At 42.0% G+C, this 72,089-nt stretch overlaps 1 pseudogene; it reads left to right on the top strand.

Moving 5' to 3' along the window:
* The first annotated feature begins 52,513 nt into the window (after positions 1-52,513).
* LOC136146399 (small ribosomal subunit protein uS3 pseudogene) lies at positions 52,514-53,430 on the top strand (annotated as a pseudogene).
* The last annotated feature ends 18,659 nt before the right edge of the window (positions 53,431-72,089 follow it).

The raw sequence follows: 72,089 nt of genomic DNA, 5'->3' as shown, positions 1-72,089 counted from the left end.
CATGGACTGCAGCACGCCAGGCCTCCCTGTCCATCACCAACTCCCAGAGTTTACTCAAACTCATGTCCATTGAGTTAGTGATGCCATCCAACCATCTCATCCTCTGTTGTCCCCTTCTCCTCTCGCCTTCAATCTTTCCCAGCATCAGGGTCTTTTCAAATGAGTCAACTCTTCACATCAGGTGGCCAAAGTATTGGAGTTTCAGCTTCAGCATCAGTCCTTCCAATGAACATTCAGGACTGATTTCCTTTAGGATGGGCTGGTTGGATCTCCTTGCAGTCTTACAGTCTTAGAACTTACTGCAGTTTAAAAACCTATTTACCCACAAAATGTGCACACATTTTTCAGCACTTTCAGTCCAGGCAGCAGCTGGTGCTCCCTGAATCACCTACTGTTCTCCCACCCTGATACCCACTTGTAAAACTCTCCAACACGCAAGTAAACAAGTGTCAGAGAGCAAGCACAGAGCTCCCTGCAAGCTCAAGGAACTCCCATTCTCGTGCCTTTATCTCTCCACTGTCTAAATGTTTACCTGCCCCATCCACGTTTTGCACATCCCAGACCTGTGCCTTTCAAGCCTGTATTTTAAAATCAAGCAGATAAATGCAGCATTCCAAGAGATCTCCTGGGTGATGGCCTCCCAGCCCCTTTGACATGGCCTTGACCCCCTCCAACCATCCCTTCCAGCTCCTTCAAAACCGTCTGCTGGGGCTCCACAATCACTCCTTCGAAGGGGACCAGAGATGAGGGGACATCGAACTCTGGTTCCTGGACTTCCTGGTCTAACGAGGTTTGCTAGGGGCCATTTAGTCAGTAAACAACAGGTAGGGAGGCAGAGGTTCCTCTTGCTGGGATGATGAAATAACAGACTCTTACTCACCAACTTCCCCTTGCTAAAGTGCAAGCTCACCGCAGGAGTCATGCAGGGCCCCGTGGGAAGGGAGGAAAGGATGGCTTATCAATAATACATGAGCCCAGAAAGCCCTAGAAATGTGTGCTTAAAGCCAACTTGAAATGGGGGAGGGGAGCATGGGATAAGTCGAACGTAAGCTGTGGGGGTATCAGATAAAAGAGCTTTCTCGGAAACAGACGCACTTTCTGCTAAGAATTTCATTACGCAAACTGCCTTTTCTCCCGCTGGCCTGTCTACCTTCTGGTGAATTTCATTCTCAGAAATCCTGAAACATGGGGAGTAGCAAACATAGCCCTTTCTGTAAAAAGGCAAGGGAAGGGAAATTAAAAAGTAAAATAGAAGAACATGGATGAAGCGAGTGTGTGCGTATTTTACGTTTTTTGTTTTCTGTTTTCTGTCAGCTTTATTCTCACTCCTTTCATTCTTCAACATTCTTCAACATTCATTTCTCACAAACTGCCCCCACTGCCTCGGTAATAACTTCAAAGCAGATTCTTTTCTTTGGAATTTAATTTCCAATCTTTTTATCACAGTGGTAAAGAACAGCAGAATTTCTGCATCCGTTTTTCAACATTTCAAGGAATAGTGGCTCTAAACAACATTCACACATCACTGAATTTAACCTCTTTCCCTCAAACTTTCACTTTTACACCTTACTTATCATAAGCTTCTTTTCTTTCTTTAGTAAAATATGCAAACATAATCCAAACGTTTCCTGATAGCTAAAGATTGTACTTATGTGCTATAATAGGATCACCTCCCAGCAGGTCAGGATGTGTGGAATGGTGTTTTCCTCTAGTCAGCTCTGGCAACATTCTTCCTCCTCTCACCGTCTGCAGGGGCTGACAGCCTCGGTCAATTTTCATCGTCATTCTGGACCAATCACCCTTCTGTACCTTTCTACCGGGCTGTGTTTCCCTTAATTTCTTTTCTTTTGCACTGCTTTATTTTACTCTATCTCTGCCCTCTGCTCTAAGCTCCTTTCCCCTGCCCTTCTCTTCCTTCTGCTCCCAGACTGGCTCCAGCAGAAGGCTGGGTTGCTGGGCTCCACTCTGATAAGCGACAATTTCATCACATTAGAAGTACCCCCCGAAAGTCTGCTTTATACCACTTCTTTTTGAGGAGGGACCTACATTCGTATCTGTCCTTTAGTAAACTGTAGATCTCTCCTAAAAGTGATGTGGTATAAAGCAGGCTATTGGCAGTACCTGTAATGTGGTTAAATTGTACCTGTTTGTACTAACCTAGTTAAATCTTGTGGCTCAGATGGTAAAGAGTCTGCTTGCAATGCAGGAGACGCAGGTTCGATCCCTGAGTCAGAAAGATCCTCCTGGAGAAGGAAATGGCAACCCACTCCACAATTCTTGCCTGAAAAATCCCATGGACAGAGGAGCCTGGTGGGCTAGAGTTCATGGGGTCCCAAAGAGTCAGATACATTTACTAACCTAAAGAAATCCAAAGAGGATTTTTTTTAATTATATATATATATATATATATATATTTAAAAAATGGCAATGGGAATTCCCGGCAGTCCAGGGGTTAGGACTCTGTTTCACAGCTGGAACTGGAGTTCGATCTATGGTCAGGGAACCGGGATCCCACAAGCTGCACCACGTGGTAAAATTTTTAAAGGCAAAAAGCAAAGATGCCATTCAATGTTAATTTCACAGTGAGCTTTTATAGAGGCTGCTCAGACCCTGGGCAGGGAGGGTGGCGCCGCCAAGCTCCATACCCCCAAAACTACATTCAGCATCTCAGCATCAAGCTGCCATGGCTTTGAACTCTTCCTGTGAGCATCTGTGCTTCATTTTGATTTATCTTGTGCATCTGTTAGCAAGATGTGTCCTAAGGCAATTGAATCTTCAATTTATATGTGCAGACATGCTCAGTCGTGTCGTCTCCTCGCAATCCCATGAACTGTAGCCTACCAGGCTCCTCTGTTCATGAAATTTTCCAGGCAAGAATATTGGAGTGGGCTGCCATTTTCTACTCCAAGGGATCTTCCTGACCCAAGGATCAAACCCTGGTCTCTTGTATTGCACGAGGACTCTTTACCATCTCAACAAATGTCAGAGTTCAGTGGAAGAGTTTGCTTGCCTCTCCTACATTGGCAAGCGGATTCTTTACCCCTGCACCACCTGAGAAGCCCTCTTTTTTTAATACCTTGTCAGTTTATGAAAGGCTTGGTAGCAACCTTGCTTTCAGACTGTCAGGGAAACTTCTATTTAGGTCCCCACTCACTTCAAAAATTTTTTTATTCAAGCTCAATTTGCTGTCAGAAATGCTTTCTTTCCCTTGCTCAACACTTCTCAGTTTAACATTTGCTGCTGTTCTGAGAATAATAAACTTTCCCAAAACTGCACTCTAGATCAACCAGGCTCTACAGTAATTGCCAGATAGGAGAAAAGGAATTGCCATTTGGATAAGTCAGAACTGGTGGCTCTTTCATTAAAAATACTCTTAACTACAAAAAAAAAAAAAAAAAAAAACCCTACAAAAAGAGATGAAACAGGCACATCTGGAGAAGAATTAGAACTTTTGCTCTAGGACTTCCCTAGTGGTACAGTGGATAAGAATCCACCTGCCAATGCAGAAAACACAGGTTCGATTCCTGGTTCAGGAAGATTCCATATGCCTCGGAGCAACTAAGCCCATGTGCCAGAACTACTGAGCCCGTGTGCTGCAACTACTGAAGCCTGTAAACCTAGAGCCTGTGCTCCTCAAAAAGAGAAATCACCAAAATGAAAAGCCCATGCACTGCAACTAAAGAGCAGCCCCACTCACAACAATTAGAGAAAGCCCAAGAGCTGCAACACTCCAGCACAACCATAAATAAATAAATACTTTAAAAAAAAAAAAAAGAATTTCTTCTGGAAAAATGAAAACCTTATTATAAAATATAAGAAGTGAATTCAGCAGCATATATGCTAGCCAAGCCTAAAAGTTGCACCTGGTCTCCCAACTGGTAACCCTCGATTAAACAATTCGTGGAGTCCATTGTCCAATCGTTTCTCACCAGCTGTGTTCACCCTCCATGGTCAGGGAGCACCATTTGGCCCATGTTTTTTATTTCTTCCTTTAAAGGAGGCACATCTAAGGACTGTGGCAGCCTGTTTCACCTTTCACAACTCTCAAGCTATCAAAATGGTTCTTGGCAACAGTTTGTTGAAAACTAACAAAATGCCAGGTTTTCATTTGCCTACTCAAATGTCCTTCCTTGGGAAATGTTAGTTTCAATTACATTTGACTTAAACTTTAGAGTAGGGGAAGGTGAGGTGTACCAATGAGTTTTTCATTCATTTCCACATTTCAGTTCCTTTAAATGCTGAGACATAATGATATTTAGGCAAACCTAAAAAATAATGAGAATTCTTCTGGAGAAGTACTAGTATATGATAATATCTTTCAGAGTTAATTTTCAAATGCCTTTAATGATTATAATTACCCACTACCTTTTTTCTCTACTCCCCAGGCCATCAATTCAGTAATTAAGTGAAATTATTATGGTCTCTGGGCTTCCCTGGTGGCTCAGACAGTAAAGAATCTACCTGGAATGCAGGAGACCAGGGTCTGGTCCTTGGTTAGGGAAGATTCCCTGGAGAAGGGAACGGCACGCCACTCCAGTATGCTTGCCCATGAACAGAGGAACCTGGAGGGCTACAGCCCATGAAGTCTCGGAGTCGGACACGATTGATTGACTAAGCACACATACACACATTAGGTCTCTAAATGGATTGGGAAACAGCTTTCCTAGCAAACTAGGTGCCAGGCACAACTCTACGCTGCTGTTATTCACATCCTTGCCTTGCCCAAACCACAGGTGACCTTCAGAGCTATGGTTCAGACAGTGCTGGCTGACTGGAAGAATGGCATGTGCTTGATTCTGATAGAAAATGCACAAACCTTCTCAACTCAAATGCTAAATGAACAACCACATTTTTCCCCACCCTGAAAGGTAACAGCTTTATCAGGAAAATAAGAAGTTTACCTTAACTATGACCAAATCAGGCAAAGCTGAATACCTCAACTTAGAGTTCAACCTCTAAGAATGGGTCAGGAATTTGACTACCAAAACCAGAATTAACTTTTCATCTATTGTGATGATGCTGTCAGGATTTGAAAGAGATTCGGAAGCAAAGACCTTATGTAAGGCCAGAAATAACACAATTCAATATGATCCACACCATAGAGCAATCTCAAATGAACATTTAGCGGAGGTGTCCACTGTGAAAGGCTTATAGTAAATGAGAGTTGCAGATTGCTTTCGGAGACTTTGACCAAGAAAATGTTTTGTTTATAACCAACCAAGCTTTGAGCAATAAAACCTGGGTTGCTCAGTCCAACTTCAATTATCTACTGTATTCGTTTGCTAAAGGTGCTATAACAAAGTACAGCAAGCTGAGTGGCTGAAACAATAGAAATTTATTGTCTCACAGTTCTGAAAGCTGGAAGTCCAGGATCAAGAGGTTGGCAGGGCTGTTTCCTTCTGGGCTCTGTGAGAAATAATCTATCTGTTCCATACTTCTTGTTTAACTTCTGGTATTTTCTGGAAATCTTTGGTGTTGTTGGCTTGTAGAAGCGTTGCTCTGATCTCTGCCTTAATCTTCACATGATATTCTCCCTAGGTATGCATCTATGTAACTAAATAGCCCTTTTTTATAAGGACACCAGTGAAATAGACTAAGGCCCACCCTAATGACCTCATCTTACTACTTACATCTGCAAAGACTCTATTTCCAAATAAGGTCAAGTTCGAAGAACTGAGGGTTAGGGTTTCAACATATGAATTTTGAAGGGACACAATTTAGGGGGGTGGATGCTAAGCTTAGTCCAAGAGAGGAGGTAGTGATGCAAATCATGATAGAAACCTACCTGTCAGCAAGCCACTGAGTGTGTGTGTGGAGACATGACATGATTGAAGCTGAGACATACAACACAAATGTATAAATATGGGTTTAAAATCAATGAGTTTATTATATTCCATATTCAGAATTCAGCTTCGCTTCATCTAAATACATTCAAAAAATGTGCAAATCTGCCTCCGCTTACTTCCACCATAATCTTGCATATGTTGATATGGTTGGGCATTTTAGACAAAAAATTCAAGTGTCAACATGGCACTCTTAACTCAGAATGGAGACAATAAGAGCTTGCACTAAAGGCCTTTGTATTTAGTATTTTCTTTCTTCACACACATAACACACAGGTTTACTGAAGGTAAAATCCTTAAAGTAAAACTACAAAAAAAGATGATGTTGAATTCTAAATAATGTATACCAGTACACATCTTCCTCCAGGAGACAGAGGGCAATTCTTCCACTCTGTTGCTTGTCATCTGGGTTTACTGACTCATTTCCAAAGAAAGGAGAAAAGGGTGACTCTACAGTGTAGAAACCTGGTAAGTATGATCTTAACCAAGGGATGAAATTGACATCACCAATTGTAAGTCAGGGACATCATGTAACCCCTGATACTCTGTGGTAAGAAAGCATTTCCTCTCTAGTTTTCTGCCCATATATACATAATCTAGTTTAATCATGAGAAAATCATCAAGCAAACCCAAACTGAGGAACATCCTATGAAATAGCTAACCAATATTGGCAAAAGTATCAAGAAAATAAAAAGCAAGAAAATACTTCGTAGACACGGAAAACAAATTTATGGTTACCAAAGGGGATAAGGGGGTTGAGGAGAGATAAATTAAGAGCTTAGAATAAACATATATACACTACTCAATTTGAGACCTACTCTATAGCCCAGGGAACTCTACTCAATATAGTTCTCGTAGTAACTTATAATGGAAAAGAATCTGAAAAAGAATACATATATATGCATACTGTTGTTGTTCAGCCCCTAAGTTGTGTCTGACTCTTTGCAACCTCATGGACTACAGCACTCCAGACCCCTCTGTCTTCCACTGCCTCCCTGCGTTTGCTCAGATTCACGTCCACCGAGTCAGTGATGCTATCTAACTATCTCGTCCTCTGTCAACTCCTTCTCCTTTTGCCTTCAATGTTTCCCAGCATCAGGGCCTCTTCCAATGAGTTGGCTCTTCACATCAGGTGACCAAAATATTGGAGCTTTAGCTTTAGCAATGGTCCTTCCATTGATCAGTGTTGATTTCCTTTAGGATTGACTGGTTTGATATTCTTGCTGCCCAAGGAACTCTCAAGAGTCTTCTCCAGAATCACAATTGGAAATCATCAGTTCTTTGGCTCTCAGCCTTCTTTATGGTCCAACTTTCATGTCCATACATGACTACTGGAAAAACCATAGCTTTGACTATACAGGCCTTTTTGGCAAAGTGATGTCTCTGCTTTTTAATACACTGTCTAGATTTGTCAAAATGAAAGAGACATGACTAAATGCATGGGTTATTTGGGTGAGATCCTGGAACCGAAAAAGGATATTAAAGGAAAACTGGCAAAATCTAAATATAATTTGGAGTTTAGTTAATAAGAACACAGCAGTGCTGGTTACTTGGTTTTAACAAATGCACCACAGTAACGTAACATAATGACACAAGGGGAAAATTGAAGCCAGGGGATGGATATAGGAGACTCTCTATGCTCTCTTTGTAGCTTTTCTGCAAACCTAAAATTATTCCAACATAAAACATTTATGATGAAAATATATACGTATGGATATATGCCATGATGAAGAAGAGTATCAGGCCTTATTTCCTACAATACTTGTGAAGCCTAAATATAAAACCACAGTTAAATTCAGAGTCTGAAGTATAATACTTCAAATTTGAACCAAAAAGTAACAATATGCTGCTACTTGTTTACTTTATTAGACTGAAAAGTGTTCCTGTGTTCCAGAATGTGAAAGGGTCATGGACCATGTCATGTAGGATTATCCATGACACAAAACATACTGGATCTCCCTGCTCGTAAAACTAAGGCTCCTATTCTTGAGATAATTCAAAAGATACCCCCTATCACATGCTGACATTACTCATCCTGAATCAAAGAAAAAACATCCCAGTGGATTTTTAAGTGCAATTTTCTGTCCTAGATACTGAGAGAAACTCAATTGAATGGCTAACCATTAAAACTAGCTCCAGGAGTGAGGACTTACATTAGAGTTTTCATGTGTTTTTCCTTGAATCTCTGGTACTCAATTTTCTCATAGTTGTTCAAAATTTAAAGCTCTGATTGTTTAGATTTGATAGAACATTTTGTTTATACATATATGAAGAATACTAAATAAAAAGAATTTGTTTCCAGGTTCATGGAATTTTAAAAAGAAATAAAGCAGACATCCTCAGTAAAGTTGATGTGTCATAAACCAACAGAGCATCATGCTCGGACCAGAGAGGAAAAGAGTTTTCATGTTAAAGAAAGAAAAAGTGCTTCTATGGAGAATCTATTCTATTGCCTGCACCACACAACAAGCTTTGAAAAACGTTTAGACTGATTTCCATGGGCAACGTCTGCCTTTCCTAATCCCAGTTGCCTATTTGGAACCCTGAAGTTGGTTCATTTAGACCAGTTGTCATCTATACCTACAAAGTAGAAAGAATATCCTCTTCTACGCCTTCACCAACATTAGGTAATTTAAATACCCTTCTGATCCTGACCATATATAATGCAAGTTATCATTCTAGAGATTCCACCTCCTTTCCAATAAATATCACTCACATCATTCACATTCCCCAGGGTATCATTCATGCTCCTCCCAAATATCACACGGCAAGCAAATATCTGAAAACCGGGTCCTGCCCCATAGCCCTTCACTCATAGGATGTCTCCAGGGATACAGTCACATGTTCTCCTCAGTATCCATCCATGTCACCAAGACTCATGAAATTCACAGGGTCCAGTTACTACTGTCTTCTTCATCTCCCTTCCAACCATCCAACAAACGATTGTTAATTGAGTACCTCCTATGTTTGAGATTCTTCCAACATATAAATGCTACCAAATCAAGAAGAAACTGTAGACTTCCTATTTTCAAAGAATTGTATTTCTTTCCCAAATTCCTTAGGAATTATCATTGGCAGAATAAAGCCTCTCACTCACCCAAAGATGTCCTGTCCTGACGCTCAGAACCTAAGCATGTTTTGGGTTCCTTGGCAAGGGAAATGTCTGTTGTAGATGAAATTAAGGTTGCTTATCAGCTGACCTTAAGATAAGAAGAATATCTTGATTTATCTGGGAGGGTCCAATGTGATCGCAAGCATCCTTAAATGGGGAAGAGCTTAGTAGAAGTTTCAAAACCAGAAAGGGTGCAGTATGAGAAAGACCTGACTGACCATTGCTGACTTTGAAGATGGAAGAAGGAAGGGTGTATAAGCCAAGGAACACAGGCAGCCTCTAGAAGCTGGAAAAGCCAAGAAAACAGGTTGTCCCCTAGAACCTCCAGAAAAGAATGAGCTCTGCCAACACCTTGACTTTAGCTCAGTGGCAACCATTCCAGAATTCTGACCTCTGGAGGTAATAAACATGCACTGTTCAAACCACTAAGTTTGCTATAGAAGCAATAGGAAGCTAATGGGAATTTAAGTATAATTATTTTAAAGTTCTATTTTGTTCACTGAATTGTCTCTTTCTCCTCCAGGATTAATCATTGTATTTTTATCTTGATGCTTTTCTTCACAGGTTCTTCATTAAATGTTCATATTGAGCAATATAATCTGGAGCCAGAATACTGTGTAGCTCTGTTTCCTCTTACCTGATCGGCAGCACTGCATTCTAGCTCTGTGCCCATGGCCAAGAAGTAGCAAGGGAGAAACCTCGTCTGGAGGGCAGATGTTCACACTCATCATCTTCATAGTAGAATATCTGCTAAAATGGTCACCAGCAATCTCCACCATCCATGCCTATGCAGGCTGCATGAGTGAGGGTTCTCCAGAGAAACACAAGCACTAGGATATGGAGACAGAGAGTAAATGGGATTCGTTATAAGGAATTGGTTCACGGGGTTATGAAAGTTGAGAAGTCTCAAGATCTGTAGGCAGCAAGCTGGAAAACCAGAAAAGCTGATGTGTAGTTCCAGTACAGATGTCCAGATCCAAAGGTCTGAGAACCAGGAGAACTAAAGGTGCACATCGTGATCCAAAAACCAGGTGAGCTCCAATGTTGTGTGGCAGCCTGGATGGAAGTTTGGGGGAGAATGGATGCAGGCATATGAGCAGCTGATTCCCTTCACTGTCCACCCAAGCTATCACAACTTTGTTATTTGGGTATACCCCAGCACAAAAGACAAAGATTAAAAAAAAAAAAAAAGCAGGTAAGCTCAAGAATCAAGAAAAGCTAATGTTTCAGTCTGAGTTCAAAATCCAACCATGTCCCAGCTCAGCAGTCGACAGAAGGATACCCTATGACTCAACCTTTTTGTTCTATTCAAGTCTTCAACTGATTGGATAAAGCCCACCCACACTGGGCTTCCCAGGTGGTAAAGAACCCATCTGCCAATACAGGAGACATTCAGGTTCGATCGCTGGGTTGAGAAGATCCCCTGGAGGATCTCATGGACAGAGGAGTCTGGTGGGCTACAGGTCCATAGGGTCACAAATTAGAAAAGGTCATTTGTTTTACTCAGTGGACCAATTCAAATGTTAACCTTCTCCAGAAGCACCCTCACAGATACATCTGGAATAATGTCTGTCTGAATGTCTGACACCCCATAACCCAGTCAAGCTGACACACAAAATTAACTATCACCCATGCCATTTCTCCCATCAAATGGTAGAGTCTCTTCTCTCCTTGAACATGGCCTTGCCTTGGGACCTGCTATGACAAGTGGAATAGGATTGAAATGATGCCATGTGACCTTTCATCTCCCATTCAACTACATTGATAGAACAGTGGTGAAGGAGTTGTAAAACCAGTACCTTTACATATTCCTGATAGGATTGCCAACTGATTAGGTAATTTGATCATTGTTCAATTGCTAAGTCATATCCGACTCTTTGCAACCCCATGGACTGAAACAGGCTAGGCACCTCTGTCCTCCACTATCTCCCAGAACTTGCTCAAACTCATGTCCATTGAGTCAGTGAATGCCATCCAACCATCTCGTCCTCTGCTGCCCCGTTTCTCTGCCCTCAATCTTTCCCAGCATCAGGGTCTTTTCCAGTGACTTAGCTCTTCACATCAGGCCGCCAAAGTATTGGACCTTCAGCTTCAGCATCAGTCCTTCCAAAGAATATTCAGGGTTGATTTCCTCTAGAACTGACTGGTTTGATCTCCTTGCAGCCCAAGGGACTCTCAAGAGTCTTCTCTAGCCTTGAGTTCGAAAGCATTAATTCTTCTGTGCTCAGCCTTCTTTATGGCCCAACTCTCACATCTATACATTACTCCATAATTTGATCATATACAGATATATTAATAAATAACAAAGATACCTAACTCACCCAAATTCTGCATTGTCTAGAAACAGACCTAATAAAAAGACTTGAGCCTTTGAAGCCTTTTCTCTGTTATGGAATCTTGCCCATTTTACCGGTGTGGACTAGTCCTCCTAGCAACTCCTGGAGCAAGCCAGGCCAGGACTAACGTAGTTCTCCAGGTTCTTTCTTAGAATTAAATCCAGTCCCTTGATGCTTGTAGAAACTCAGAGTTTGAAGAGGCTGTGTTCTCTCTGGAATGGAGAAAAAAAAAAGCTGACCAAATGAATGAAATGAGGCTAACCGCTGAGACTTGGAAAGAAATAGAAAAAGCCCTGGGGCACTAAAGTCCCTGATTTTGCCAGCCAGATGAGCTTTCCTTTCCTACTGTTACATGCATGACCCTTTGTACCTAACAAATCTTCCCTTTATTTCTAAGCTCTTCAATGACACTTGAAAACAAATAGGTCCTTTTGCATCAAATGTCATTAAAAAGAGGTTTACAAATTTTTAACCTACCAATTTCCTTTGTAGAAGTTTCTCCTTAAGAAGCAGTCAAAATCCTCGAAGAATTTTTATGTATAGAAATAATGCTTTGCAACACTTGTTTCCTTTATAATAACACAACAGAAACATAGAGTCTAGATATCCAGTTATATGGAGATGGTTAAATAAATAATATATTTTTGTAACCAATACTTGAAGAGTGCTGTGAGTCACTGAATATGGTACATATTTACCTTGTTTCCAGATTTTTTTGTTATTATAAACCTAAGTAACATTTGTAATACTATGTTTAAAAAAGTCAGGGTAAATTATAAGTACAACATGATTACAACTGTTCTAAAAAATACACACTGTAAAAAAGTCTAGAAGAAAATAAACCAAAATTACAGTGTGAATAATACATGCTAAAGCTTCTGGCACCACTTTACATTTTTATAGTAAGCAATCATTGGAAAATGTTAGAAAATTAATAGTTTTCCATTGTATAATTGAAGAATATGCCCTTTCTTTCTTTCAACTCTCACAGGCATAGGAAGTTGAGAGGATATTTTGGTCATATAGTGGTATAAATATTATATTCTAATTTATTGAATTCTTAATCCCATGCAAATCATAGACAGTTCACTGTTCTTTGGTCTTTAGTTAACCTATCTGTGCTCTACAGAACCGAAATGCAAACTGAGATCCTGCCAGGCAGGGTTCATATATCCACGCCATTACTTTTTCTTAATCATGAAGCCAACCACCTAGGGTGACCAGTTTTTCAATGTCACATAATCATTCCGTTCAGGTAATTACATATTCTCCAGCTTCATTTTTAATCAGCTTCTCAATGGAAGCAGAAATTCAACAACTGAAGCCAATTTTCTTTTGCCACGTGTTTCCACCACTGAACAAAATCATATCTCTCTCCAACAAGTGTTAATAGCTTCCAAATTATCTCAAAAACTCTTAAGGATTATTTAATATTTGTCTGACCTGCTCATCATTGTATTAATAATGAAGAATGAAAAAAAAAAAATCCCCACCCAGTAATTAATACCTGTGACTCATTCCCCCAGAACAGATGAACAAAGGAATGCTAGACAACTTTTCAGGAGATTCAAATTATTGCTCTAGAATTATTAAGGTAGTTATTACAAGTTAATTGAATAGCACTTGATTAGACAAAGGAACATTTACTGAGTCTTTTCAGAGTATAAGGATTAAATTCAGCAAGAAGCCAACTATTTAGGTAGCAATCTTTTTTTTCTTTTTCTTTTTCTTTTTTACTTTCACCTCAATGTCTAGCTATTCTACATATGACCTAGACTCTCAAGTCAATTAATACACACCAACTTAGAGCTTATTATGTGTCATATACACAGTGGAGATGCAGCGAGGGTTTTCTTGCCCAGATGGCACTGACTGTTCATGATTCTCTGATGTCTCCATTTGTATTCAGGATCTCACATAAATCACATCGCTTTTTTTTTTTTTAAGATGTATTTATTTATTTAATTTTGGTTGTGCTGGGTCTTCCTGGCTGTGAGCAAGCTTTCTTTAGTTGTGGCAAATGAGGCTACTCTCTCGTTGCCAAGCACAGGCTCTCAGCCATAAAAAAAGAAAGAAAGGAATGAAATGATGCCATTTACATCAACATGGATAGACCTAGAGATTATCATACTTAGTCAGACAAAGACAAATATCATGTGACATCACTTATATCTGGAATATAAAACATGATACAAATGAACTTATTTACAAAACAGAAACAAATTCATGGTTACTGAAGAACTATGGACAGAGGTTCGTGACATTGTACAGGAGACAGTGATCAAGACCATCCCCAAGAAAAAGAAACACAAAAAGGCAAAATGGTTGTATGAGAAGGCCTTACAAATAGCTGAGAAAAGAAGAAAAGCTAAAGGCAAAGGAGAAAAGGAAAGACGTACCCATTTGAATGCAGAGTTCCAAAGAATAGCAAGGAGAGATAAGAAAGCCTTCCTCAGTAATCAATGCAAAGAAATAGAGGAAAACAATAGAATGGAAAAGACTAGAGATCTCCTCAAAAAATTAGAGATGCCAAGGGAACATTTCATGCAAAGATGGGCACAATAAAGGACAGAAATGGTATGGACCTAACAGAAGCAGAAGATATTAAGAAGACTTGGCAAGAATATGTAGAGGAACTATACAAAAAAGATCTTCATGACCCAGATAACCATGATGGTGTGATCATCAACCTAGAGCCAGATATCCTGGAATGTGAAGTCAAGTGGGCCTTAGGAAGCATCACTATTAACAAAGCTAGTGGAGGTGATGGAATTCCAGTCGAGCTATTTCAAATCCTAAAAGATGATGCTGTTAAAGTGATGCAGTCAATATGCCAGCAAATTTGGAAAACTCAGCAGTGGCCACAAGACTGGAAAAGGCCAATTTTCATTCCAGTCCCAAAGAAAGGCAATGCCAAAGAATGCTCAAACTACTGCACAATTGCACTCATCTCACACACTAGTAATGCTCAAAATTCTCCAAGCCAGGTTTCAACAGTATGTGAACTAAGAACATCCAGAGGTTCAAGCTGGATTTAAAAAAGGTGGAGGAACCAGAAATCAAATTGCCAACATCCGTTGGATCATTGAAAAAGCAGAGAGTTCCAGAAAAACATCTACTTCTGCTTTATTGACTATGTCAAAGCCTTTGAATGTGTGGATCACAACAAACTGGAAAATTCTTCAAGAAATGGGAATACCAGACCACCTGACCTACCTCCTAAGAAATCTGCATGCAGGTCAAGAAGAAACAATTAGAACTGGACACAGAACCACAGACTGGTTCCAAATCGGGAAAGGAGTATATCAAGGCTGTATACTGTCACCCTGCTTATTTAACTTATATGCAGAGTACATCATGTGAAATGCCAGGCTGGATGAAGCACAAGCTGGAATCAATATTGCTGGGAGAAATATCAATAATATCAGATATGCAGATGACGCCACCCTTATGGCAGAAAGTGAAGAAAAACTGAAGAGCTTCTTCATGAAAGTGAAAGAGGAGAGTGAAAAAGTTGGCTTAAAACTCAACATTCAGAAAACAAAGGTCATGGCTTCTGGTCCCATCACTTCATGGCAAATAGATGGGGAAACAAAGGAAATAGTGAGAAACTTTACTTTTCTGGGTTCCAAAATTACTGCAGATGGTGATTGCAGTCATGAAATTAAAAGATGCTTGCTCCTTGGAAGGAAAGCTATAACCAGCCTAGACAGCAGGCTAAAAAGCAGAGACATTACTTTGCCAACAAAGGTCCATTTAGTCAAGGCTATGGTTTTTCCAGTAGTCATGTATGGATGTGAGAGTTGGACTATAAAGAAAGCTGAATGCCAAAGAATTGATGCTTTTGAACTGTGGTGTTGGAGAAAACTCTTGGGAGTCCCTTGGACTGCAAGGAGATCCAACCAGTCCATCCTAAAGGAAATCAGTCCTGAATATTTATTGGAAGGACTGATGCTGAAGCTGAGACTCCAATATTTGGCCACCTGATGCGACGAACTGACTCATTTGAAAAGACCCTGATGCTGGGAAAGATTGACGGTGGGAGGAGAAGGGGCCAACAAAGGACGAGATGGTTGGATGACATCACCGACTCAATGGACATGAGTTTGAGTAAGTTCTGGAAGTGGATGATGGACAGGGAGGCCTGGCATGCTGTAGTCCATGGGGTCACAAAGAGTCTGACTCAACTGAGTTGAACTGAAAGGGTCAAGGGAGGGAGGGATTTATTTGTAGTTTGGGATTAACAGGTACACATTACTATATATAAAATAGACAAACAACAGGAACCTATTGTATGGGACAGGGAATTATATTTGATATCTTATAATAACCTATAATGGAAAAGATCTAAAAAATAATATATATATATATATATAAAACTGAATCACTTTGATGTACACCTGAAACTAGCACAACACTGTCAGTCAACTATACTTTAAAACAAGAAAGAAAAAGAGTTACAGTCTTTTATAACCTAATTGTGGGAGGGACAACCCCTCATTTTTGCCATAGTCTACTCACTAGAAACCAGTCACTACATCCAACGAACACTCTAAGTGAAGAGTGCACGATGATTACCAGGAGATGGTTATCAATTGGCTATCAAATCAGAAGCTGCCGACATACTGAGCTCACATGAGATGACTTGTCCTGCGGGGAGAGGAAGGTTTCCTCCACCGTAATTTAGTAGGAGAGGAAGATATGTGTGCAGGTGGGGATAGATTATTCTAATTGGTGGTGACAAGTTGCAGGATTAGGCCCGATAGCATTTTTTTTTAATCTCCTTGAAGAATGATGCAGAGTCATCTGCTAAAGGAGAAAAAGTGGCCGGGGGCAAGAGGAAGGTGTGAAAGGACGACCTCAGCAAATAGGGAAAGGACATCTACTAAAGCAGCACCGTAGAACTATCAGGCAAGGCCAATTGAAAGTTTAAAATAACTCAAAGCTAAAAAAAAAGTCAGCTCAATGCAAGATTTTCTTCATCACCTTTCAGCTGCCATGGCACTAGCTCAGAGAGATGTATGCCAGCTCTAGGGGAGAAAAAATCTTTCCATCCATGTGAGTGCAGCCAAGAAATAACAGTGTGAATTATACTCACTGATGTTTCTCTCCTTCTGATCCTTCAAACCTACCCTGCCCAGCAGGTATCTTTCTACTGAGCTGTCCAACAAATTAAATAGCCTGGTGTGTGAACTTTTGATACAGTGCTCTTGGATCTGTCGTTCATGCTAATTCCCTGGTTTTATTCCTTTCTGCACCCGATATAGCTGCTCGGTGGGCAAAACTCTGGAGAACTTCAAAGGAGATCTGTAACATGGAAAAGACCCAGGGGCTCTGTCTGCACATGGCAGATAAATATTGATGATAACAACCAAAATACTGTTAAATCTTCCATCCTAAAACTGAGTGTTTGAATCTAGCTAAGATCTCTGATAGGAAACATATACCTCTTATGAAAAGTGTACTTCTATACACTTTTAAGATGCCCAGAAGTTGGTTGGGTGGTTAGTTAGTTGATTGATTGTGTTTTTTGTTGTTCAGTAGCCAAGCTGTGTCTGACTCTGCGACCCCATGGACTGCACCATGCCAGGCCTCCCTGTCCCTCACCATCTCCCAGAGATTGTTCAAACTCATGTCCATTGAGTCAGTGATACCATCCAATCTTCTCATTCTCTGTCATCCCCCTTCTCCTCCTGCCTTCAATCTTTCCCAGCATCAGGGTCTTTTCCAATCATTGGGTCTTTTTCTATAACTTTAAATGCATAGAAAAAATACATAAATGTAGCAAAAGCAGCACCCCTGCCCACCAAATGCACATTTGTTTTGCTCATCTTGGGTCTGGCCGTAATAAAATACCACAGATGGGTGACCTCAGCACCAGACATCTGTTTCTCACAGTTCTAGAAGCCGGAAGTTCAAGATCAGCGTGCCAGCCTGGGTGGGTGCTGGTGAGAGCTATCTTCCTGATTTTCAGATGACTGCCTTCTTAACTGTGTCCTCACGTGGCAGGAAAAGAGGCTGTCTGGTGTCTCTTGTGTGTGTGCTGGGCAAAGTCGATATTGTGTCTGATTCCTTGCAGCACCATGGACTGGAGCCCACAAGGATCCCCTGTCTAGAGAATTTTCCAGACTAGAATACTGGAGCAGATTGCCATTTTCTATTCCAGGGAATCATCCCGACCCAGGGATCAAACCCATGTCTCTCATCTCCTGCATTGGCCGACAGATTCTTTATCACTAGTGCCCCCTGGGAAACCGCAGTGTCTCTTACAAGGACACTAAATTTATTGGATCAGAACCCCACCCTGATGACCTCATGTGCGTGGATGCGCATGCCTATGCTAAGTTGCTTCAGTCATGTCCAACTCTTTGTGACCCTACGGACTATAGCCTGCCAAGCTCCTCTGTACAAGAGATTCTCCAAGCAAGAATACTGGAGTGGGTTGCTATATCCTCCTCCAGCGGATCTTCCCCACCCGGCTATCAAACTCATGTTTCTTGCATCTCCTGCATTGCTAGGTGGATTTTTTACCACTAACACCATCTGGGAAGCCCCTTATGATTTCATTTAAATTTAATTACTTTCTTACCGAAAATGCAGTCACACTTGGGGGTTAGGAATCCAAAATCCAGATTTGAGGGGCACACAAATGGCAACCCATTTCAGTATTCTAGTCTGGAAAATTCCCTAGACAGAGGAACCTGGCAGGCTACAGGCCATGGGGTCTCAAAGAGTCGGATACACCTGAGCGAATGAGCACACAGACATTCCGGCCACAACAGCATTCCTGCCGCAACAGCATTCCTGCCGAGATGACCGATTCATCCCAGTTTGTCTAGGATTTTACTGGTTTTAGCACTGAAAACCCCAGAAGGCACTCAGTTCTGAAATTAATTACCTTAATTAACCCACAGACCCCCTCAGGAGTGGGCCAGGAACAAGGATGTCCCTGCGCAAATACCTAGGACTGATCTTGTTGTAACATCTGATTCTCAGCCTAACCTAAGTCACAACTTACTCAACAACTCTGGCCCCTTATGCAGAGCTGACAGGGCTTCTGATAAAAAAATGATCTCTCAGCTCATCTCTATATCCACTTCAGTGGTAATCACATTCATCAAAAAAAAACTTTGTTGCATGCTTATCATTTGTATGGGCTTGCCTGAAGTGGCTCAGATGGTAAAGAATCCACCTGCAATGTGGGAGACCTGGGTTCGATCCCTGGGTTGGGAAGATCTCCTGGAGGAGGGCATGGTAACCCACTCCAGTATTCTTGCCAGGTGAATGCCCATGGACAGAGGGGCCTGATGGGCTACAGTCCATGGGGTCACAAACAGTCAGACATGACTCAGCGACTAAGCACAGCACATATCATTTGAACAGAAATAGAATCAGACTTGGATGGAGACACAGAAGTGTAAAAAGTATTCTTGTCCTTGAGGAACTTTTTTGTAAATACAACAAAAATTTGTGGGATAAAAAGGAGGTCAAGCAATAATAAAACTAACATGACAGAACAAGCCTTTTAAAAACAAAACACAGAAGAAAATATGATAGATTGCAAACATGCCCTTGGAAAATGAGTGACTTTTAGAGTCAGGAAGTTCAAGGTTGTTTTGGTTTTGTTTTCTACTCAACAAAGGTAGCATTTTGGATGACCTGCTACCATTGGTTGAATAAAGCAAAAGGGAGAAATGGGTGTCACTTTAAACAACTTTTCAAGCTTGAAAATCATGGACACAAGCTTTTCAGCAAGTCACAACAGGTCCCAATGTCATCGTTGCTACTGCTGTTGGGAAACTTGTCAAAGCATCCTTTCCCACAACTGAAAAATCAGGATAATCTAACTCTATCTTAGAACTGTGAGAATTCCATGGAATGAGATTCATAATTACTCAACATGTGACCTAGCGTATGTCAAGTACTCAATAAATAGCTGTTTTTATAATTCATGTAATTATTAACTTCATGCTGGCACGTGCTATTTCCTCTTCACTCCACATTTCACAATTGCTTTAACCTGGAAAGTCTGATGCAATTCAGATTTCATATTAAATCACAAATGTTGCCTCATTGTCCACGAAAAGACACAGAGGACTTTCACATGTTTACATTTGAATGAATTTTCATTCAAAACAACCTTCGTGTTGAAGTGGCCAAGGTAAGGTCACATGTAATACAAAAATTAGTGTGGCCAGCAATGCATTTAAAATTAATTTATGTTTATGAACTTGTCTTACCCCTTCTGCTCTCACATTAGTTATCTACCACGGCATAACAAATTGCTCCCAAAATGTATCAACTGAAAACAACACATATTTATCATCTCACAGCTTCTGTGGGCCAGGATCCAGGCATGGCTTTACTGTGTCCACTCACCTCAGGGTTTCTCATGGGCTGATATCAAGGTAAGCTCTGGGCTATGGTTCAAATGGGATTAAAGAAAAAAAAAAAAAAAAAAAACCTGCCTCTACATTCATGGGACTGCTTCCAGCACTTGGTTCTCTGTGGGCAGTTGAACTTAGGATCCCAGGTGCTCACTGCTGTTGGCTGTAGATCACCCTTATGTCCCCGTCACATTGGCCTGTCCATCATGGCAGCTTCATCACCGCGTTCACCAAGAAGTCACTGAAGAGAACCTACTAGCAACATGGAAGTCAGAGTCTTTTGTCACCTAATCCTGGAGGAAGTATCCCCTGACCTTTGCCATAGTCTGTTGGTTGGAAGCTTGTCACTAGGTTCAGACATGCTGGAGGGGAGAGAGAAACCCAAGGCCCTGGGCCAGGAGGCAGTGTTCACTCCAGGCCCCCGGAAAAGTCAGCCAACCACAGCTGCCTCATAGAGGTCCTCAGTCATGGCAGGATTCCAATAAAGCTGAATAATATCAATAACAATGAATAGCAAATTGATGCAACAACACACATGAGCCACATCCTTCCTCCTGAGATAGTTGCCCCATTGATTTATAGTGTTCAGCAGAGATAGACCTCTTTGGCATGAAATTGGGTCATTTGTAGGACATGGATGTACTTAGAGACTGTCACCAGAGTGAAGTTAGTCAGAAAGAGAAACATCATATATTAAGGTACATATGTGGAATCTTAGAACGATATGTTGTTTGTTCAGTTGCTATGTCCAACTCTTTGTGACCCCATGGACTGCAGCATGCCAGGCTTCCCTGTCCTTCACTATCTCCCAAAATTTGCTCAAACTCATGTCCATTGAGATGACGATGCCATCCAACCATCTCATCCTGTCATCCCCTTCTCCTCCTGCCTTCAATCTTTCCCAGTATCAAGGTCTTTTCCAATGAGTCATCTCTTCTCATCAGGTGGCCAAACTACTGGAGCTTCAGCTTCCGCATCAGTCCTTCCAATGAATATTCAGGGTTGATTTCCTTTAGGATGGACTGGTTGATCTCCTTGCAGTCCAAGGGACTCTCAAGAGTCTTCTCCAGCTCCACAGTTCAAAAGCATAAATTCTTTGACACTCAGTTTTCCTTATGATCTAACTCTCACAACTGTACATGACTACTAGTAAAATCATAGCTTTGACTATATGGACTTGGGTCAGCAAAGTGATATCCAAGTTTTTTAATACACTGTCTAGGTTTGTCATAGTTTTTCTTCCAAGGAACAAGAATCTTTTAATTTCATAGCTACAGTCACTGTCCTCAGTGATTTTGGAGCCCAAAATCTGCTACTGTTTTCATTTTTTCCCCCATCTATTTGCCAGAAAGTGATAGGAGTAGCATTAGTAAGAAATTCAATATTAGGACTTTCCTGGCAATCCAGTGGTTAAGATTCCGTGCTTCTATTGCAGGGGCTTTATCCCTGGTGAGGGAACTAAGATCCTACATACCTGCCATGTGATGCAGCCAAAGAAAAGAAAGAAAGTTGAATGCTTTGGGGCTATGACCTCTAGAATAGGGACAGTGGCAACTTTAGGACTTGAGGTTTCTTGACTAAAGTTCACTCTCCCTAGATGTGTGCTTAGATGGGTTATACCCTGTCTGCCTTGTGACTCCACTTTTATCCAAGCTTACATGTGCTCTGAACCTCCCTGCAGAAAGATGGTGTCACACAGCCAAGAAAAGAATGTTTTTCACTGGGTTAGAGGGTCCTAAGAACCATGTTGTCTCTTTTAAGAATTCTTCATATTGTATGATTCTAACCCCACACCAGCTGGTTTCAAAGTGTAACTCTCACTGGGAAATCTTTTTTCCTAAATTCCAGGATAACAGGAAACCATGGTCCAAAGTACCCACAGTAAGACTGGCAACTCAGCTTCTTCAGTGAGCTGAACTTTGGGGCAAGTCTGCAATCTTTTGGGAGTCACACATCAGAAAAATAACAATCAGAACACAGAGACCCTGCAATATGCCCCTTCTACCAGTTCTTAGAACATCTCACTGATAAATTGCTCCATTTGGCAATGAAAAGAGGTCAAGATTGCAATCTTCAGACATGTATAGAGAGAGCTAGATAGCCGAAATGTCATGATTTGTGTGGTCACCTGACAAAATGATCCCTTATTTATGAGTTCTCTCTGTAAGAGAAAAATAGGAAAGAAGTAGAAATTTTCTTATCCAATTTAACTACACCTATATGATTACTTTTCTTATATGAAAATGAGCAATAAAAGCTAATGTAAAGTGGATATTCTAATGAAATTTCCATAATGTCTTTTTTTCCCCCTACAAAGTCATCTAAAACTGTGTCTTGTCCTTTTGTTAGGACCATTCTTGAGCCTGGGGGCAATTACACAGAGTGTATTGGAGTCACCACACAAATCTTCTAATTGCATTCTGGCCCCAAGCCAAGCTTTAAGTCAAGCCTCAGGGAATTCGAATGTAAGAGTCAGCTGCATTAGAGGTAGCAATTCGCCTTAGAGAAAAGATGCCTTTCGTGATTTATTATAGCCAGTGCTTTCAGCACATTTAAACGATGGTCTGGTTTAGTAACATCTTCAAGGTAGCAATGCTGCACAAAATGAGAAACATCTGAACTGGGAGTTAGCAGAAAGGAGAGACTTGATTAGAGCTTGAATTATGTGGAAAGCACGTCATTTTTCTTAGAAATAGATCTTCAAATGGCTCAGAATCTGCCAAGATGAACTACATTTTCAAACCCTAATATCTAATTTGTGACAGATCTATCTGTTATGGCCATGTATTTAGTTCCCAGAGTGAAAAGTAATCATTTAGTATCAAAAATAAACATATGATTCAAAATATTAATCTTGCACGTGCTTACAATCTATGAGAAAGTTGTACTTACTCTCAAAGAGAACTCCAAATCTTTCTCTGAACCCAGGAGAATTTTCACTAAGACTTATGACCTTAAGGATACTCACTGGTTTTCCTCAATGTATGCCTTTCATGTCTTCTACCTTGGCTGCAGATAGATGAGTGAATTAGTAAATCTTTTCAAAATGTTTATGGTCTTTAACACTCAATTAAGATTTAGAGAAAATATAGGAGCTGCAGTTCTATTAAGTGCAAAGTAGTTTGGAAAAAAATATTATTTCTGCAAAACTAAATCTATCTGTAAGTGTATTTTACTTACTAATATATCTGGTAGGAAATAAACAAATACTACCATGAACTTCAAGTTCATTTCCCACTAGTGTCTTCATTTTTATATTTTATTGCACTCTGCAGTGGTTTTGCAACCAGCTATATCAAGAGTTTCTAGGAGGAATGTAAACAAGGACTTTGCAGTTACTTGAGTTAGAACACATGATATAACTGGGAGCAAAAATCTCTACTGAGTTACCCCAAGATGAATGGACGAGCTACATTCCAAAGCTCTGCCAAGTTTCTTCTGGCAAGCACATCAGGAAATAAAATCTCCCCACCAGAAAGGAACCAGGAAGAGATTCATCTGCCTTTAGGAAAACATCAACTCCACGCACATAATAAGCTAAATGGTATTTGTTATCATCTTGTGTATATATGTAATGAGAACACTTTGAGATATTAATCAAGTTTGTTTTTTCTGGGATCTGTGTCCTTCCCCTAACTCAGGCTATGATACGGCTTCAAGAAAGGAATAACTCAAAAGGATACAAGCGTCCAATTCATTCATTTATTCATCCATTATTTTGTTCAACAAATTTTTATTGAACACCATCTATGTGCAAGACACTGTCCTAAGTACTGAAAATAATCTTTACCTTTATGAGTGAGTGTTGGTAGCTGAGTCGTGTCCGACTCTTTGTGACCCCACAGACGACAGCCCTCCAGGCTCCTCTGTCCAGGGGATTCTCCAGGCAGTAACACTGGTGGGTTTCCATTCCCTTCTCCAGGGGATCTTCCTGACCCAGACCTTCTGTGTCTGTCAATGAATGCAAACCTGCGGTTCTTGCATTCATTGGAAGACAGAGATTCTTTACCATCTGAGCCACCAGGGGAAGTCAATGAACAAACTTTTTTTTAAAGAAACAACTGATGAAAATGCTGTGAACAATAAAACCAATTAGTGGGATAAAGAAGGACAGAAGGACAGGAGACAAGTTCAGCTTTTGAGCTTCAAAAGCCTTTTTTTTAATATGCTGTTGTTTAGTTGCTAAGTTGAGTTCAACTCTTTTGCAACCTCATGGACTTGCCAGGATCCTCTGTCCATGGAATTTCCCAGGCAAGAAACTGGCGTGGGTTGCCATTTTCTTCTCCAAGGTATCTTCCCAACCCAGGGATCAAGCTCACAGCCCCTGAGTCACTTAGGTGCACGCTAAGTTGTTTCACTTGTGTCCCACTCTTTGCAACCCCATGAACTGTAGCTTACTAGACACCCCTGTCCATAGGATTCTCCAGGAAAGAATATCAGAGTGGGTTGCCATTTCCTCCTCCAGGGAATCTTCCCAGCCCAGGAATCAAACCCATCTCGCTTATGTCTCCTGAGTTGGCAGCTGGACTCTTTACCAATAGGGCCACACCGGGGAAGCCCCTCAAAAGCCTTGTTGTGGTTCAATCACTAAGTCATGTCTAACTCTTTTTGACCTATGGACTGCAGCACTCCAGGCTTTCCTAGCTTTCACCATCTCCCAGAGTTCACTCAAACTCATGTTCATTGAGTTGATGATGCCATCCAAGCATCTCATCCACTATCACCCTTGTTAAAGGTTTGGTCCAGGTGTCAAGAAATTGAGAAGCCATACTCAACCATATGCTGTTTTTTCTGTATCCTAAATGAAATGCCGATTTCTCAGGCAAGAAGAAGAAGGAGAAAGAAAGATTCGGAGGAGATATGGAGAACTCGAAGCTGCTGGATGCCTGAGACCCCACTGTCCTTCCTGTCCCCAGAGGACACATAGGCTTGGGACCTTGACCCCATTCCTGGAAGGGTCCAGACAGGAAAAAGTAGGCACAGGACCTCAGATTTGAATGACTGTTGTTGTTCAGTCACTCAGCCACACCCAGCCCATGTCTGCAGCACAGCAGGCTTCCCTGTCCTCCACTATTTCCAAGAGTAAGAGTGGAGCAAAATAGCACGGTTATGTAGACAGGAGGCAGGGCAGGGTTTTTCTGTAGGCCATGCTCTCCAACAAAGGTTTGTCTAGTCAAGGCTGTGGTTTTTCCAATAGTCATGTATGGATGTGAGAGTTGGGCCATAAAGAAAGCTGAGCACCGAAGAATTGATGCTTTTGAACTGTGGTGTTGGAGAAGACTCTTGAGAGTCCTTGGACTGCAAGGAGATCCAACCAATCCATCCTATAGGAAATCAGTCCTGAATATTCATTGGAAGGACTGATGTTGAAGCTGAAACTCCAACACTTTGGCCACCTGATGTGAAGAGCTGACTCATTTGAAAAGACCCTGATGCTGGGAAAGATTGAATGCAGAAGCAGAAGGGGATGACAGAGGATGAGATGGTTAGATGGCATCACCGACTCAATGGACATCAATTTGAGTAAACTCCGAGAGTTGGCGACGGACAGGGAGCCCTGGTGTGCTGCAGTCCATGGGGCTGCAAAGAGTTGGACACGACTGTGTGCAACAACAGTGAACTGAACTGAACTGAACTGAACTGATGCTCCCCAGGGATTTGTATTAAGAGGCAGAGATCTAGAAGAAAGGCGATCTAAATAAACCCATGGCCAAAACACATGCAGAAATGAGTGTCCCCAGAAGAGGTGACATGGATTGATGATGGAGACAGCCAGACGCTCTCCAGTCCCCACGGGGCTGAAATGCATCCCAAAGTTCCTTGGAGATGAGGCTGGACCCCATACAAAGTGTTGGAGGTAGAGAGGAGGGTGGCTAAATTAACTTAAAGGTTTTGCTGCCTGGTAGAAGGAAGGTTTGTAATAGGTATTAAATTCCATTATAGAAAAATAAATCAAGTTACATTTCCTGCACTGAGGAATCTGTGGCTTTTGATTTGCACCCTTGTGGTCTTATGTTAAAAAACAAAAAAAAAAACAGATGGTGAAATCTATTCCCAAGTCCAAGCGCAAAGAATACAAAAGTGAGAAAGTATAAGTACTAGAGAGCTGGTCTAAGAGCCTCTGCAACAGAGCATCTCTTCACAAAACCATCCCCAAGGTTGGAGCCCACACATCAGTTGCCTTCTTGTAGGGAGTCGGGAGTTGGGGGTCACACCAGTTTTGCAGCTGCAAACTGATTGAATAGCCCTTTTCTGAATTAAGTCAAATTCAACCTACAACTCACCTGAAATGCCGTTCATTTCACCAGGCTTCCCTAAGAATAGATTATTATGATCAGTAAAAATGTGGTCTGCATTCTATTAAGCCCATGACATGCCTGTCATCATACCAATCACTGCACAGAGTCAAGCTTAGGAGGCAGGAGGTAAATAATATGTATGTAACATCACATAACCATTCATGTAAAATGTATATCAGATGCTTGTACTCACAACCAGAAAATAGCGATATCAATAAAATGCTAAATATATTAAAATAAGATCTTTCAAGTAATATATTTTCATTATTTTCTTAATGATACATTTTCTTAGAAAGAAAAGGCTAAGATAAATCTGAGATCAAGGACAAGGATTTGTTTCTGAGCCCCAGAGCACTGAGGAAGCTATGGAGCGGCTAAAAACTTCATTTTTAGTGCTAACATTCTGTTATGAATGTTTGGCACAGAGAATTTTTCAGAAAAAGGGGTAACATGAGTTAAAGAATAAGGGCAATGATGATGTAAAGTCACATTTGAGAAACTAACCGGCAGGATCAAATGTCTGGGGGCAGACCATCAGTCGATCCCCCGGCCAGCTCTCTCCGAGACACTGCCATGAGCCTCCGTGAGCCTTCAGCCGCATCGTGCCGCATCCAGCGTGTGCACACGAGTTCCCCATTCCGTAAGCCCCAGGGCTCCCCCCGTTCTCCAATTAAATGGACTGCTGCAGAGCCCCGAGGGCCCTGGGATTCACAAAGCCCCAGACAAGACTGCGGGCTGACTCAGTAAATACACGCCAGACCGCTACACACATACATGTATCCCCGCTTTTCTGGATTTCCTTTCCATTTAGTTCACCAGAGAGCATTGAGTGGAGTTCCCTAGGCTACTCAGTAGGTCCTCATTTAGTTATCTGCTTTATATGCAGTCGTGTACATGAAAGTGAACGTGTTAGTCGCGCAATCCTGTCTGACTCTTTGTGACCCCATGGACTGTAGCCCGCCAGGCTCCTCTGTCCACGGATTCTCCAGGCAAGAGTACTGGAGCGGGTTGTCACTCCCTTCTCTAGGGGATCTTCCCAATCCAGGGACTGAACCTGGGACTCCCACATGTGGGCAGATTCTTTACCATATGAGTTCCAGAGAAGCCCTGTAGTGTATGTACGTCAATTTAAAAGCAAAAAAAGAACGTATACCAGACGTGAGAGACTCACAGATTTTCTCTTTCCCATCGTGACAGAAAGAAGGAAGTGAAAACAGTGAAGTCCTCCAGATCCGGAGAGAGTTAAACTCTGTGAGAAGGCTTACGGATCAGCAGCTTGGGGAAAGAAGAGCAAATCAGCAGCATTCTTTCCTAGAGCAAAGTCTCATTAAAAATTAACTGTGAAAGAGTGTGTCCAATATTTGATTCACATAAAAATCCCCACAGTAAGGATGTAACCTGATTCTCAATTCCATTTTGAAAGATTTCGGAGCCAGTGGGGAGGGGAAGGGAAGGAGGTCCCCCCAAACCTGAATGTGTCAAACGGCAACTGCTCACCTCCTACTCTCTCCAACCTCAAAACATTGGCTCTACTTCCAGCAAGAAAATTGAGACACTTTGCCTTCACTAGCTAAACAATACTCCAATCCTCCATCACCACCATCATCGTGTTTACTTTACTTCCATCCCCATGTTTCTCTCACTTCCTTCCTACTAGAAACAGACAAAAAAGGCTCATTTCTTCCCGGTGGACACACTCGTGCATTTCGTCTCTTGCATGCCCCCCTTCTCCAGGGCCATGGTCCATCACTGCTCCCTTCTCTCATCGGTGTCTTCCACCTCTTCATCTTTACTAGCTCTTTTCCACCAACATCAAAGAATTCAAGTCCTGCATTCTGTGGAAAAGAAGAATTCATGAAAACAATTTTAAACATCCCACAACACTAAACCCTAGAAACAATTAGAAGGAAAAGTAAATCTTATATAACGCCTCCAGCAGCAACTATTAAAGTTGTTAGCATGTGGTTAGAACTCCAAACTTTAGATTACATACCACGGTTTAGGTTGACATCTAGATTTTTTGTTGTTGCTGTGAGCTTAAATGGTTGCAAAGGATAGAATTTCTGGAATCATATTTAAATTGTGATTTTTAAAACAAAACTGTTGATTTAAAGATCAGAGCCATTTGATTTTACCATCATTCATTTTCAAAATACGTGAATAAGCTTTTGTGTGAAAGTCACAAATGATACATTATCTGGTTTCTCTTTGAAATCAAAGTTTTTAAAGAGAGTCATTATATTTACTTATTTTTTGGCCACACCAATCAGCTTGCAGAGTCTTAGCTCCCCAACTGGGGCTTGAACTGGGCTCCCATCTTCCCCCTGGCAGTGAAAGCACCAAGTCCTAAGCACTGGACCGCCAGGGAATTCACTGAAATCATATTTTCATTTCGTTTTCCCACACATTTTACCATAAGGTGATATATTTTTCTCTCTGAATGTCTTTCATTGCTCACTCAGTCATAAATAATCAAACATGTATAGATAAGTTTAAATTTATATAGTGTTTATAAGTCCCTGTGCTTAATATAGGTCTAAGTTAAAATTTGAAAGAATGGCTGTTTCAGAAACACGCACAGAGACAAAGACCCAGCACAGCCAAAAAATGAAATAAATAAATATTTTGTTTTTAAGTCATGTCTTTAGTTCATTCACGGGCACACTCCCCTCCAGTGGGAACTGGGAACACACCTACATGTAACTATTAAGGTTCTGATGTCAAAGGTGTTTGTTACAAATAGAGTACCATTCTTTGAGACAGGAAAAGCAGGCCAAATGGAAGCATTATTTGAGGTCATTGTCACATTGTTTATAATTACAAGGGACAAATGGAAAGATATGACTGCTCACTCACTGTACAGAAAGCAATGAAAACATGGAGAGGCAAGCATTTGAAAGACCACAGTGGAAGATCTCAAATTGTCTCTTCTTCTGGAAACAAGGACAGAGGCCAACAACACAGAGTGGGGCCACTGCTTCAATTCAGAAAAGTTTTGTGAAGGATTATAATCTGGGGCAAGTTGTCTCAGTCAAAATCTCCAGGTAAATCATGCCGTTTTGTGTTTCACAAGTAGATATTATGAGCAGTTGGAAATTAGCAAGTTGAGTTCCTTTCCAAACATCTTTTCAGGAACCATTTGGGAGTCTTCTTAAAATTTAGATTACTGGGCTCAACCAGTTATATATATACACATAGGGCTTCCGTGGTGGCTTTGTGGTAAAGAACCAGCCTGCCAATGCAGGAGACACGAGTTTGATCCCTGGATTGGGAAGATCCCCTGAAGAAGGAAATGGCAACACACTCCAGTATTCCTGTCTGGGAAATCCCATGCACAGAAGAGTCTGGTGGGCTACAGTCTATGGAGTCACAAAAGAATCTGATGGTATAGCAACTGAGCATGCATGAGTATATGTATACATATTATGTATATGTATGTGTGTGTATATATATATATATATATACTACGTACATATATATAGATCCTTGTGCTATACAGTAGGTCCTTGTTGTTTATATATTTTATATATAGTAGGGTGTATCTGCTAATCTCAACCTCTAATGTATATTATACATATATATGAAACACTGTAAATGTTAACATTGTAAATCAACTTTACTCCAATTAAAAAAAAAAATTTAAGCAATTTAGACTTTGAAGATCAATGACATAGCAAGTTAGGCTTGCAAAAGAAAATGCAAACCTGCAAGATTTCTAGCTCAGGAGTCCTAAACATTTTTACTGTGCTGCTGTACTTACTTTTATATTATATGTTCATTGTGCTACTAATATTTTACTTTTTTATCAAGAAAGCAGAAAAATGTAAAAGAAGAGTTTTTTTCAAGTGTAAATCCCAATATTTTCTTCCCGCACCCAAATCGATCATCTGATCAAGGGTGGTCAATGGAGGGGGGAAATTTTTACTTAGAGGTTATCATTTCTACTTCTTAGCTTCTTTAGGCTTCAGCTTATTTCCGTCATTTTTGCAGGTTTCTTAGTTGTCTTAGTTGAAAGGAAAGCCTTTCAACTCATTATGAAAAAAAATTACTAAAAATTGACTGAAAGCATGGAAGAGTTAAGGCTTCCCAGGTTGTTCAGGGGTAGACAACCCGCCTGCCAATGCAGGAGATGCAGGAGAGGGTGGTGTGATTCCTGGATGGGGAAGATCCCCTGGAGGAGGAAATGGCAACCCACTCCAGTATTCTTGCCTGGAAAATCCCAGGGACAGAAGAGCCTGGCCAGCTACAGTCCAAGAGGTCTCAGAGAGTCAGACAGAACTGAGAAACGGAGCATGCAGTGTAAAACAACAAGAGGAATCCCCAGCAGAAACATGTCTGAAGAAGAAGGTTTTCTCTCCAAAGCCCCAAAAATAATTCTTCTAGGCTAGGGAAGTGAGGGGACTCAAAGGAAAGAAAGATTTGGGGATTCCTGATGAAAGGGCAAGACACAGAGGGGTCAGGTAAGCAGGAGGAAAGGATGCCAGGGACTCTGCTTGACCCCCAGACGTTTTAGGGGAGCTGAGTGACCCACCTTCTGCAAACTCTGCATCCACCATCTATTCATTAACATCATTCATTAACATTCATAAACATTAACATGTTTAATTCATTAAACATCGCTGGTGCCCAAGGACAGTGCCACCCTCAATCTGCAATGACCTTGCTCACCAAGAGTCAGTTCACCTTTGATGGTCACCCAGCAAGAGGGATACCCCATTCCCCTAAAACGTTGCTCACAGTCTATTTGTTCAGCTCAAAAAAAGAAAAAAAATGGGGACCACCCCTGAGACCAGCATATTGTTCAAGAAGCTGCTGAATAGAAGCTGCTCCAAGATCCCTGGAGCTAAGACAGGTTGGAAACACTGCAGGCTTTTGCAAACACACAGATGCCCGACACAGTCTTCACTTCTTCTCTTCCACAGTGGGCAGGAAATTGCCAGTCAGATTCTAAAACAAAATCAACCAGTACTTCTAATTCTCTCCTTCCTTCCAACTCTGTCCTCACTGCCACCCCCCCAAAAAAAAAAAAATGATAAGAAAAGAATAAAATTGTGTACAGTGATCAAACCAGGCTTTGGAAACCATGAAACCCAGACTATGTCATAGGTCTACGTCACTGTTCGATAAGCTAAGACAAGAAGAATACTTAGTGACACATAAGCAAGAAAGCTGGAGTTACTGATTGCGGTGGTTCATTTTATATGCCATTTTGGTGGATGTTCTTGGATGAGATCAACATTTAAATGGATGAACTGTGGGTAAAGTATGTTACCCTCCACAGTGTGTGAGTGAGCCTCATCTGATCACCTGAAGGTCAAATGGAACAAAAGAGTTGCTTTCCCTGGTAAGAGGAGATTTTGCAGTCTTCTGATTTGCCCTGCATCATTGACTTTCCTGGGTCTTGAGCCTGCCGGCTGACTCTAGAGATTTTGGACTTCCTAGCCTCCATAAGTGCATGAGCTGATTCCTTGTAATAAATCTCTTTGGATATGTAGATAACATACAATATCTATGTATATATCATTACATGTGTGTGTGAGTCGCTCAGTCGTGTCTGACTCTTTGCGACCCCACGGACTGTGGCCTGCCAGGATCCTCTGTCTATGGGATTCTCCAGGCAAGAATACTGGAGTGGATTGCCATGCCCTTCTTCAGAGGAACCTCCCAACCCCGGGATTGAACCCTGGTCTCCTGCTACACAGGCAGGTTCTTTACCGATTGAGCTACAGGGAAGTCCTAACATTATATATAACATAGTATTGTATGGAATATTTACATGCACACGTATATAATGTTATTGCACTGTTTCTGTTTATCTGAAAGCACGAGTACACTTGTATTTTCTTTTACTACCTTCCCCACGTGGGCTTAAGAAAATGCACAATATGAGAGTTGTGAGGTCAATTTTATTGGTGGCAAAATGAGGACTATAGCCTGGGAGACAGCACCTTAGATAGCTCTGAGAAACTGCTCCAAAGAGGCCGGGGAGTGGGAAGGGGTGGTCAGTATTTATGTGATTTTGGTGATGATATGCAATCAAGTACATATTTTTTTGCAGAAGGTTTCTGCTAGTCATGAAAAACAATTGTCACCAAGAAAGACTTCAGTGCTTTATGAGGAGATGTAAGAATTGGGCTCATAAAATCAGCTTCTGAATATATCTATCTGAAAACCTGTTCTGCAAGTTGTTTTTTCTTTTTCCCCAGAGCACAGAGTACCTCATTTCTGCTCTCCACCTTGAATCCTTTCACGGGTATTGAAAATCAGCAGCTATGTAGCACTTCATTTACTCCTTGTCAATGTAGGTGGCAAGTGCCCACAGCAAGTGCCAATTTGTAGTTGACAACCACATCCAAGCTTACAAATTCTACCTTTGAGATACATACATACACAAACACACACACACACACACATAGGCTTCACTGATAGTTCAGTTGGTAAAGAATCCACCTGCAATGCAGGAGACCCCGGTTGGATTCCTGGGTCAGGAAGATGCGCTCAAGAAGGGATAGGCTACCCACTCCAGTATTCTTGGGCTTCCCTTGTGGCTCAGCTGGTAAAGAATCCTCCTGCTATGCAGGAGACCAGGGTTCATTCCCTGGGTTGGGAAGATCCCCTGGAGAAGGGAAAGTCTACCCACTCCAGTATTCTGGCCTGGAGGACTCCATGGACTGTGTAGTCCATGGGCTGACAAAGAGTCAGACACAACTGAGCAACTTCTTCACTTTCACATATATATGTTTGGTCTCTGTTCCCATTTCTAGTACACGTTTCCTAAAACACTTGGAATTTCCTGAATGATAGTGTCTTTTGTTATTCATAACAAGCACCTACAACCAGACCTAGATTTATGCTAACGAAGTGACTCTAGGCAGGAACCCTACAAGGCTTCCTTCCAGATAAGGGCTGGTCACTGGAGGAACATGAGATCAGAGGGTTGGAACTTTCTCACCACTCCCACCTCTGAGGAAAGAAAGAAAGCTGGAGATTGGATTTAATCACCAACAGCCAATGATTTAATTAGTCATGCCTATGCAGTGCAACTTGAATTAACAATCTGAAACAGTGAAGCTAAGGAAGCCTCTGTGTTGGTGAATGCATCCACATTCCAGGAGGATTGTGCATCCCTGCTCCAAAGGGACAGAGGCTCCTGCACTTGGAACCCTTCCAGACCTCACCCTATGCAACTCTCCATCTCTCTGTTCATCGTCTCCCTTATAGTAACTGTAATCCCAGGTAGAGCTATTTCCTGAGTTCTATGAGTCATTCTAACAAATTATCGACCCTGAAGGGGGACATCATGGGGACCCTTGAATTTGTACTCAATTGGGCAGAAGTGCAGGTAGACTGGAGACCCCTTATGAGGTTGATGTCTAAAACAGGAGTAGTCAGGGACTTCCCTGGTGGTCCAGTGGTTAAGGTTCTGTACTTCCACTGCAGGGGGTACGGTTTTGATCCCTGGTCTGAGAACTAAGATTCCACCAGATGAGTGGCACAGCCAGCCAGAAAAAGAGAGGTTGGGGGGCGGGGGGGAATTAAATGGAGGTAGTCAGGAAAGTCTCCTGGAGAAGTAAATGGCTACCCACTCCAGTATTCTTGCCAGGAGAATTCTATGGACAGAGGAGTCTGGTAGGCTAAGTCCTTGGGGTCATGAAGAGTTGGACATGACTGAGCCACTAACACACACCTAGTCATGTGTAACTAAGCCCTGTGCTGAATCTGGGTAGTTAGTGTCAGAACTGAATTGAATTGTTGGACACCCAGTGGGTACTGAAGAGTTGGCTATTATTAGGGGGAAAAAAAACACAAGTTCATATCTTGATTCCAGCATCACTTTGCATGTCAACTGTCACCATCTAAGTCTGATCCACCTTCATCTCTCTCCTAGACTTCCCTGTGTCATAGGCTCCTCACTAATCTTTTTGCTTCCTCTGTTGGTCCTACAATAATGTAACCCTCAGCCAGAAGGGTGGGTTTTTAAAGTACATAAATTACATGCCATTCCTTGCTTAAAACCATCCACTGACTGCTGTCACCTTATTCTTTCGAGGCCTTTTATGATCTGGGCTCTGTCTGCTTATCTAGCCTTATCACACAGCACACCCCTAGCTCATTCAGTCCCTTCCATGCAGCCTTCCTTCTAGCTTTCTGTTTATTAAATCCACCAACCCTTTTCTAATCTTGGGGCTTTTGTATTTATTTCTTCCTTCACCTGATATGTTCAACCCTCTTCTAAACAGCCCAATCTGAGCAATTATTCAGAATTCATCTCAGAGATGCCTCACTGGACCACCCATACAAGGCTAGAGATTCACCATCCCAACAGGCAATTCTAATGCTCTGCATTCCTTATCAATATCTGACACATTTTCTGTTTATTTATCTGTTTATTGTCTGAGTACACCCACTAGGATGTTAGCTCCATGAGAAATGGGATCTTGTCTGTCTCATCCATCACTCTTTCCCCAGAGTCCAAAACAGGATCTGACCCACTTGGCCAGTTGATGAATATTTGAAGACAGAGTGGCTGAAGAAAACCATCCCATGGAAGGCAAAAGACCAGTGACTCCCCAAAGGCTGAATTAATTTACCAGAGAACAGGAGAGAACCACGACTACTCTCAGCTAATTCTGCGCTATAGCATCTTACTGACAAGAAGGACTCACGTTGGGAGTGAAACTATTTCAAGGATTTGCCCCATGAAAAGAGCTGTTTATTAGAGCATCAGCAAATATAAACAACTCCTTATAAAACCAAATAGGAGGGCCAGGGCTAAACAAGGTTCTGGCAAGTTTCCTTGCTCAGTACAGGGCTTTTGCTGTCGTTCCCATGAAAACCATTCATTTTGCAAGGCAGTCAGCCTCCTGTCTCCTTGGGCACTAATTGCTCTGCTTGGTTAGGCAATTTAGGAAAATGCACCACTCTCGGCATGGCTAAAGGAAGGGAGAGAGGGGATCTGGCTTTTCAAAAGTACAATGTGTTCTGATAAAAAGAAAACACAGCCAATCATTCCAAGGGAGGATAATGTGTCTAAATGGATAGGAACACCCCATCTGAGACCAGGAAGGAGCTTCAGCCGTCTAGCCTCTGTCTTCACTAGGAAGCCTAGAATCCCACAGCTCCAGTGGGAAATGGAGAATTTGGGCATTTCTTCAAACCGGCATTGGAAATGGTTTTTTCCCAAACAGACAGACTCTGTCTGCCATCCACAGGGTCTGCTCACTCTTCACAAACAGAGATACAACTTTGTGCATATTGGAATTTAAAAGTGTGGTTTCCAACAGACTCATGGATTTAGAAAGCAAACGTGGTTACCAAAGAGGAGATGGGGGAGGGGTGTAAATTAGGAGGTTGAGATGAACATATACTCAATGTTCTCGATATAAAATAGATGATCAAGGACCTAAGGTACAGCGCAGGGAACTCTACACAATGCTCTGTAATAACCTACATGGGGAAAGAATCTGAAAGAGAATAGATATATGTATATGTATGGGCTTCCCACTTGGCACGGTGTATAAGAATCCTCCTGCCAATGCAGCAGACACAAAGGATGAAGTTTCGATCCCTGCGTCAGCAAGATCCCCTGGAGTCAGAAGTGGCAACCCGCTCTAGCATTCTTGCTTGGAAAATTCCATGAAGAGAGGAGCTTGGTGGGCCGCAGTCCACGGGGTCACAAAGAGCCAAACTCGACTGAGCGACTGAGCACACATATGTGTAACTAAAATCACTTCTCTGTACAGCTGAAACTACTAACACCGTAAATCAAATATAGTCCAATGTAAAAAAAAACATTTTAAAGTGTGGTTTCCATACAAATATAGCCAGCAGCTAATGCCAACAGTTAAGGCTGCATATTTCATTTCTGCCATGAATTAATATCTCACAAGGGACATTTCAAATTTCTAAAGGGAAATCCATGTACAGTGTATCGTTAAATACTTCAGAATGGCTATAGCTTTTATCCAGGAATTCCACAACCAGAAATTCATCCTGAAGGGAAATAATCAGGAATGCAGACAAGGATTTATTCTCAAGAATGTTCAAAACCAAAAAAAAAAAAAAAAAGAATGTTCAAAACCCTAAACATTATAAATAACTGAAATGTCCATCAATAAGGAAACAGTAAAGAAAAATTATTGAGTGTGCCTATGAAGGAATGTTATATAGTTATTAAAAATTATAGTTATGGGGAATTTTTAAAAGCACACTTGTGCTGTAAAGAATTCCACCATCCTTCCAAGAGGTTTGCAGAAACACTGGTTAATCCCAAAGAATTTCTGGATTTCCTCATATCCTTCCCTTTTGTTTCTTCTTTTTTGAAATCAGAGATGTTGACACCGCTAGTGTTAAAATGGGAGAAGATGGGTGGAGAGGAGGGTAATCCGCGTGTAAATCCATCTCCACACACGAAAACAATCTCTCCTGTCCTTGAAAGAGCGGAAGTGTGGCCGAATCAGGGTTCTGAATGTTTCTTCCTGCCATCTGCTGACTCTATACTTTCAAACTATTTCTTAAGCAGCTGCTAGACAGCTGTTCCAGCCTCCTGAGATAGGTAGAGAGAGAAGGAATGAAAAAAAGACTAAAAACTACAGAGACGTCTACATCATCCAGACTCTTAAGTAGGTGCTTATGCAAGCTAAGTCACTGCAGTGGTGTCTGACTCTAGGGACTGTAATCTGCCAGGCTTCTCTGTCCATGGGATTCTCCAGGCAAGAATACTGAGTGGATTGTCATGCCCTCCTCCAGGGGATCTTCCCCACTCAGGGATCAAACCCAAGTCTCTTACATCTCCTGCATTGGCAGGCAGGTTCTTTACCACTAGTACCATCTGGGAAGCCCAGATTCTAAATAGAGTTGTGCTATTTAACATTATGGAAACAATCATGTTAATATTCTCAGACAGAGGCTCACCTGGCCGGGTAAATGCTCACTGCAGTCTGCTTGGTAGTTGACAATCTAGATCCTACAGGTTCATCAGTTGAAGTTTATTTAAATTACCAGTTTATGAAGAGGAGGTTGGGGAAAGGGTGTCAGTTAGGGCCCATGTGGATGAAGGATTAGGAGGCACCAGGAAGATAAAGGATTTTGAGACAGAACTAAACTGTCTCATCAGTCTCCCAAAAAGTCACCAGAAAAACCTGCTGTACTAGCAAAGCTAAATTTACCAGACTTCCTGTAATAAAGGAGAACAATCCTTGACAGGGCTTAGCAGTGTCTCAAAATGGGGAAACATGCATATGGAGTTTCGAGGCCTGGGTGATTTTGAGATGGATCTTGCAAGGTGGGGAAATGGTTGAGACTGGCCAGAATTTATAACATAATGTCCTTGGTTGATGGAACATGAAGTGAGTGTTTTGAAGAAACCCCTGGGGAGCAAGCTACCTCAGGGTTCACGGTCTTGTTTCCCAGGAACCAGTATTCTCTGGAGCATGTAACTAAGATTTCTGTTGCTGGGTTTGGTTTGGTTTGTTTCATTTTGTTAGCTTATTGTTGGTGTTCCATGCAGGCAGGAAAGTATACCTGACCCGTTACACAGAGCCAGGCAAATACGTGTGGGCCCAGTATTGTTTAACACAGAGACAGGAAATGATATTGGTTTCAGTCCTTACAGGAGGTAAAAGTAATTACTGGCTATGTAATTGACACCCTCTCCTGCTATCTCCTCAGAAATCTTTAATGAAGTCTACATTGCTTACTAAGGCTTTTCAAAATGCTTCCATTGGTAGCTACAAGGAAACATGGTTCTCTGTTTCCAAGTTCATACAGTTATCAGAGACTACCTTTTGAACCCTAGCTTTTGTGGGGAGGTAGACTATGTCTTTGGAGAAGGCAATGGCACCCACTCCAGTACTCTTGCCTGGAAAATCCCATGGACAGAGGAGCCTGGTGGGCTGCAGTCCATGGGGTCACTAAGAGTCGGACTCGACTGAGTGACTTCACTTTCACTTTTCACTTTTATGCATTGGAGAAGGAAATGGCAACCCACTCCAGTGTTCTTACCTGGAGAATCCCAGGATGGCAGAGCCTGGTGGGCTGTTGTCTATGCGGTCGAACAGAATCAGACACAACTGAAGTGACTTAGCAGCACTAGCTGCAGCAAACTGTGTCTTCTAGCATCATATCACATAAATTCAGTTCAGTCACTCAGTCATGTCCAACTCTTTGAGACCCCACGGACTGCAGCACGCCAGGCCTCCCTGTCCATCACCAACTTCCGAAGTTTACTCAAACTCATGTCCATTGAGTTGGTGATGCCATCCAGCCATCTCATCCTCTGTCATCCCCTTCTCCGCCTGCCTTCAATCTTCCCCACCATAAGGGTCTTTTCGAATGAGTCTGTTCTTCACATCAGGTGGCCAAAGTATTGGCATTTCAGCTTCAGCGTCAGTCCTTCCAATGAGTATTCAGGACTGATATCCTTTCGGATGGACTGGTTGGATCTCCTTGGAGTCCAAGGGACTCCCAACAGTCTTCTCCAACACCACAGTTCAAAAGTATCAATTTTTTGGTGCTCAGCTTTCTTTATAGTCCAACTGTCACACCAATACATGACCACTGGAAAAACCATAGCTTTGACGAGATGGACCTTTATTGGCAAAGTAATGTCTCTGCTGTTAAATATGCTCCCTAGGTTGGTCATAATTTTTCTTCCAAGGAGCAAGCATCTTTTAATTTCATGGCTGAAGCCACCATCTGCAGTGATTTTGGAGCCCAAATAAATGAAGTCTCTCTCTGTGTTCACTGTTTCCCCATTTATTTGCCATGAAGTGATGGAACCAGATGCTACGGTCTTAGTTTTCTGAATGTTGAGTTTTAAGTCAACTTTTTCACTCTCTTCTTTCACTTCCATCATGAGTCTCTTTAGTTCTTCTTCGCTTTCTGCCATAAGGGTGGTATCATCTGCCTATCTGAGGTTATTGATATTTCTCCCAGCAATCTTGATTCCAGCTTGTGCTTCATCCAGTCCAGCGTTTCTCATGATGTATTCTGCATATAAGTTAAATAAGCAGGGTGACAATATACAGCTTTGACGTACCCCTTTTCCTATTTGGAACCAGTGTGTTGTTCCATGTCCAGGTCTAACTATTGCTTCCTGACCTGCACACAGATTTCTCAAGAGGCAGGTCAGGTGGTCTGGTATTCCCATCTCTTTCAGAATTTTCCAGTTTGTTGTGGTCCACACAGCCAAAAGCTTTGGCGTAGTCAGTAAAGCAGAAGCAGATGTTTTTCTGGAACTCTCTTGCTTTTTTGATCATCCAGCAGATGTTGGCAATCTGATCTCTGGTTCCTCTGCCTTTTCTAAATCCAGCTTGAACATTTGGAAGTTCACGGTTCACATATTGTTGAAATCTGGCTTGGAGAATTTTGAGCTTTACTTTATTAGCATGTGAGATGAGTGCAATTGTGTGGTAGTTTGAGCATTCTTTGGCATTGCCTTTCTTTGGGAATGGAATGAAAATTAACCTTTTCCAGTCCTGGAGACACTGCTGAGTTTTCCAAATTCGCAGGCATATTGTGTGCAGCACTCTCACAACATCATCTTTTAGGATTTGAAATAGTTCAACTGGAATTCCATCACCTCCACTAGCTTTGTTCATAATGATGCTTCCTAAGGCCCACTTGACTTCACATTCCAGGATGTCTGGCTCTAGGTAAGTGATCACACCATCATGATTATCTGGATCGTGAAGATCTTTTTTGTATAGTTCTTCTGTGTATTCTTGCCACATTCTCTTCTTAATATCTTCTGCTTCTTTTAGGTCATTTCTGTCCTTTATTGTGCCTATCTTTGCATGAAATGCTCCCTTGGTATCTCTAATTTTCTTGAAGAGATCTCTAGTCTTTCCCATTCTGTTGTTTTCCTCTATTTCTTTGCATTGATCGATGAGGAAGGCTTTCTTATCTCTCCTTGTTATTCTTTGGAACTCTGCATTCAAATGAGAATATCTTTCCTTTTCTCCCTTGCCTTTCACTTCTCTTCTTTTCACAGAAATTTGTAAGGCCTCCTCAGGCAACCATTTTGCCTTTTTGCATTTCTTTTCCTTGGGGATGGTCTTGATCTCTGCCTCCTGTGCAATGTCACAAAACTCAATCCATAGTTCAGCCACTCTGTCTATCAGATATAATCCCTTGAATTTATTTGTCACTTCCAGTGTATTACCATAAAGGACTTGATTTAGGTCATTCCTGAATGGTCTAGTGGTTTTCCCTACTCTCTTCAGTTTAAGTCTGAATTTGGCAATAAGGCGTTCATAGTCACAGTCAGCTCCTGGTCTTGTTTTTGCTGACTGTATAGAGCTTCTCCATCTTTGGCTGCAAAGAATATAATCAATCTGACTTCAGTGTTGACCATGTGGTGATGTCCACGTGTAGAGTCTTCTCTTGTGTTGTTGGAAGAAGGTGTTTGCTATGACCAGTGCGTTCTCTTGGCAAAACTCTACTAACCTTTGCCCTGCTTCATTCCATACTCCAAGGCCAAATTTGCCTGTTACTCCAGGTGTTTCTTGACTTCCTTCTTTTGCATTCCAGTCCCCTATAATGAAAAGGACATCTTTTTTGGATGTTAGTTCTAGAAGTTCTTGTAGGTCGTCATAGAACCATTCAACTTCAGCTTTTTCAGCATTACTGTTTGGGGCATAGACTTGGATAAATGTGAAGTTGAATGGTTTGCCTTGGAAACAAACAGAGATCATTCTGTCATTTTTGAGATCACATCTAAGTACTGTATTTCAGACTATTTTATTGACTATGATGACTACTCCATTTCTTCTAAGGGATTCTAGGGCACAGTAGTAGATATAATGGTTATCTGAGTTACATTCACCCATTCCAGTCTATTTTAGTTCACTGATTCCTAAAATGTTGATGTTCACTCTTGCCATATCCTGTTTGACCACTTCCAATTTGCCTTGATTCATGGACCTAACATTCCAAGTTCCTCTGCACTATTGCTCTTCACAGCATCTGATGTTACTTCCGTCACCACTCACATTCACAGCTGGGTATTGTTTTTGCTTTGGCTCTGTCTCTTCATTCTCTCTAGAGTTGTTTCTCCACTGATCTCCAGTAGCATATTGGGCACCTACTGACCTGGGAGTTCATCTTTCAGTGTCCTGTCTTTTTGTCTTTTCATACTGTTCATGGAGTTCTCAAGGCAAGAATACTGAAGTGGATTGCCATTCCCTTCTGCAGTGGACCACATTTTATCATAACTCTCTACAATGACCCGTCCATCTTGGGTGGTCCTTCATGGCATGGCTCACAGTTTCATTGAACTAGACAAGGCTGTGGTCCATGTGATCGGATTGTTTAGTTTCCTGTGACTGTGGTTTTCAGCCTGTCTGCCCTCTGATGGAGAAGGGTGAGAGGCTTATGGAAGCCTTGTGCACACCAGGACCCACAGACCTCCCAAAAACTGAGACAGAACTGCGTTTGAGTGTCTCCTGGGGAGGTAGAGGTCAGCAGTGGACCGCCGCAGGGTCAGAGGCTCTGGGTGCAGCAGACCTGGGTATGGCATAAGCCTCTTGGAGGAGGTTGCCATTAACCCCACCATAGAGCCATCAGAACTTACACAGGCCTGGGAAACAAACTCTTGGCAGGTCCAAACAGAACCTTGTCCCCAGGACCCAGGAGAAAGGAGCAGTGACGCCACAAGAGACTGACCCAGACTTGCCTGTGAGTGTCCAGGGGTCTCCGGCGGAGGCGTGGGCCAGCAGCGGCCTGCTGCAGGGCTGGGGGCACTGAGCGTAGCAGTGCCTGCATGGGACCTTTTGAAGGAGGCTGCATTATCTTCATTACCTCCACCATGGTTTGGCCCCAGGTAAATAACAGGGGAGGAACACAGTTCCACCCATCAAGAGAAAATTGGATTAAAGATTTACTGAACATGGCCCCGCCCATCAAAACAAGACCCAATTTCTCCCTCAGTCAGTCTCTCCCATCAGGAAGCTTCCATAAGCCTCTTACCCTTCTATCACCGTATATCCAGTGCCTAACACACTATTCAGCATACATAGCAAATAAATGGGTATGTGTGTGCTAAGTCACTTCAGTCGTGTCTGACTCTTTGCCACCTTATGGACTTTAGCCCACCAGACTTCCCTGTCCATGGCATACTCCCAGCAAGAATACTAGAGTGGGTTGCCATGCCCTCCTTCAGGGGATCTTTCCCTCTCAGGGATCAAACCTGAGTCCCTTGCATTGGCAAGCAGGTTCTTTATTACTAGCGCCACTTGGGAAGCCCATGTTTCCTCTCTAGTAACCATTTATTTGGGCTTCCTAGGTGGTGCTAGTGATAAAGAGCCTGCCTGTCAATGCAGGAGTTGTGGGTTCGATCCCTGGTTCGGGAAAATCCCCTGGAGGAGGGTATAGAAACCCCCTCTAGTATTCTTGCCTGGGAAATCCCATGGACAGAGCAGCCTGGTGGGCTACAGTTCATGGGGCTGCAAAGAGTCAGACATGACTGAGCAGAAAGAAAACATAAGGATGTACTAAGTATATTATATGTAACACCGAGCAATAAGACTGCAAAGGAAATAATGCTTGCTGGGTTTGAAAGCAGTGAGAGGGGATTTCGAGAACTTAAAATCATCATTGATAGAGGCAGGATGAAGATGAAGAAGAAAGACAGTGAGGTAAGGGTAAGCAAGACTTGTCCCCAAGGCTTTAAGAGTGTTGTAAGGTGAGTACAGAGGTTCTGCTGGAAAAACAAGAATGTTTGCATAGGGACTTTCCTGGTGGTCAAGAGAATAACCCTCTGTACTCCCAATGCAGGGGGCACAGGTTCAATCCCTGGTTGGGGAACTAAGATCCCACATGTTGCTCAAAGTGGCCAAAAAAAGAAGAATGTTTGGACAACGTAGCTAGAACTCAAGGCTCTAGAAACCAGGCAGGTGGATATAAATGTCTGTGAATAGCAATGGCAAGATAAGAGAATTTCTTTGAAGAAAACAAATCTAGCTAAAGTATTCAGCTTGGAGTGGAGAAGAAGGAAGGAGAGAACAATAAGAAGGCATGAGGCAAATATGACTTAGATGAGGGTTTCCACAAAGTTAATGGAAAAGAGGATATAGAGACAGGATAAGAGCCAAAGCCAGCAAGATACAGAACTCATCGCAGACTAAATCCATGAGTCATCAAACAGAAGAGTCAGACAGACTCCAGTTTGGGAGTCTAGTCTCCCTTCCTCTCAGTTGGGAGAATCATGATATCTTTGCGAATCAGGAGCAGGAGACACATTAGAGAGAGTGGGAAGGACAGGGACAGTTGGGGGTGGGTTGAGTTCCTTCTAGCATGGGAATGTCTAAGATATACCTCCGGAAGGTACTTAGACATATAAGGGTGATGCTTTGGTGAAATGACAGAAGGCGAGAGATTAGAATAACCACTGCATCTCCAGTGGCTCCCACAGACAAAAGATGATGCTACTTGCTCACAAGTGAGATCTCTGCCAGCTATGCAATGGCAGGAAAAGCAGGTGGGCACTGTCTAATCCCAGGAGAAAAACTAGTCATTCACAAATATGCCAAGTGTGAAGGATGTGTGAAAGCATTCCTATCCTTTTCCCTTCAGTCCCTACACAGTGGGGCTCCCAGGGGTCTCAATAAGAGGACTTGCAGCTCATCTCACTCTGTTCTTCCCACATTTCAGATTTATTTGAAACAGACTGAGTCCCAGCATGTGCTCCAGACCCAGTCTCTGGGACCCAAGTTCCTAACTCCATCTTTGAGTTGGGGTCTCCATCTGTCTCTCATAGAAGAACTCAATAGACATCTTCCAGACTCTTCAGTGCAACATAATTCCATGCTTTATTATAATTTTAAAATACCCTCTTCTTCACTAAAGGGTGAGGAGGGAAGAATACAGAAAGTTGGAACTAGAAAATCTATATTCCCACTGACGAAAGAAGTATCCCCTAAAATGAATTAATTTCCGTGCTAAGCCTTTCTTCAAAGTCTCATAATTTTCATCCCGTAAAGAATAAAGCACTAGAGCAAATTAGAGTGGGAGAAAGAGAAGAATCAACAGAGAAGAGAAAGCAAAACAGATTGAGGAATAGAAGTGTCAGTAATCAAAGTACTGGAGGAGTAACTTCTTCAGAAGCCCTGGAGAAAAAAAGCCGGTGAAAAGTCACCGGACTTGACAATGAGAGAGATGGTGACCTTCAAAAGAGGACTGTCAGCAGAAAGAGGTCGCTATGCCAAACTTAATTCACATCACCCAAAAATCCTTACCTCTAAGCCTGTAGTTCCTTGACCTAGCTTGCTTGACTTGTTGTAAGTAAGCATATGTCAGCCTCCCCAAATTTCTTTGGTTACCTCAAGAAAGCAGAAGAACATTTTATATGAGTAGTAAATCTGGGTTTGGTGGCCCTCTTGATAATTTGTAAAACCACGTATTTTAACCCATGCACAGCAAATCTACTTTCAAGAAATATTTGCCTTCTGTCACAAAGTGGCTCCAGGCTGAGCTTCCTAAGACTGCATATTTGTGTCTGCAAGTCTGGAATCATACAAAGAATGAATCTTCGGCTAGATCTACGGAGGGTAATTTTGAGAAGTTTCCTTAATTAGTTCGTACCCTGAGCATCTGAGCTATTCTCTATCTTAGTATTTTCCATCAGAAAACTAAGCCACATCCCTCAGCTGGTATTTGTTTTTAAACCAAGCTCAGGTTCTGACATCCTTTTTTAAGGTATTGAAATTTCACACAGGGAACCTTACCAAGCTTTGAACTTCACCCATCTGATTTGCCTCCATTTGCAGAGGAATCTTATATAATTTGCAGATGGATGATTTTAGGTATTGCCATTATATTATTTTTTTTTCTTTTTTTTACTAGAGGGTCAACTCGATGGCATATTTGACAATCAATACGTTGAAGGTTAAATCCCACAGCCAAACTTATATAAATTAATTTTATAAGATGACAGTCTAGTTTTAATAAACCCAACATTTAATCCAACTTGCAAACGATTTTCCAAGTTACTAGCCAGCCATTCCTAATTAGCTGTTTCTGTTCAGTCACTGAGTCGTGTCTGACTCATTGTGACCCCATGGACTGCAGCACACCAGGCTTCCCTGTTCATCACCAACTCACGGAGTTTACTCAAACTCATGTCCATCACGTCAGTGATGCCATCCAACCATTTCATCCTCTGTCATACCACTTCTCCTCCTGACTTCAATCTTTCCCAACATCAGGGTCTTTTCCAATGAACCAGTTCTTCGCATCAGGTGGCCAAAGGATTGGAGCTTCAGCTTCAGCATCAGTTCTTCCGATGAATATTCAGGGTTGATTTCCTTTAGGATTGACTGGTTTGATCCCCTTGCAGTCCAAGGGACTCAAGAGTCTTCTCCAATACCACAGTTCAAAATAGCTGCTTAGTCTACACAAATATATCCACAGCATCATGACTTCAATGACTTCTTATGCCCGTTAGACTAGGCAATGTCATATAGACACTGAGATTTAACAGATACATTCCAAGCTCAATAATGCAAATGAATGAGTCAAAAAAAAAAAAAAAGCAATATTACTGTGAGTATCTTGAAGCGTTCTCCAAAGAAACAGACTTGCCAGATGGTGCTAGTGATAAAGAATCCCCTTGCCAATGCAGGAGACATAAGAGACTCAGGTTAGATCCCTAGATTAGGAAGATCCCCTGGAGAAGGTCATGGCAATCCACTCCAGTATTCTTGTCTGGACAGAGGAGCCTGGCAGGCTACAGTCCATGAGGCCACAAAGAGTTGGACATGACTGAGCGACTGAACACACACACACACAAAGAAACCGAACCAGTATACACATATACATGAATGTTTGTGTAAATATACATCTGTGTGTGTGTATACATGTGTATACCTTTTTTGGAACTTTATTTCAAGAAATTGACTTACATGTTTGAGGAGTTCATCTGAACTGCATAGAGCAGGTGGCAAGCTGAAAATTCAGGCAGGATTTCTATTTTACAGTCTTGAGGCATAATTTCTTCTTCATGCAAGAAACCAGTTTCACTCTTAAGAGCTTCAATTGATTGGCTGACTGAGGCCTATTCATATTATAAAGGGTAATCACCTTTACTTAAAGTTAATTGTGCATTTTTTAATTGATGTATAGTTGATTTACAATATTAAGTTTCTGGTGTGCAACATAGTGATTCATAATATCTAAAAATTATACAATATTATAAAATATTGGTTATATTTCCTATGCTGTACAGTATATCCTTATAAGTTATTCTTCACATAATAGTTTGTACCTCTTTTCATTGAAATTTTTAATTTGGTTTAATTTTTATTTTTAGGCAAATTTCATTTTATTTTTAATTCAATTTTTAATTTTAGTTTGGATTAAAATGATTCTACATTTTTATCAAATAAATAAGGCTAGTTGATTGTGGAGTTTAACCACATGTACAAAATGCTTTCATGACTATATAATTGAGTATTATAGCCCAGGCAAGTTGATACATAAAACTAACTGTCATAGCCTGGCAATCCTCTGGGTCCCCAATATCTTTATATTTCCAATATCAGTAATAACTCTATCAGTTAGGTGAGAATGTCACCAAACCACGAAAGACATGAGCTCCAGTTTTGCAAGAGAAGATCATCTAATGATAGAAACTGATTATCATGGAAAATTGCAAAAATCACACAAGCTGTAATCACATAAGCCTTTGAGAGACATCTTGTAGGGTCAAAATCCAACACTAACTAATTGATTTTAGTCATTTATACACTCTTATTGTCAAAACAAGGCATTGTTTGTTTTATGCAAACCATATCACATTAATGGAAAGCATTAATTCTCTTAGCTGAAAAAAGTCTCAAAATATATAGATTTTAATTTTATCCAGGTTATGCAATAGTTTTCTGTTCTCAGAGAATAAGATTATTTTTTCACTTGACAGTACTACATAAAAATAATTATGAAGCAAATTATTATTCAGCTTCTAGAATATGCTTCCCTAATTGTTTTACCATATAGAAGTGCTATAATTAAGGAAATGAGAAAAAAATGAAGGATAAGGAAGTTGCTAAAATAATTACAATCATTTTTATTCTATCTGCCATATTTCTTTTACTTCTTAGTTTCACTTCTTTTTTATTCCCTCCCTCATATTTTAAGAAAAGAATTTACCTTTAGGAAACTAGAGCTATGAACCTCAAATCTCTTATTTTAAGCTTTTTGATAATTAATCTTATATGTCAACTTGGCTAGGCTCCAGTGCTGAATTCTTTGATCAAACACTAGTCTAGATGTTTTGAAAGTATTTGAGGATGTGATTGGCATTTAAATCAAAAAGCTTTGAGTAAGCAGATTATTCTTCATAATGTGATAGGCCAAAATCAAAGTGGAAACACTGGCAGATTTTATTTTCTTGGGTTTCAAAATCACAGTGGATGGTGACTGCAGCCTCTAAATTCAAAGGCCCTTCCTTGCTCGTTGGGAGAAAAGCTATGACAAACCTAGACACGGTATTAAAAAGCAGAGACATCATTTTGCTGACAAAGGTTCATATAGTCAAAGCTGTGGCTTTTCCAGCAGTCACGGATGGATGCAAGAGCTGCACCATAAAAAAAGTTTAAGGGCCAAAGAACTAATGCTTTTGAATTGTGATGCTGGAGAAGACTCTTGATTGTCCCTTGGACATCAAGGAGATCAAGCCAATCAATCTTAAAGTTATTTATCCCTGAATATTCATTGGAAGGACTGATACTGAAGCTGGAGCTCCAATACTTTGGTCACCTGATGCAAAAAGCTGACACATTGGAAAAGACCCTGATGCTGGGGAAGTTTGAGGGCAGGAGGAGAAGTGGGTGACAGAGGATAAGATGGTTGGATGGCATCACCAATTCAATGGACATGAGTTTGAGCAAACTCTGGGAGACAGTGAAGGACAGAGAAGCCTGGTGTGCTGCAGTCCATGGGGTTGCAAATAGTCGGACATGACTTAGTCCAACAACAACATATTCAATCATTTAGAGGTTTCTTGTAGAAGAAGAAATTCTCCCAAGACTGTAACATAGAAACTCTGTCTGCTTCTGACCTGCTGTCCCACGGAATGTAGACTAAACACTGAAACACCAGCTCTCACCTGAAGTTCCAGTCTACCAGTCTGGCCTTCAATTCCAGTCAGTCAGTCAACAGATAAATTGATGCTAGATAGATAAATAAATGGGTTTCCCCGGTGGCTCAGATAGTAAAGAATCCGTCCGCAATGCCGAAGACCTAGGTTCAATCCCTGAGCTGGGAAGATACGCTGGAAAAAGGAATGGCTATCCAGGCCAGTACTCTTGACTGGAGAATTCCGTGGACAGAGGAGCCTGGCAGGCTATAGTCCATGGAGTCGCAAAGAATGGGACATGACTGAGTGACTAACACTTTCACTTTCTTTGCTTTTTCAGAGCGAAAGATACATATACTGCTGTACTATTCCTCTAAGCTAAGACAAATCTTCCTAGAGTTTTTCATAAATGTTTTAAACAAGAGGCGCAACTTATTATAACAAAGAAGTTTCAGTTCCTTTGCTCATTTTTACCATAAATTAAATAATTTATTTCAGGGGGTTGAGGTACCTTCAGTTTTAACCTGAAAATTTTGAGATGTATTTCTCTTACTTTATTTTGACTTTCAGGGACTCTCATACCTGTCCATTCTTAAACAGCAGTTGGCAAGACTGGATAACTCTGCCTCCTTCCAAACACTGCTTCATTGTTGCCTGAGGTTTCTAAGTAATGGATACTGGCCAGTCTAAATAGATGACAGATGTTCAATACGGAACCTTCAGGCTTCTGCCTGGAAGGGATAAAAATTTGCTGCGGCAGAGCTAGGAAACAAAAGCACTATGGTAACTTGGGGGTGTCCACTGTGATTTTTAACCATCATTCTAGTATTACTGGTTCTGAGTGACTGTGTCTGTGGAGCCGTTCAGTCAATCTGCATCTGCCTAATTAATCTGAGAATTGCCATGGTTAAGGGACAGAGGAAAAAGCATAACAGACGGGTAATGATGTGAACATTAGGCTCTTATGAGACTGCCTTATTGATAAGCTTTAGCTGAAATGCGCAAGATTTGCCTTGTTGCTAAGGCAACAAACCGCACAGGAATAGCCCGAGTATACCTCATTCTGGCAAGTGGTCCTTGCAATTTAATAAAAGGAAAAATAAATATAGCTACAGACCTGCATCAGAGAGAAGAAGGAAAAATAAAATACAAAAGGGAAAAAGATAATGTCGGAGAGGTGGGTGTTGGATTTGAAAATTGAGGTTAAATGTTGTCTTCCCAATTGAAAGCAACTCTGTGAAGAATACAGAAACTACGTGTCTGTCTGACACATCGTTTCCCATCCCTGCCCCTCTCTGATCTTATTTCTAATCACCTTCCTGTGCTGTCTTCCTTCCATCATCACTGGACTCCTTGGCTTCCCTCCAGCCAGACTCAACTCTACCTTTGCTATTTTTCCTGCCTGGAAACTTCTCTCCCTAGATATGTACCTGGCTCCCCCTCTCATATCCTACAGGTCCTCTTAGAAAACCCTGCCCTGGCTACCACATTTAAAATAGCCTCTCCCCACCCCCCCACAGTCCTTATCTATCATTTAACACTACTTGTTCTTCATAGGATTTATCACCTTGTATATTAAATATCCATTTATTTCTTTATCCTCAGCTTCCCCCCCTAGACCATAATCTTCCTTAGAGCTGATTCTGAGTGTCTTGTCCACTGCTCTGCCATCAACATTGCAAAGGGTATCTTGTTTCTTGTACAGTAAATTGCTATTTGTTAATAAATGAAGCTGTGCTCCCAGTCTTTAAAAATCTGGTTAAGGAGGTAAAACTAAGACATAAAAACAAGTATGTAATGTTAATATGGTAGAAAATAGCAAGATAAAAAATAATCCCAAAGATAATTGAAAATGGATGGAGTAGGGGTTGGGCTTCCCAGGTGGTGCTAGTGGTAAAGAACCTCCTGCCTATGCAGGAGACGTAAGAGACGCGAGTTTGATCCTTGGGTCAGGAAGATCCGCTGGAGTGGAAAATGACAACCCACTTGCTTGGAGAATCCCCATGGATAGAGGAGCCTGGAGGAATACAGTCCATAGGATCACAAATAGTCTGACATGACTGAATCAACTTAGCATGCAGAGAAGGGTTGGGAGGAGGCAGGCAGGAGCATCAATGGGGACCTGGGACTTCAGTTACTACCAGAGAAATCTTTCTAAAATAGCAGTTGCATCAATCACGCCACATCACACCAGGTAATATCTGTTGTTGGTGTTTAGCAGGGGCTAGAAGACCAGAGGCTACATTTCAGACTCTTTGACTATCAGGGTTCCAGTCGAGGTTCTGCCAACAAGAGGCTGTCTTTGAGATTAGAGGGTCAAAGAAGAGTAGGAACCTTTCTTCCTCAGGCCATTGCAGTAGCTATAAAGCTCCCTGGTACCTGCACTATACCTGGGCTAGAGTGAGGTAACAGACCGTCACAGGATGCTTGAGAGGGAGGGATTCAGGGCTGCACGTCTGACAACATTTCCCTGTAGTTGCTTACATCTGAGAACACCACTTCTTTTTCTGTTCCCCCAACCTTTTCAATAACTATTTTAAGCTTTCTTTAAAAAATTATTTATTAGGCTGCACCTGGTCTTGGTTGCAGCATATAGGGTCTAGTTTCCCAACCAGGGATCAAATCTGAGCCCTCTGCCTTGGGACCATGGGGTCTTAGCCACTGGACCACCAGCAAATTCCCTCCAATAATGTTTAAATCTAATTCCCCATATTAAATACCTCTCTGCTGGAAATATCTTAAGCGGTTTTTATTTTTCTTGATTTAATCCGATTGAATTACTTCTTATCCTGAAGTGCTAGCCTTCTTTAATTCATATTCTATTAAACATGCATTTAATTCACAAGTATATTATTTAATTCATATTCTAATTGAACTGGAGAAGAAGCCTACATCATAACCATTCTCAAGAAAGCCCTCGCAAATGGCTCCCTCTAGCCAACATTCCTCTGTCCTTTGTCTAAACTCCTAAGTTAGGTAAGACACAGTCTGTAGCCCTCAGTATTGCATTCAATTCCACACATTGTCATGTCTTACTCTTTGTGTGCGGTGTGATTAGTTGCTCAGTCTTGTCTGACTCTTTGGGACCCCATGGACTGTAGCCCGCCAGGCTCCTCTGTCCATGGAATTCTCCAAGCAAGAACAATGGAGTGGGTAGCCATTCCCCTCTCCAGGAGATCTTCCCAACCCAGAGACTGAACCCATGTCTCCTGCATTGCAGGCGAATTTTTTACAGTCTGAGCCGCTAGGGAAGCCCATTTTATTCCTTAGTTTTCCTTAAATAAAATTGTTTCTTTACCAATTAAATTTTAAATTCCTGAGAAGGCAAGACCGTGGGAGTTTTTCTTTTATTTCTGGTAAGACCTATGACAATGTCGGGCATGTTGTCAGTGTCTGATAAATAAACACTCATTCGTTTCACTTGAAAGAGATCAAAGAAAGGGTATTTTTCACACTACCTTCAGTGTGGAAGGGCTATTTGATCACAGTCGTACGTTACAGTGTCCTACTTCTCAAACTGTCATACACCACCTTAAACCTTAGTAATTGCAGAGTTCAAGGGCTTGGGAAAAATTCAGCACAGAACTGCTAGGGGACCCTGGTTTTACATGTGAAAACTATTATTTCAGTTCACTAAACATGAGTCTATTAATAACTGGAGCCTGAAAGCTGTTTTTAGCTAAGCTTCACACCTCTAAAACTTGCCAAAATGTCACAGAATGCCATCCGAATTTCTACAAAAGTAGACGATAGCTTCCTTCACCTCAACTACCTTGATTAGTAGTCTCAATATTTGCTTATTTTTTAATCCATTATTGTCTACTAGATACAGACTTGTACTGTGATAGCAATACTCAATATCTTACTACCTTCCCCCCACCACTCCACCCGAGGGAAATTGTTCCAAGTTTAGCAGTTGATTTGGTGCATTCATGGAAGGAGGCAAGGTCACACTCCTCCTGCTCTGCCTTCTTGAACCAGAAACCTTCAGTCTCTTATCATGATCCAAGAAATCATTTTCTGAATGCATAGTTAATTCTACTATATAGTCAATGCTATTCTATAGGGGCTTCCCTAGTGGCTCAGCTGGTAAAGAATCCACCTGCAATGCGGGAGACTAGATTCAATCCCTGGATTGAGAAGATTCCCTAGAGAAGGAAAAAGCTACCCACTCCAGTATTCTGGCCCAGAGAATTCCATGGCCTGTATAGCCCATGGGGTCACAAAGAGTTGGACACGACCGAGTGACTTTCATTCATTCTATTTTATAGATGTGAACAAACAAGAGGAGGAAGCCATTAACAAAGAAAAAAATCTGAAAAGAAAACAGAGCTACACAAGTCAGGTACCTCTAAGAATTTGGGAGTAAACTGTCAAACTGCCATCTTTGAGCCTCCAAAGAAAAATCAGCTAAATTAAGAACCAGAGGGTACTGTCCTTTCAGCAGAGCATGAAAGCAAGATGGTGGTGCAGATTTCCAAGAAGAGGAAGTTTGTCACTGATGGCATCTTCAAAGCTGAACTGAACGAGTTTCTCACGTGAGAGCTGGCTGAAGATGGGTACTCTGGGGTTGAAGTCCAAGTTACATCAACCAGGACAGAAATCATTATCTTGGCCACCAGGATACAGAATGTTCTCGGTGATTCAGAAGAGATTTGGCTTCTCTGAGGGAAGTGTAGAACTTTTTGCTGGAAAGGTGGCCACAAGAGGTCTGTCCATCCTTTCCCAAGCATAGTGTCTGAGTTACAAACTCCCAGGAGGCCTTGCAGTGCTAGGGCCTGCTCTGGTATGCTATGGTTCATCACGGAGAGTAGAGTCAAGGGCTGTGAGGTCATGGCGTGTGGGAAACTCCAAGGACAGAGGGCTAAATCCATGAAGCTTGTGGATGGCCTGATGGTCCACAGTGAGGACCCTGTTAACCATGATGTTGACACCGCCGTGTGCCATGTGCTGCTCAGACAGACTGTGCTAGACATCAAGGTGAAGATCATGCTGCCTTAGGACTCAACTGATAAGACTGGCCCTTAGAAGCCCCTAGGGCTTCCCAGGTGGCGTTAGTGGTAAAGAACCAGCCCGCCAATGCAGGAGACTTAAGAGACATAGGCTCAGTCCTTGGATTGGCATGGCAACCACACCAGTATTCTTGCCTGGAGAATTCCATGGACAGAGGAGACTCGTGGGTTACAGTCCATAGGGTCACAAACAGTTGGACATAACTGAAGTGACTCAGCATGCACGCATGCAAGAAGCCTCTGCCTGATCACACAAACAGTCTGGAACCCAAAGATGAAATACTGCCCACCACTCCCACCTCCGAAGAGAAGGGTGAGAAGCCAGAGCTACCTGCCGTGACCCAGCAGGCACTCACAGCATTATAGGGTCTCCTTGGCCACTAGATTTGGAGTCTGGATGTTGCTCTATAAAGAGCTTTAATAAAATCTTTTTAAAAGAAATGACCAGAGGGTAGGTCTAGAAATTTATAAATACAAACAATTCTATTTCAGTTTTAGGAGAGAGAAAGAATCTTATATTAGAAAGAATTGATTTGTTATTCAGTGAGCAGAGAAAAAGTCAATATCTTCATATTACTAATAAAGCCATGAATAAGCTACTAATCTGGAACAGGGGAAGTATCCAGCTGAGAAACTGAGAAGTAAAGATTTTATTTTTAGATTCCAGAGACTATTAGGATGGGGATTTTAGATAAGGTGTTTATGCTTTATTTCCTTGATTAGGGCACTACCACGCTGCTTTTTTAAACACTGATGCATGCTCGTGGTTCTAACTTGAACCAAATTAGATGGTCCTTATTGTGATAAATTACATTATTCAGGGTTGTTAACTGCTAACAACAGCAAATTGGCTATTTAAGCAGAAAAGGAATTTAGTCCAGGATAATACGTAGCTCTTAGAATCTTCAGATGAGTCAGAGAATAGGTTTATAGGTTAGTTAAGTGACCAGGCACAAAACCCAAGTTATGACCTAGAAGCTACTGACATTATCCCCAAACAAGGACTCAGCATAGCAGGTCACTCCCCAGAGACCAGCCATACTTTCCATCTATGCTCTTCCAACTGTCAGCTTCCCAACCAAGTCAGGATGAAAACCACATGCAAGATCTCTGTTTCTTTAGGGGATTCACTCTAAATCCAACTTCAGCACAAGTGCATCTCATTTGTATCTCCTTGGTCACATGGGTGCCTCTGTGCTAAGGTGATCCAGTCGTGTCCGAGTCAAGCGACCCCATGGCCTGTAGCCCACTAGGCTCCTCCGCCCATGGGATTTCCCAGGCAAGAATACTGGAATGGGGAGCCATTCCTTCCTCCAGGGGATCGTCCCATGCCTCTCCTCAGTTTGGTACCAGGGTTTTCCAGGTGGCTCTGTTGGTAAAGAACCCACCTGCTAATGCAGGAGATATGGGTTTGATCCCTGGGTCAAGAAGATCCCCTGGAGAGGGAAATGACAACCCACTCCAGTATTCTTGCCTGGAGAATCTCATGGACAGTGGAGCCTGACAGGCGATGGCCCATGGCATCACAAAGAGTTGGACACAACTGAAGCAACTTAGCATGCACGTGAACTGACAAAGAAAGCAGAGACAGAGAGAGAGAACGCTCCTACATAAAGATCCAGACAGTGAACTTAAAGGTGACACAACCCACAGAATGATGGTCCCCAAAGACATCCATCTTCTAATCCCCAGAACCAGAGAATGCGTTGCCTTCCATCACAGAAGGGAATTTGAAGATATAATTAAGGATCTTGAGATGAGAAAATCATCCTGGATTATTTAAGTGGGCCTTAGCTCTTCCCTGGCGACTCAGACAGTAAAGAATCTGCCTGCACACTAATTTACAATAGCTAGAACATGGAAGCAACCTAGATGTCCATCAACAGATGAATGGATAAGAAGTTGTGGTACATATATACAATGGAATATTACTCAGCCGTGAAAAGGAATGAATTTGAGTTAGTTCTAATGAGATGGATGAAGCTAGAGCCTATTATACAGAGTGTAGTAAGTCATAAAGAGAAAGATAAATATTATATACTACCACATATATATGGAGTCTAGAAAGATGGTGCTGATGAATTTACTTTCAATGCAGCAGTGGAGAAACAGACATAGAGAACAGGCTTATGGCCATGGGCAGGAGAGGGTGAGATGTATGGAGAGAGTAACATGGAAACTTACATTACCACATGTGAAATAGAAAGCCAATGGGAATTTGCTGTATGTCTCAGGGAACTCAAACAGGGGCTCTGTATCAGCCTAGAGGGTTGGGAAGGGGAGGGAGATGGGAGGGAGGTTCAGGAGGGAGGGGACATATGTACACCTATGACTGATTCGTGTTGAGGTTTGACAGAAAACAACAAAATTCTGTAAAGCAATTATCCTTCAATTAAACATAAATAAATAAATAAAGAAATCTGACTGCCACACAGGAGGCTAGGTTTGGTCCCTAGGTCAGGAAGATCCCCTGGAGAAGAAGATGTCTACCCACTCCGCTATTCTTACCCAGAGAATCCCATGGACAGAAGGGCCTGGCAGGCTACAGTCCATAGGGATCTCAAAGAGTCGGACACGACTCAAGCAACTTAATGTGCACCTGATGCACAAGCGCTGATGACGAGAGCTGAGAGAGTGAGCTCCGGGATGAAGGACCAGCCTGTGAACTGAGAGGTGACGGCCCACAGAGTGATGGTCCGCAAAGACATCCATCTTCTAACCCCCAGAGCCCGAGAGTGTGTTACCTGCCATGGCAAAAGAGACTCTGAAGATGTGACTAAGGATCTCGTGATGACAAAACCATCCTGGATTATTCAGGTGGGCCTTAGTTCTTCCCCGGTGGCTCAGACGGTAAAGAATCTGCCTGCAGTACAGGAGACCCAGGTTTGACCCCTGGGTCAGGAAGATCCTCTGGAGAAGGGAATAGCAACCCACTCCACGATTCTTGCCTGGAGAATTCCATGGACAGTGGAGCCTGACGGGCTCCAGTCTGTGGAGTCGCAGAGTCAGACACGACTGAGCAACAAGCACTGTCTAATCCCAAGCATTTCTATGGGATGAAGATAGGAGATTCAGAGGAACAGACAAGGAGATGTAGTGATAGAAGCAGTGAACACAGAGGGAGCTGGCGATCCTGTGCTGGCTTTGATAACAGAGGGTGGAGCATCAGCTGAAGGAATACAGTAGGCTCTAGAAGCTGGAAAAGGCAAGGAAACAGACTCTAAGGACTCTGGAAGGAACGCTGGCCTGTGGTACCTTAGTTTTAACCCACAGACACTGATCTTGGACTGCCAATCTCCAAAACTGTAAGACAACCAATTTGCATTTTTTAAATCCCTGTGGTTTAATCACTAAGTCGTGTCTGACTCGTGAAATCACTGTTTGTGGTAATTTTTAAAAAACAGCAACAGAAAACTAATACAGGCAGTGAATTCTCCAGACATTATGAGGATGCTCAAAATGCAGGAGGCAGTTGACAACTGGCCAACACTTGAAAGTTTTACATTTTCAACTTTTATTTTCATCTTTTACTCAAACTCCAGTACTGACATACTGCTGTTCTGACAGCAGGGCTACGAACGGTATTTGTCAAGAGAAATCACGAATTCTCCACTTGGCTTCTATCAATTCACCAAGTGTCTTGCGCTAGTTCCTGCATATATGTCCAATTTTCCTAGGGTGATTTGCAGTTGTGAGACTGCAGGAGTCTTGTTTCTACTGCTTTTCAAGCATTCAAGACCAAAACACAGAGTCTAAGCCTTTAGTTTCTCCCCCAAAACAGCAATAGAAACAAAATGGCAGGTAGATTTTCTCCTGTTTTTCATTAGAAAATAATGACTCTGTTCTTCTTTAAAAAATGGCTTTAATCCACTCTAATGTAAGCCTCCTCAATGAAATAGCAACAACAACAAAATCTGTTTTAAATGCTGGCCTATTGCTTCGGCTTCCCTGAAAAACTAAAACATTGTAACATTATAAAAGATAATTTTCCTGTTTCTTAGGGAAAAAAACACTTGTGTGTTCTTCACCTCAGGATAAATAGAGTACACTGTGCTTTCAGAACAAAGTGAAGTTTCCCTTTGCGAATTTAATAGATAAGGGGGTCTCTAATGTAAATATAAATTCTATTCTGAGAGTTCATCCATCGGCCAGTCATTTGGAGTTCATTTCAACATAGCAAAAATACCACTGTTAACATAAAACAGTTATTGCAATCTCCCTGTAACAACATAAAGTTTTATCTTCGTAGACATTGTTACACGAATTCCATCTCAGGGAGGGATCTGGTTTGCCTAGAACATAATTTGAAGAGCACATAGTAACCTGTGCTCAGTTTTGTGTGATAAAGGAGGCTGAGCGGAATGAAGACAAGCACAGGGCTGCCTGGGGAAAAACTTCTCAATGCAGAGATGAGAGTGACTCGGGAAAGGACAAACGTATTCTGGGGACACAATGTTCAAGGTTTCATTTAGTTCACTAATGCCATTAGTGTGGGTAAGTTATTTGGAGGCTGGGGACGGGATGAAGTGAACAGGTGTGTATCATGAGTGACTTCCAGCCTGACCAAGGGCGAAAACTGATCACATGTGGAAACCCCAGGGTTACTTTTTTTCTTTTTGATGTGGGCCATTTTTAAAGTCTTTTATTGAATTTGTTACAATATTATTTATGTTTTATGATTTGGTTTGGGGCCACGTGGCATGTGGGACCTTAGTTCCCCAGCCAGGGATCGAACCCACACCCCCTGCAGTGGAAGGTGTGGTCTTAAAATCGCTGGACCACCAGGGAAGTTCCTATCTATAGTCTTCTATAACCAAATTCACTAAGAACAAATGAGAGCCTCCGCTCGTGGCTCCAAGTCCCACCTTAAGGTTGCTACTCTTCCTTTGAGACCTGAACTCTCAGCCATGAAGTAGTTGGTTAATCTCAAATTATTCCTTCGTTTCCATAGTCTCAAGGAAAGACTCACTTGACAGTAGGAGATGGAGAGGGGTAGGGGTGGAATAAACCTAAATTAGAGACACGCTACTGGAAAAGATTCTCAAAAATTATACATACACACACACACACACACACAAAACATCTTTTCAATAGGCAATACTGAATGCTTTGTCCTGGAGGACAACTTCATAAAACACAACCCTGGAGAATATAATGCTAATGGTGGCCCCGAGAGTTGTGCAAAGAGGTCACCTGGACATGAAGAGAAGTTTATTTTTACTCAAGAAAATGTGAGTCACATCTTAGGTGAAAGTGATAAGGAAACAAAAACTCGAAAATTATTGCATCCTCATTCCTGAGTCAGGAATATCCTATAAGCCTCCCTGAGGGCTGGGCTGTGTCTTGAGCCATACATGTTCTCATGGCCCCACGCTGAATCTAGCACAACCTTGCTGCTGCTGCTGCTAAGTCGCTTCAGTCGTGTCTGACTCTGTGCGACCCCATAGACGGCAGCCCACCAGGCTCCCCTGTCCCTGGGATTCTCCAGGCAAGATCACTGGAGTGGGTTGCCATTTCCTTCTCCACTAGCACAACCCAATCATCAACAAATTCTGTTAATTTTATCTTCCAACCTTATCCCAAACACATCTACTGCCTTTTACCTCCACTATCACCACCAAATCCAAGTCACTATCATTTGACCCCTTGACTGAGGACTTCCAAAACCTTTGGCTCATAGTGACATAGAAAAAATATCTTTTTGAGCACACACACTCATCATTAGGTATGATTTCTTTTTCTTTTTTTAATTTTTTTTCTATGTGGACCAGTTTTAAAGTCTTAATTGAATTTTTTGCAGTATTTCTTCTGTTTTGTGGTTTCATTTTTTGGCCACAGGGCATGTGGGATCTTAGTTCCCTGACCAAGGATCAAACCTGCACCCCCTGCATTAGAAATCAAAGTCTTAACCACTGGACCATCAGAGAAGTCCTTGTATGTTGATTTCTTTATGAATAACATATCTACTATGGTAGATACATATATTATAATATAGAAACACATTATAACATAAAAACAGAAAGTTTAAAGGAAGAAATTTAAATCATACATAGATGTATATGCATAAAGAGACATATGTATGTATATATATAAACATGAAATATTTTCTTTTCTCCAGTGCCCCATCGCTCACTCTCCAGGCTCAGCCTTCTCTACAACTGGAGCCACTGGCCTAGTCTACAATACTGATGCTGCTGCTGCTAAGTCGCTTCAGTCGTGTCCGTCTCTGTGCGACCCAATAGATGGCAGCCCACCAGGCTCCTCTGCCCCTGGGATTCTCCAGGCAAGAACACTGGAGTGGGTTGCCATTTCCTTCTCCAATGCATTCATGCATGCTAAGTCACTTCAGTCGTGTCCGACTCTGTGTGACCCCATGGACTGCAGTCCACCAGGCTCCTCGGTCCACAGAATTCTCTAGGCAAGAATACTGGAGTGGGTTGCCATTTCCTTCTCCTAGCTACTATAATTGCCTCTTAATTGATCTCCCAACTTCCTCTCTTGTTCCCTATCATTCTTTTGCTGCAGAAAAGTTAAATTAAGTCATGACATTCTTCTGATTACAACTCTTCAATAACCAGCCATTGCACTTAAAATAAGATCTAAACTTCTGCTGACCTACAGTTGTCCGTGATGGAGACCATTCATGGGTCTCCATCCATGAGAGGGACTTCTCCAAACCCCCTGCCTGAACTTCATCACATGGACTCTTTTTCTCTTCCTCCAACATGCCAAGCCCGTCCAACTGTGGGAGTTTTGAAGAAGTTCTTCTCTCTACCTTGAATATTCACACCTAGGTCATCACAAGCTTAACTCCTTCTGATCACATAGACCTCACATAAATGAGTCCTCCTAAATGAGACAGGCAAGCCCCTTCAACTAGGGTACTAGCTCCATCACTGTCTATCCTTCACACTGGGGGGATTTTCAGCCTGGCGTTTGCCTGCTATCTGATGCTGATGACGCATGTATGTTTATACATGTATGTGTGTTTACTGTCCATTTGCTTGCTGTCAACTCAGAGTAGAGAACTTACCTATTGCCTTGACTGAAGTGAGCCCTCAATAAACTGGCTGAATGAATGAATTAATGGAGTACTTCATTAATAGAAATTTGATGAATTATTTATATGAAGTCAGTTGAATCAAGCAGAGTAGTTTTATCAAACCTATTTTTAACTGAATTCTCCCTTGCCAGCCACCTCTATTGGGGAGGGGGTGGGGGGAAGTAGGTGGTTTTATAGAAATAACTGGACAAGGCCTCAGGTTTCTTTGAAACACCTACAATCAAAGGAGTGTGAGTCTAACAAGGGAATCACAGATTTCCAAAAATAAACATCCCTTTGAGAACAGGCACCCTGCCATGCCTTGTAACAGGAGCTCTAAAACCCCATTACTGAGCCCTGTCTAGGAAACCTCAATGATGGGAGTACCATTCAATAGTCTCTAATTGGCTGCGCTCTTAGAGGACCTTAAATAAATAACAGGCCTTATCTGATCTGAACTGTTGCCAAAGGTTGTCATTTGAAGGAGATAATGCGCTAGTGATACCACATTGGGAAAGGAATATTGAACTATTCTCTGCTCCTCAATGAGACATTTGGGGGGAAAATGTTAACTCACATGTGCCTATTGAAAAGAATTCAGTTTTGAAAAGAAAACTAGGCTCATTGGAATGTTAATATTCAGACAGATTGTTAAAATAAATCAGCAAAGACATAAATATTCTGAGAGGGTCCAATGTCTGACCCCAGGTTATTATGTTGCAGACAGAATTCCCATTCAAAATCCCATTTGCTTGTGGTGTGAAGCACAATGAGAATTCATGATGCTCAACTCTAAGCAAACTGCTGTATTAGGCAGTTAGAAATCCAAGTCCCTAACCTAATTCACACACACACACACACACACACACAAACGTGTGCGTGCGCATGCATACACGTGCACATGCCTCATTCAGTTTTTAAAAATCCAGAAGGGTATTGGATAGGATTTATTAACATTTAGTAGAAGTTATTAATATCATAATCAGTATCCTAACTCTTCCAGAAATGTTTTATACCTGCCTTTTTAAAATTTTTATTTGCTTTTGTAAGTTCATGTATTTATTTATTTATTTTTGACTGTGCTGGGTCTTCACGGCCACGCTCTGGCTTCCTCTAGTTGTGGTTAGTGGGGGCTACTCTCTGGTTGGTGCAGTGGTTTCTCTTGTTGCTGAGCACAGGCTCTAGGGCACTCAGGCTTCAGCAGTTGCGGCTCTCGAGCTGGAGATCACGGACTCAGTAGTTGTGGTACACGGGCTTCATGGCTCCATGGCCTGTGCGATCTTCCCAGACCAGGGATCGAACCCAAGTCCCCTGCATTGGCAGGCTGATTCTTTATCACTGAGCCACCAGGGAAGACCTGTAATTTTTTTTTTCTTAATTTTTGGGCCATGTGATGTGATTTGTAGAATCCTAGTTCCCCAATCAGCGATCAGACCTGCAACTCTCTGCAAGGGTCTTAACCCCTGGAACACCAGGGAAGTCCTGTCTCTTTTTTAAGCTATAGAAATCAAAATTTTATCTCTCTGACAAAGACGTTTTGATATTGAACACAGAGTTGAAGCTATTGTTTTGCACTTAGAACCCTACCTCTTTCTGAAACCATGTCAGTTAAGTAGCCATGTAGTGGTTCTGAGTGTGTCCTTTTGGAAAAACAGCTCTACTCATCCAGGAGAGAGTTCTGCCCCATCAGCTGGTTGGGTGGAATCATTAACAGAAACACACACAAAAAAAAAACTCAGGAAATTCCACCTGTCGTCTGGAAACACAAACACACCCACACCCTCATCCACCTTCTTTTGAAAACGAACAGCTCAGATCATGCTGCTGAATTCAGTATCAATTTCTTAATTATTCATTCCGACTGTGCCTCTGTGAAAACAAAGACATTTTTATCCCCCTTGCTTTCTCACATTTTCTTTCCAAAGAAAGATCCTGTCAGAAACTATTATGACTTGTTAGAAATCTAGGGCTTCCAGCAAACTACGTACTACTCAGAACACAGTCTGGGAAGGGCTTCTTTATGAATGTAACTGGCATCTTAAAGAGACAACCTGGACAGAACCAGGTAGACCCAACTGAATAAAGAGAGAGGGGAAAAGAACGGAATCTTGGAATATACTAGAAATGAGACACAGTTTCACACAATCTACAAGCTCACCCCTACTCTCATGGTCCCTTTCTCTAATATGCAGACCTACATGCAGGCAGGGTCTTCTCTTTGGGATGGTTTCAAGTCTACACATGAGTTTCTTAACCTTCCTTCCCCCTACCTCCCTATCACCCCCATATAACAGGGAACGTGCTTTGCAGTTTTATCTTTGTAATTCCCACAACCATCCCAATGACCGCCATAATGTCAAACCCCTTCCTTTAAATTTTAAAATTTGAAACTCCTCAGTAGTGTCCAACTCTTGGCCACCCCACAGACTGTAGCCTGCCAGGTACCTCTGTCCATGGGAAGAATACTGGAGTGCGTTGCCATTTCCTTCTCCAGAGGATCTTCCTGACCCAGGGATTGAACCCAGATCTCCCGCCCTGCAGGCAGACTCTTTAACATCTGAGCCACCAGGGAAACCTATCTCCTACATAGTGCAGCTTCAATACATAGACCCAGAGCTGCCAGATCTTTGGTGATTGCCTTGAGAAAGAAACCAGTCTGAAAGAATAGGCCAATAGAGGGAGTCATAGAAGTGGGGAAGCGTGGGGAGAGTTCTGCTGGGATTTGTCTTGCCTCCTGCTGTGTCCACACCGTTCTCCTTCCTGGGGCTACATGGGTCTTTCAGGGAATCCCCCTCTTTGCCTAAGCGATGACTGAGCTCATTTTCTATATTCTCCGTGAGAAGGGGTCTAAGGATCCTGGTGTGTGTTCTGTTCTCTCAGATATACAGTGAAGGTCTTGGAGCTTACGTCTTCTTGTTTCAGAGGTCTCTGTGGTACCCAGCATGGCATTTGGTACACGAAACGCCTTCAGTCAGCGTACAGGTGCTTTCCAGAAAATGTGCTGTGTCTCAGTGCCGTGTTGGAGCAGGACAGATGATGGAGGAAACAGCTAGATAGGCATGGAGCTGGGAGAGCACTGAGCAAAACTGGGGTGAAAGCTCCTACAGGGGCCAGCCTCCTTGGAGACCCCCAGTGACCCCTGCCTGATATTCGTATCTTGCATAATTGCCATGGATGGTCTATGTGACAGAAAGTATGCAGCAGAGTGAAGCGATGACCCTCCTAACATTTGGTTATAAAAGGCAAAAATGCTGTTAGTCCGTCAGTCGTGTCCGACTCTTTGTGACCCCATGGACCATAGCCTGCCAGGTTCCTCTGTCCACAGGAATCTCAAGGCAAGAATACTGGAGTGGGTTAGCCATCCCCTCCTCTAGCAGATCTTCCCGACCCAGGGATCGGACTCAGGTCTCCTGCATTGCAGGCAGATTCTTTAGCGTCTGGGCCACCAGGGGAACCCCCTACAGAAAGCAGCTTCCATTGTAAGTACTCCCCGGCTTGCTGGCCAGCTTTCTGGAGTGTCACTGGCTCTGCAGAAAGCCAGTGAGAAACTGGGGCTTGCTGCCACCCCATCAGGGGACTTGGACATGGCTCCTTTGGCCCCAGTCAAGTTCTGAGATGACTGAGCCCTGACCAATATGGTGGCTGTAACCTTGTGAGCCTTCCTGAGACAGAACCCCCGAGCTAAGCCTCTGCCAGATTTCTGACCCTCAGAAGCTAGGAGATTATAAATGCCTTTCATTTTAAGCAGCTAAGTTTAGGGGGGTGTATGTGTGTTCTTAGTTGCTCAGTTTCATTATTCATGACAGATGCTTCTTTGCAATCCCATGGACTGTAGCCCACTAGGTTCCTTTGTCCGTGGACTTCTCCAGGCAAGAATACTGGAGTGGGTTGCCATTTCCTGCTCCAGGGGATCTTCTCAACCCAGGGATTGAACCTGAGTCTCCTGTGAGTTTCCTGCATTGGCAGGCAGATTCTTTACCACTGTGTCACCTAAATACAGCTTCCATGATCCGCTGAGTGAGGTAAGGGTCCAGGGAAATCCAAGATGATGACACAGGCCTAGGGATTCCACGGCCTCGGTTGTCAGGGTTGACAATGAGAGTCAGAGAGGAAAAACCACACAAAACAAGAACAATGAAGGAATAGGGAAATGATAGGAGTCAGAGGTTTTGGCAATGAATGGAAACGGAAAATCCCAATGCCATTTTTGCTATGAGCCAAACAAGGTATTTGGAGCCAGGAGATCAATACTGAAGTGAAAGAAGACCTCTGAGGTTTCAGGGGCTCAGACTGGCAACTATCTAAAACCCTGAAGGGCATGAGCAACCAGAATGCAGGAAAATGTGTCCCCCTAGGGTTGGAGTGATTTGCTCTGGTCCCCATTAAACTTTGTAGTGAGTGTGCGTGTCTACCAGACATCACAACGGAAAGTTACACATTATGATCAGTGAGTGTAACTGCTAAGATGAGGGCTAGAGACCTTCAAGGCTTGTCTTTAAAACGTTTTCAATAATTGACATTTTCTACCCCTTGTATTTGACGCCCTCCAAAACCCACCAGCTTGGCACCTCCTCAGCAGAGACTTCACCCCCATACGTCCTCATCACACTCCCTCTTACATCTTCTGGTCCTGAGTCTCCAGTCCTCTCTTTCTTTCTTCCTTTTTCTTTTTTGGCCATGTGGCCTTGGAGCTGTGTGCAGAGATGATGTGCCTGTGTATGTGTCTGCTTCTGCAGCCAAGAGTGTCCTATACAGGAGCCTGCTTTTGTAGATAGCTCCACGGTTTCAGATGGCTTCCCAGGTGATGCTAGTGGGTTGCCATTTCCTTCTCCAGAGGATCTTGCTGACCCAGGGATCAAACCTGGGTCTCCTGCGTTACCGACTTAGCTATGAGGGAAGCCTTCCTTTATCCTAGACCTTCTTGATTATGGTCACTGAAAAAAAAATCTTAAAAGAAGAAGCATCTATCATGACTAATGAAGCCAAATGGGGACCCATGGGGCTCCGATGCATGGAGGCCTTCCAGTCCCCCATTTCTTATAGGCAAGACTCCAGTCACCATGACCTTCCCAGAGTTTCAAAGGGTGGATTCAAACAGTTGCTAATCAAGGAAATGGACATGAGTTTGAGTAAGCTCCGGGAGTTGGTGATGGACAGGGAAGTCTGGCATACTGCAGTCCATGGGGTTGCAAAGAGTCGGACAGGACTGAGCAACTGAACTGAACTGAACTGAACTGAATCAAGGAAGGATCAGCTAAGAAACACCCCCAGGTTAAAGGGACCAGAAAAACTCATCAAAATTAGTCAGACTACCTGAGAAGAGATGAAGGGACCACAAGCCCTGCTCAAACCCTAATCTTGTCAAAGACCCCACGTTTGAATCATTGTCATAAAACACTTCATCAAATCCTCTGCAGTTGGGACACATCATTTTTCATGGCAAAAACCGGTGTGTCTCCTTGTACCTAGCAAAGTAATAAAGCTATCCTTTTGTACTTCATCTAAAACTCTCTCTGAGAGTAGTTTTGGCCTCTGTATACAGAGAGGCTGAGCTTCTGGTAACAACCATATGTCTCCTGGATCTGAGATTACTTAGATATTTTAGGAAGGCATTATTTTAATCGTGCGAAACATCAGCTTGGACACTTGGGCTATATATGTTCCCAGACACTTTGTTAAAACCATCAATCGACCTAAAATAATTCCATACTAGAGGTAAAACTTACTTTAAATAAATTCAGGGCTTTGATGAAAGATGTGACGAATACATAAATTATTTAAGTTGTTCAATACATTTCAGCATCTGGACCACAGAAAACGATAACCTGTGAAAACAGCAGGTATGTTTTAATAGATAATTAAATTTAATACAATAAAAGTATTTATCTATTGATCCTAAACTGAATGTACTCTATTGCCAGGTCAATAACTAGGTCTCATGGGCCAAAAATGGATAGTGCCAAGAAAAGCAATCTATCAAAACAGATAAATACTTTATGATGTCAGATAAATACTGTATGACATCTGATTAGCTTGGAGTGCCATTTATTAACGTGATCGTGGCTTGACATTGCCCTGATTATATTTACGAGTGTGTCATGGTTGTTGTTTCGTCACTAAGTTGTCTCTGACTGGCGACCCCATGGGCTGTAGCCCACCAGGTTCCGTTGTCCATGAGATTCTCCAGGCAAGAATCGTAGAGGGCATGGGGTGCCATGGCCTCTTCCAGGGGGTCTTCCTGACCCAGAGATTGAACCCTGGTCTCCTGTATTGGCGAGCAGTCTTTACTGCTGAGCCACCAGCAAAGCCATGTTTATGAGCAGCTCATGTTAATAACCATGTTAGGACTAGCATGAAGAATTATATATGTGTTCCCAACATGTCTAATCCTAATTAGATGTGACATGTTAGCAGACATGTTTTTTTGACCTCACAAGACGGTGCTAACAAAAACATACATATACCAACAGGTTTCCTCCCTGAAGTGACTCTACACATGTTTTTCTCACTAAATATTCACCAATAGAGTACTTTCCTGCCAACAAACTAAGTTATTTGCTATTCCTCAAACACAACTTGCACTTTCTTGCCTGGGTGCGTTCAGTCTTTTTTTTTTCTGCCAAATACACAAATACTCTCTCCATGTTCTTCCCACCTTCACCTCCACCTACACATTTTGTACCCATCCACATGACTGCCCCGCTGTGACGCCTTCCAGACCACTGCGCTCCACAATCACTTCCTCCCTCGTGAATTTCTTTTTTTTTTTATTTGAAGTACAGCTGATTTACAATGTCATATTAGTTTCAGGTGTAAAGCAAAGTGATTCAGTTTACATGCATATATGTGCATGTTATACATACGTGTGTGTGATTCTTTTCTATGTTATTATAAAACTTTGACTATAGTTCTCTGTGCTATACAGTAGGTCCCTATTGGTTATCTAATTTAGGTATGGTAGTATGTATCTGCTAACCCCAGATTCCTCATTTATCCCCTTCCCTTTTCCCTGTGGTGACCATAAGTTTGTTTTATATTTTGCCTTTGGTGACCACAAGTTTGGCCCGTTTCTGTTTTGTACATAAGTTCATTCGTACCATTTTTTTTTTTTTTTTTTTTTAGATTCCACATATAAGAGTATCATATGATGATTATCTTTCTCTGTCTGGCTTATTCCACTCAGTATGATCATCTCTAGTCCCTGAATTTCTTTGATGCATACGCTCTGCCAAACTATCTGGAAACTCATGAGAATTTCTTTCTCTTATAAATTTTCTAAATCACCGCTTGTTTATGATTCATCTTGCCAATCATTTTGAATCCTTTTAGAGAAGACTTTGTCTCATACATCTTGGCAAGTTCAACACTGTCTTACATCTGGGAGGATGACAAGATATACCTGTTGCCTGATTGCTTGTTTATTTGTGGAAGAAGGAAAAGGAAAGAGATGTAAAAGTAAAGGTAATAGATACAAAGTATGTGCTCTCTGCCAGGTACTTATTCTTCATGCTACTGCTTGCATTTTATATCATTTAATCTTCTCAGTATCTCATAAGATCGATTCTCTTATGACCCCCATTTTAGGAAAAGAAGTACATTCTCAAAGGAGAATTTGCTTCTCTGCCTCACTGCCCCTTCCCACTCACCCCAGGTCGAGTTCAGCATTGCCCGGAGCTTCCAATGAATTCTGTCCTACCTGAAAATCTGGTTCAACGGAAAGTGATTTATCAGCCTGTGTCTAAGCCAAGGGGCAAACACAAATAATTTGGTCTTACCTGTTCCCATTTAAAGATTTGTGGTAAAGGACAATAAAGATATCAATGTTAACAACGGGTAGAGAAACAAATTCAACTTTGAAGAGAATAAGATAGCAGAACACATGTAACATTTTGCATAAGGCAAAATACTTGGAGTTACTAAATCCAATTTGTAGGATGACCTCAACTTAAAAAAAAAAAAAGCAAACACTATTTGATTGACAAATACCTGTGTATTTCCTGCAATGACTGATTTAAATATCAAAAACCCCAAAGCAATCACAGGTTTTGTTCACCTTGCTTCAGGCTACAACCTAAAAATGCCACCAAGGCCCTGACACTATTCTGAAAAGCATAGTAGTGATCATTAACTATTTCCATCTCAAAAGCAGAACTATTCTCGGCTCTAAAAACCCACACAAGAAAGTGAAACTTCCAGCCGTGTATATAGATGTGGCCTAAGAAGAGACTCTAACAATTAAACTGCTTTAAATGAATTGATCTCTCTAGCCCTCCTTTAGGGAATATTTAGGACATTCATAACTTTTAAGGAAATTAATTATGAAGCAATGCATCCAGGAGTCTCCCTGTATTCACATAAAAAATTAATATTAATAGCCCTGTGTTCCCTTCTACAGCACCTGCCCCTGACTGTCCCAGTTAATTAAAGCTTGACTGTGGCCTTAGCCTTGGGCAGTCCTTTGAATCACATACCCTACCCATGTCCTCTGTACCTGGAGACGTTGTGCTGACAGTTTTATTTCCCTAATGAACTGAAGTGATTGAAGCGAAGAATGCAAAACAAGCACCCTCTCGATTTGTCCTTTGGTAGAGATATAACCACTGTCTCTGACTGGCTCCAAAAAAATTAAGAACCAGTAAGAGAACAGTGTTTAACAGGAATATTGTTTGAAGTGGGAAAAGCGGTCTCGAAAAGTCATTTTGGAGTCAAAATTTTAAATTTTTGCCAAGTGATATATGATGTTGCTAGAGTTTCATAGATGGTTAAACTGATTGTAAAGCTGCCTGAGAAAGAAAGGAAAGAAGAGAGGGAGAGTAGGAGGGACAGAGAGCCACAAAGCAAGTATTGCTGACAACTACGACTCGAATTTTCTCAGACTTTGTTATCATATGGCTACAGTCAGCCCATCAGGGTAGCAGGCCCACAAGGCCAAGTCTATCTCCAAAATTCAAGAAGAAAGTCAGAAAAGATCATATCTGCAATAAAATCTAAGAATAAAAAAATGGGTAGAGAGAGAGAAATGGATCAACCCTATACCTAACAGGAACCAAGTTAGAAATGCCTTGTAAGTATTGCACCAATGTATTTAGTATCACTTCAAATCCTACTTGAGGAAACTAAATAATAACCAAGGTCAATGAGAGCATCAGCTATATGGTACCCAGACAGAGTGAACTGAAAAATCAGTTTGACTGATCACCTGTTACCAGGTTCCATTGGTCAAAATTGGGTAGTATTTGCAGTAATTTTTAGTACTATTTTACAAATATTTTACAAATATTTACAAGATGCCCTCCTCTGGGACACAAGGTAAAATTATACTTCCTGGCACTCACATGGAGGGATGAGTCATGTGATTAGTCCGGGCCAATGAACTTTTTTTAATATTTATTGATTTGGGCTTCTCAGGTGGCGCTAACGGTAAAGGACCTGCCTGCCAATGCAGGAGATACAAGACATATGGCTTTGATCCCTGGGTCAGGAGGATCCCTTGGAGGAGGGCATGCATCCCACTCCAGTATTCTTACCTGGAGAATCCCCAAGGGCAGAGGAGCCTGGTGGGCTACAGCCCATGGGGTCACAGAGAATCAGGCACAACTGAAATGACTGAGCATGCATGCACACATTTACACCTGGTCCTAGCTGAGGCAGGTGGGATCTTTAGTTACAACACATGAGATCTAGTTCCCTACCCAGGGATCAAACTCGGACCCCCTGCAATGGAAGAGTAGAGTCTTAGCCACTGGACCACCAGGGAAGTCTCCAGTTAATGAATTCTGAGGTGTCTTTTAATCACCAGTGTGATATCCATCAGAACTCTTTCACATATATACCACAAGCAGCAACGTTCCATCAGCCTGGGTTGTGAAATGAGCTCAGCCATGATATAGAGCAGAGCCTCCAACCAACCCACAGGGACATGCAGTGTGAGCAAGAGATAGACCTTTGTTGTTTGAAGCCACAGCAAAACCCAGTTCAGAGGTTCTCAAAGAGTCACTCCCAACCAGCAGAAGCAGCATCACTTGGACCCTGAACGAAATGCAAATTCTCAACCCTCCACCCTAGACCTACTGACTCAGAGGCTGGGGCACAGCCACCTGTGTTTACACCAACTCTCTGGGTGATGTCGGCGCTAACAAATCTGGAAAACCAAGCACCTACGAATTCATCCTTCTGGATACAGTTTTCCAAAAGATCAATACTAGGTGATAGACTACAAGCAAAGCAAGTCTTAGTCCAATTTCCGAAAAATATAGGAGTATTTACTAACCAGCAGGTGTCAAAAAATCATGAGATATATTCTCAGAGTTCAGGAAAGTCCCCTCCCTGCCCCCAACTCTCTACAAGTACCTTACATGGAAGTTTCACTCTCAAACTAATAGAAATCTCATTTGTAGGCTGGACCATCCAAGTTCTGGTGTGACATCAACGTCCTCCACAAAGCAGAGTGATGGAGGAGCAAGATGACTATAGACCTTGACATCCACTCTGACCATGGCAGCCCACTGGACTTCCAGGATCTCATGTCTTGTTCACTAAAGGTACTAGGACCCAGCCAACATTTCACTTACCTTGCAAATCACTCATTGGACGGGTGAAAAATTATTTCCTACATCCCAGTTGCTAATTGTTGAATTTCTCAGCAGAGATTTCCAGAGATTTGAAATAGTAAGTAATGGAAGAGTTAGTTCCTTGTTATGACACTTCAAATGCTAACTATTCACCCTAGGATATGAGTTCTGACTAAGGCATTTCAACTGCCTGTAAGAGTGTTAATCGCTCAGTCGTGTCTGACACCTTTCAACCCTGTGGACTATAGCCCACCAGGCTCCTCTATCCATGGGATTCTCCAGGCAAGAAGACTGGAGTAGGTTGCCATTTCCTTCTCCAGGAGATCTTTCCCACCCAGGGATTGAATCTGGGTCTCCCACATTGCAGGCAGATTCTTTACCATCTGAGCCACAAGGGAAGCCCAACTGCCTGTAAGGTGTAGATTAAAGACAAATTTAACACAGGTGCATTGTTTGTACACTAGGAGACATTATAACAACAATTATGGATTCTTTGTGAGAGGAGAAACAAGGAATCTGAGTGTCAGGGTATCAAGAACCATTTGTTTAAAAAAGCCACTTCTAACAGACAGTACTGCCTTGCTGAGTAGAAATATTTGTAGAATACAAAGGGCAATTTGTCAAGCTACTGTCACTTTTTGGCAACATCCATTGGTGTAATTCTAAGCTCATCAAGCAAGCTCCTATTATTCAGTCTCTTCACATGACCAGCATCCTGTCAGAAGTGATAAAAGATAATTTAAAAAGATAAATTCCTGTGTAAAAAGATAATTCCACTTACTCTACCAGATACCTTAAGATTATACATTATAAACTGCCATCTGGCTTTTAAATCAGCAGATTGTGGGTTTGTTAGTGTGGTAGGCTCAGTAATGTTTCCCCCTCCCCTCACCAAAGATGCCCAAGTCCTAATTCCAGAACCGGTGAACAGGTTGCCTTATGTGGAAAGAGAGATATCGCAGATGTGGTGAAATGAACAATCTCCAAGTGAGAAAATTACCCTGGGTTATATGGATGGGTTCAATGTTATCACAATGGTCCTTACAAGAGGGAGCTGGGAGGGCCAATGTCAGAGAAGTTGATGTAATGATGGAAGAAGAGGTCAGACAGTTAGAGAGCATTGAGCATGCCACGGGGCTGGCTTTGTAGAAGCAGGAAGGGGCCAGGAGCCAAGGAACACAGGCCATCTCTAGAGTTGGAAAGAGCTAGGAAACAGATGCTCCCTTAAAGACTCCAGAAGGAGGCAGTCCTGCAGACACTTTGACTTTAGCCTGAAGTAAAGTGAAAGTTGCTCAGTTGTGTCCAACTCCTTGCGACCCCATGGACTGTGCTGTCCATGGAATTCTTCAGGCCAGAATTCTGGAGTGGGCAGCCTTTCCCTTCTCCAGGAGATCTTCCCAACCCAGGGATCA

Source organism: Muntiacus reevesi, chromosome 14, assembly GCF_963930625.1.
Source record: "Muntiacus reevesi chromosome 14, mMunRee1.1, whole genome shotgun sequence".
NCBI classification, from domain to species: domain Eukaryota; kingdom Metazoa; phylum Chordata; class Mammalia; order Artiodactyla; family Cervidae; genus Muntiacus; species Muntiacus reevesi.
The sequence above is the reverse complement of the archived record's forward strand: the minus strand, read 5'-3'. Positions and strand labels throughout refer to the sequence as shown.